General features: G+C 35.4%; 3 protein-coding genes and 1 long non-coding RNA gene across 7 annotated transcripts; 1 reads left to right on the plus strand and 3 right to left on the minus strand.

Moving 5' to 3' along the window:
• The first annotated feature begins 10,608 nt into the window (after positions 1-10,608).
• On the plus strand, positions 10,609-20,268 carry LOC122307663 (shaggy-related protein kinase iota). Of its 4 annotated transcripts, none has more exons than XM_043120691.1 (13): positions 10,609-10,780; positions 13,173-13,265; positions 13,573-13,632; positions 13,720-13,992; positions 14,115-14,189; positions 14,267-14,323; positions 16,341-16,481; positions 16,601-16,651; positions 16,732-16,827; positions 17,153-17,236; positions 17,519-17,620; positions 18,511-18,598; positions 20,150-20,268. In XM_043120691.1, the coding sequence occupies exons 1-13, from the start codon at positions 10,763-10,765 to the stop codon at positions 20,251-20,253; spliced, it is 1,242 nt and encodes a 413-aa protein (XP_042976625.1). In that variant the 5' UTR covers positions 10,609-10,762; the 3' UTR covers positions 20,254-20,268. The 4 variants fall into 4 exon arrangements, with proteins under 4 accessions (XP_042976625.1, XP_042976626.1, XP_042976627.1 ...); XM_043120692.1 differs by lacking the exon at positions 20,150-20,268 and adding an exon at positions 19,891-20,055; XM_043120693.1 differs by lacking the exon at positions 20,150-20,268 and adding an exon at positions 19,900-20,055.
• Positions 20,269-31,922: 11,654 nt separating this feature from the next.
• On the minus strand, positions 31,923-38,464 carry LOC122308160 (aspartate aminotransferase, mitochondrial-like). The gene is made up of 10 exons (XM_043121344.1): positions 38,205-38,464; positions 37,517-37,602; positions 36,368-36,574; positions 36,167-36,272; positions 35,097-35,201; positions 34,826-34,998; positions 33,199-33,358; positions 32,656-32,751; positions 32,445-32,539; positions 31,923-32,353 (listed from the first exon to the last, which is right to left on the minus strand). Exons 1-10 carry the CDS (start codon positions 38,376-38,378, stop codon positions 32,281-32,283), a joined length of 1,275 nt encoding a protein of 424 aa, XP_042977278.1. The 5' UTR covers positions 38,379-38,464; the 3' UTR covers positions 31,923-32,280.
• Positions 38,465-40,861: 2,397 nt separating this feature from the next.
• Positions 40,862-46,326, minus strand: LOC122308406. Its single transcript, XR_006242041.1, has 2 exons — positions 43,727-46,326; positions 40,862-43,642 (listed from the first exon to the last, which is right to left on the minus strand). It is a non-coding gene; the product is annotated as an uncharacterized LOC122308406 (long non-coding RNA).
• Positions 46,327-51,579: 5,253 nt separating this feature from the next.
• LOC122307955 (60S ribosomal protein L11-like) lies at positions 51,580-53,448 on the minus strand. The gene is made up of 3 exons (XM_043121089.1): positions 53,199-53,448; positions 53,010-53,052; positions 51,580-52,132 (listed from the first exon to the last, which is right to left on the minus strand). The coding sequence occupies exons 1-3, from the start codon at positions 53,277-53,279 to the stop codon at positions 51,933-51,935; spliced, it is 324 nt and encodes a 107-aa protein (XP_042977023.1). The 5' UTR covers positions 53,280-53,448; the 3' UTR covers positions 51,580-51,932.
• Between the last annotated feature and the right edge of the window lie 18,641 nt (positions 53,449-72,089).

Genomic DNA, 72,089 nt, shown 5'->3' on the forward strand with positions numbered 1-72,089 from the left:
ACCATGGAAGCTGTAAGCTCTGCGTCATATCTGCGGCGTCTTTTCAACCTCCTACAATCTACTAGTGTCTGCTCCCTGCTCTGATCCTGACACATCGCCTACCATTTGAGGGGAATGGTAGTTGAGACTACCATAATGAGATTTAATTACAAATTTCAGTAAGTTAGCAGGAAACTCCTACATATGTTAATGATGCATGCATGACAGTAAAATCATGAATGCATAATTAAAGTCGTAAGTAAGCATAATATAACTTGACATATAGCATGGCATAACTAACATAACCTAAACAGAAACATGAACCAAACTTGACTTGACATGACATGAATTTGAACTTAAAATATAACATGGACTAGCAACATAACAAGAATGTGAACTTGAAACATAGCAAGAACGTGAACATATATAACATAAACATGAACTTGAACTTAACATAAACTTGAGCATAACATGACATAAACTTGAATTTGAGATATAATGTGAACATGAACATAACATAACGTGAACATGAACTTCAAACATAACGTGAATATGAACATAACATAACATGAATGTGAGCTTGAACATAACATAACATGATATGAACATGAACTTAAAACTTAACGTGAACATTAATATAGCATAAATGTGAACATAATATGATATGAACATGAATTTGAAACTTAACTTGAACATAAACATAACATGAACGTGAGCTTGAACATAACATAAACGTGAACATAACATGATGTGAACATGAACTTGAAACTTAACCTAAACATGAACATAACATGTATGTGAACATAACATAACATAACAGTATATTATACTCCTTCACCGTAGTACTCGGCAGCGCATAACCTTGATCGCAGTACCAAGCAGCGCATATCATCCTTCTATAGTGCGGCAGATTATACTCCCTCACCATAATACTTGGCAGTGCATAGCCTTGACCATAGTACCAGGTAGCACGTATTATCCTTGACTGTAACATAACTTAACATAACGGTAGATTATACTCCTTCACCGTAATACTTGACAACACATAGCCTTGACCGTAGTACCAGGCAGTGCATATTATCCTTAACCATAACATAACTTAATTGATTTAACCATCTGTAGTATGGTAGATTATACTCCTTTACCTTAGTACTCGACAGCGCATAGCCTTGACTGCAATACCAGGTAGCATATATCATCCTTAACCGTAGTACAAATTAATTGATAACTGAAACTTAACTGTTTTTAAAATATATAACTGTATTTGAGATGAAACGTGACTGGAATATGAAACTACAAAAGTCCTAATGTCACATAACATGACTTGAATGTAACTTGAGAGACATGACTTAGTTAAGATAGAAATATTTTGTAGTATAACATAACATGTAACATATAACATTTCATAACATGACATAACATGTAACAGTGAATATTACGTAACATGGCATATATGTAATAGATGAAATAACATAATATGACATACTTGTAACATATGGCAATATGTGACAGAATAGATTGTATAACAAATAAGCATTTGTGACAGAATAAATTATGAGTAATAGATAAACATGTATTGACATGGAATGGTATGGCATATATGGTAACATATATACATCCTTACCCATTATACATACACAATAAACTGATAGTAAGTTTGAAACTAACTTACCTCGATCGTCGCGTTTTACGATAATATAGTGCGAAACACGAGGAACTGTAAGAGGATATTCTAAAAGTTAAAAATTTAATTACTAATATTTAGAAATATATAAAAGAGACAACTTAGACTAAAATTACTATTTTACACTCTACATATAGGAATGACCATTTTACCCTAACTTAAGAATTTCATATCCTAACTCTAAAAATTTCTAAAAATTACATTGCTCATGTAAATTTTGTCCTAAACTCAAATATCAATTTAGAAAAATTTAAAACAAATCACAACTGAGGAAAATACACTATGGCCGAAACATCCATTGGCCATTTTTCTTGATTTTTATTGCAATTCCTTCAAACTTCAAAACTCATACTTAAACCACAATTTTGCAACAAAGATCTTCCTATCTGAAGTTTAAAACTATATTTAAAACATCCATTTAGAAAAAGCTAATAATCAAGACCAAACTTTTTTGTAAAAAGATCCAAACACTTGAACCAAAAGTTTTGACCCTAACTCAAAACATCTCCAAGAATTTCAAAAAATCAAATCTTATTTCTACCATATTCATAACATCATTCTAAGATTAATGATGTTTTAAATCATCAAACTAAAGTCACAAAAATCACAAAATAACATTTGGAGTTTTTGGTTTTACACTTAGTCTAAAAACAGAAACTTTTTTTTTTCAACTAGTTTTGATAAATCTCTTGATCCATGGCTTCAAAAGATGAGATCTTCAAACTAAAACATCACATGGTTTAAAAATGTGTCCTAAAAAAGATCCAACCATCAAACTTAAAATCACTTTGCTGAAACTCAATAAAACATCGATCTAATTAGAAAACATCAAATTTTAGGCCTAACCGAAATCATTTTGCATAGAAAACTCATATCTTTAAAAATAATACTAAATATCTTCAAAATAACATCCTAACATAAAAATAAGATACTTAGAATCATCATATAAAAATATCAAAACTTTTAGAGTAAGATCAAACTACAAAATATTCAAATTTTCTCCAAACAAAAACTGTTTTTCCACTTCTATTTTTCAAGTTTCTAGATCTAAGAAAATCTATCATAAAAATTTTTATTCATGCAACAAAATCTCAATGGAAACTCATAAACATATGCTAACAACATTCCATTATATTTTCAGACCAAGATATGTCCATTAGCTTGGTAAAAAATTCCAAAACATAATATACTCTCTAGTTTCAAGCCTAGAATGACCTTTTCATAGTTAAAAATATTTTGGACCAATCAAATGATCATGGAATGATACAAATAATATATCTACAGAAATTATACGCAAAGAGAAACAACTTTTATGAAGGATTAATCATGTGAAAATACTTAAAAAGGCTCTCGAAAATCTCCACGATAAAAGAACTTGAAATTTGTCCGAGAGAACTCTTTTCGATTTCTCACTAAGAACGGGGTGAAGAAGTGATTAAAGGGGAAGAAGTGTGTCTTGCACAACTTTATACTTCTAGAGGGGGAAGATATGGGCTTGAATAACCCTTGATTGGAGGTAGCTATATGACATAAAGTGGAGAATAGTGAGGAGAAATGACTGCTTGCAGAAGCTGTGAGGTATAGAGGTTGATGAGGTGGGTTTCTCCATCACGTCAAGGCACTATTGGGTGCAACCAAGGGTAGCGGATGATCTGTCATGTGGGGAAGGAAACTTCTTCAAGAACCTTTGCCAAGGTGGCCAAATTCGTGGGCCTTGGTGGCTTCACTTTGGGATTTAAAGGGGGTTTGGTTAGAGTTTGGGATGCTATCAAGTTCAAATCTAATTTTTCTTAACCCAATCAAATTTCCAAGGTTTAAAAAGTTGAATAATGATGTCATAACAAGAATTTGAGAAATTAATAGCATGTGTAAGTAATTTAATCAAGTGATTAAACATAATGCTAGAAATTTGATCAAAAAAGGTTTGGGGAAACCGTTTAGGGTTTCGGTTTCAATCAAGCTTTGGGGGTTTCAATTGGATTCCAACTATTTAGGGTTTTACTAGGGTTGATCAACCCTAGTGAAACCCTAAATGATTGGAATCCCTCTTTGGCGTGAACCATAACTTATTCTGACACTTCTAATTACCTCAAACAATTAAAATCACATTTCTGGCACCATAGTGAGTGATAACACTGGCTATGTTGACAGACTAAAACATTTGTAATTAGTCGATTCGGAGTTTTCACGAGCTTCTTAAAGTCAATAGAAATTCTACCATTAAATTTCTAGCGGGTTATTACATCTCCAATTATGTGCCAATGACTTTGGTAGAAACAAGCCCCAAAACCATCTGGTTCAGGTGATTTCAATGGGGACCTTCAATTTATTACTTCTTCAACTTCAACCCTGGTTAAGGTCTTAGTTAGATTTTCATTTATCTCACTTGAAACACAAGGCTCCAAGTTCTTTAAACATTCATTAATGCCATCAATACTTGACTTCCTTTATCCTCTTGTAGATTTTTTAACACTTCTGTCTTTTCTCTTAGTACTTTCCCTTTATCAAAATCAACCTATTTGCTCCACCTAAATAAAGCACCCTTGTTGTCTTCCAGCTTATTCATCATCCTCTATGGTAATTCACCCGCTATCGATCCCTTCTACCATACACTTTTAATCCCTTCTTCACATTCTTCCTCTAGTGACCAGTTTGCTTCATATCTAAATAACCTCCTTGTCCTCCATTCTTTTTATGATCTCTAGTTCATACAAAGTAAAATGGGTATGTGATCTGAGCTTCTTGCAACCAGCACTTCCACCAAACCTTTAGTAAAAATTCTCTTCTATTTCAAGTTGGCCCCTACCCTATCTAGTCTTTCTTTAATAAATGACTCAGCCTCATGCTTGTTGCTCCAAGTGAACTTGTTACATCTCCATTTGAAATCAAGCAGTCCCCCCCCCCCCCCCCCAATCTCTAGCACTTCTTTGAAATGAGCAATCTGCCTTTCTTGTCTCTGCTTTCCACCCCTCTTTTCATCATATGTCAAGATCTTATTGAAATCACCTACCACACACCAACCATATTCTTCTTGGGGTTTTAATGAACTCAACAACTTCTATGTCTCTTCCCTTAGACTAGTATCAGGCTCCTCATAAAAGCCTGTCAATAGCCATTTTTCATTCCCCTCGTGATTTTTAATCCAAGCATTGATATTCCACTATGAGTAATTCAGCACCTCTACTTCCATCGACTGGTTCCACAGCAGCATTAAACCACCCCTCCTTCCCTTTAGTTCAACCATAAAACAACCTTCACAATTAAGCCTTCTTTTTAACCTTTCACATTTTTCACTTCTCATTTTAGTCTTTATAAAAAACACAACACTATGCCTCGTTTCCTTTACCAAATGGTAAAGATCTTGAACTGTCTGATGGTTACCAAACCCTTGGCAGTTCCAACTTAGTATTTTCATAATGGTTGGCGGGGCTGTCTGACAGCCTCCACCATTTCATTTGTTTTTTCCCCCACCACTTCATAGCAATTCCTTTTTATTTTTTTACTATCCTTTTTAGGGATGTAACCGGTCAGGTCCGGTTTATTTTTGGACAAAATGTAGGATCAATCTGATAGGCACTGGTTTTACATTTTTCAAAACTAATTACGCATCGGTTACTCTTCTAAACTAGTACTCCGGTTTTACCAGTTTCCAGTCTGGTTCGGTTCAGTTTTCCAGTTTTAATAAAATACAAATTTTTCATTAAAAATTTGTTTTAAAAAATAAAAATCTATTTTATTAGAGTACAAGGCCTTTTCTTTGGAGTCAATATATATATATATAGCAACCCTTGATGCAAGGTATTAGAATATTTCCAAAACTGATACCAAGATTATTAAGACAATTACCATGCGCCTAGAATCTAGCTAGAATAATAACCAAAACTAGCTTAACTCATAAAGGGACTACATTTTTATGGGCAGAACCATTCCCATGAGACTACATTCTTTTCTTGGCAACCAATCAACCAATGAGGAGTTCTTTTCTAGCTAGAGCAATAACCAAAACCAGCTAGAAAATGTTAAATAGTTCGTTTGTTTGGACTTTGGTTACCAAAACAGAATGGGAAAAGCGATAAAAACATCAAAAAGTTTTATAAATTCTTTTCTCTCCTGTTATTTTCTTGGCAACCAATCAACCAATGAGGAGTTCTTTATTAGAGTTCTTGCACCCTCAAAATGGCATGTCGTACATGAAAAATCAAACATATTTAGTCCAGACTCTCAATCTGACCGCTTTGCATTCATATGAATTTTTGTTATATGTGTATGGAATGCAAAGTTATAATAAAAGTGATACCCTTAATTAATATTAATTTTCAATCACGTCAGAAAAAAGAAAAAGGTCATCCAATTGATTTAAAGCAATCATGTGGTGTTTAAAACAATTTAAAGAGACCTAAGCATTCTAACCATATTTTGGGAAAAACTAACGTTGAAACAGTACCGTTTGGATCGAAATTGGACCCAAATGGCGTGTTTTTAACACACAATTTATTTTTTTAAAAACTGAGTTCCATGAAACGACCCCGTTTCATGTAGTGCTTCCCCCCCCCCCCCCCCAGTGGACTTAAATGGCGCCATTTAGGTTCAATTTTATAATAAACAGCGCCATTTATTGTTTGGCACATAAAATGTATTTTTAACTTGTGATTCTTTTATCTTTTTAGCACAGAAATTAATTATTTAAATTAGTAAAATTAAAATGAAGTAAACTATTTAATGTGGATTGTTTAATTAACTCATTAAAAAAATAATTAATTATAATTATAATATGATATTAATTGCTAATTTGTTACTAACTTAGAGTATGTCAATGTATTATGATAATTGACAATTGTCAGTAACTCAATATACTAAACTTTTGAATTTTTACATTTTGTATATGCTTAATAAATAATTGTATATATTATAATACTAAATAATTATAGACTATACCAATACTAATAGTAATAGTAATACTATATACTATACTAATAGTTATATTAATACTATATACAGTTATAGTGTTACTACTACATATAGTGTATATATATAATAATTTATAATGATATAGTGATACTAATACTAAAATTATATTAATTTATTGATTAACTTAATAAGATATATTAATATATAAAATTAGTATTTTTATTACTATATTATATAATAATATTATGATATTATTATAATATTAAATAATATAAAGTACAAAAGTATAAAAGTACTAATTATACTTTACTAATTAAAAGATATATTATATATTATACAATAATAAATTGATACTAAATTATTAGTAATACTATATAATAATATATGGTCATAGTGACATAGTCATAGTGATATAGTCATAGTGATATTAATACTATATATATGGTTATAATGATTTAGACTTTTAGTTATAGTGAATCAGTGATTAGTATAACTATATAATAGTATTAGACTATTAGTATTAGTATAATTATATATTAGTATTAGTTATAGTGATTTAGTATAATTATATTAATATTAGTATAAATATTAGTTAAAGTTGTAGTGATTATTGATTAGTATAACTACATATTAGTATTTGTTGTAGTGATTTTAATTTAGTATAAATATATAATATTATTAGTATTATTATATCACTCATTCACTATAGTATCCTATAGACTTATAATGATATAGTATTAGTATAACTACTAATACTATAATGATTTATATAGTTATTTATATATAGACTTAAAGTGAATTACTAATACTAATATACATTAGTATGTATTTATCAAATATTCAAAAGGAATATGTTGATAATTTTAATTTATTAGGCTATAAAATGTTATTAATATATATATTTTTTATATTTAAAGCATATGATCAATTAAATTTTCATGTTTAAGATTAAACTTTTGTTTTATAAATTATAATAAAATTATTTTATAAATAATTATAATATATATTATATTATATATAATATAAACATATTATATATAATATTTTTTAAAAAAATAAAATATATATTAAATACAACCAGTCCGGCTTGGGCCAAAAATGTCTGGAATCAAAATCGGACCGATTCTGACTAGTTTTTCAATTCTAGAAACTAGTTTCGGACTGGATCGGTCCAAAACTGGTCCATCAGGTCCAATTTGAGCCTGTCTGGACTGGTTTTCTAGGTTTTTTTTTTTACACCCATTCCCTTTCCTCCTCATTTCTATCAACAATAGATCTCAACACTCTTTTTAAAGAAGATAACACAATTTGTGAGTAAGCCTTCTTACCTTGCTCTCTAGCTCTTCTCTTTCATACTCATTTTATTTTTCTTTTGTTACTTGTATCATTCATACAGTCAATGTTTTGAATACCGTACCGAACGCTGTACTGGTCAAGGTACTGGAACCAAATATTTCGGTACCATTATTGTTTCGGGATAGTCGATATATGAATAAATTATATATATAAATATATATTAATTATATTCAAAAATAATAATCTATATATAAATAAATTATACATAAATACATATATATATATAAATTATAAATAGACTGGTCTAAATTGGGAGTCAAAAAATGAGCTTGTAGTTTGAAGAAAAAAAAAAAAAAAGTGAAGGCAGAAATACCGGCCAGTACGTAGGCCGATACAGGCCGAAATATCTGCCGGTACGGCTGGTATTTAGACCGATACGAAACATGTACAACTTCAATACTAAACCAGTGGCCGGTACGATACGAAATTAAAAACACTGCATACAGTTATTGTCACCCACTTCCTTCACCCTTTCCATAGAGTTCTTAGCCAATACCTCCCCTCTTTTTTATACTGTCTCATCTTCTTATTATCCTGCCCATCTTTTGCTGTTATACTCCTATCCTCCCGACTCTTTGACATTTCACTTCTTTCCCCTCTTACCACCCCCTACCTGACTCAGACTCCTAAAGAGGAGCGTTTCTTGCATCTTCTCTCCACCGCCCCTCCCTCACTTCCTCCATCATGTCATTAACTACTTTTTCTCATTCGTCTCTTCCCTTCACCTCTATATGTTTTTTAAAACCTCATTCTGAGTTCCTAAATACCTCTTTCTTTTTTACTCTTACCCTGCTCTCAATAGGCTCTAAATTGAGCCTCACCCTCCTCTTTCCCCTTACACCCTAAATCATTATGCACAATGCATCCACATCTAAAATAGAAGTGTGACAATTTCTCATACTTGATGGGAATCAAATGAGAATTTTCTTTGATTGTTATAGTCCTTTCTCTCGCCAGAGGTTTTAGTAAGTCTATTTCTGTTAGAATCCTTAAAAACAAACCCCATCCACTCCCATCAACCTCCTACACATCCACCTCCATTGCTTTGCCAATATTGCCTCTTAAAATCTGCCCCCGTTCCCTGTTCATACACGCTAGTAGTAAATCATGCATTTGAACCTAGAGTCTTTCACTTCTAAAGTTCATTTTATGTGGTGGTGTGAATCCATCAAACTGCAATGTCACTTGTCGAATATCCAAGGCCTTCCCTCCAGAATACATTGCTTACCATCTTGTTTGCAAACACCATGTCAAAAATATATGATCCCACCTCCTGGAACTGAGCTCTCTTACTTATCCTCCACACTTTAGCCATCGTGGATTCAATCACAACTTTACTTATATTCCTCTGCATCCATACCTTCCCAACCAAGCTTAAATCTCATTTGTAATTCAGGTCATCTAAAACATCATTTCCAAGCTCTATATTCAGAACTTCCTCTTCCGTTAGTTTCAATTGCTCCCATCTTTCTTCTATATCATTCATCCTTAGTTACCAAATTTTAGTCGCCACCACCAAATCCAATCACTTCTAGATGATGGGTGGAGCCGTTAAAGTTTGCCCCTCTACCCTTAACCACCTCCAATTCTATTGGAATATAAGTGGATCCCACTCTACCTCATCTTTCTTTTAGAGAGAAAAGAGAGAGAGAGAGAGAAGACTCCTAGATCTCCACCTTAAATTGGCTAAAGAACAAAAGGCTTCAATCTAATTTATTGGACATATTATTTGTTTATTTTATTTGTTGCTTTTTTTATGCATTATAGTTTCTGTAATGAATTTTTTGTTAGAGTCCGCCTCAACTTTTGTATTCTTGTATTTATTCTTAATTCAAGTTTGATTAAAAAAGTGGTCTGTTGTAAGAGTAAAGCTAGAGTGTCACTTGTAGCTTATCGTTTTTTTTAATTCCTTTTTTTTATCATTTTTAAATATTTTTAAAAATATTAAAAACACATCAATATATTAAAAATTATTTTCTTAATCATTAAATAAAAAAAATTTAATGAGTAGTCAAATAGAAGGTAAAGATTAGACGCATGGTAGCTTTTTTTTTTCTGTTTTAATGTGAAGTGGCTTGTTCATGGTCTTGTTAATGACCTTTAACCTAAATCGGATTCACTTGCCGAAAAAGGTGACCTAGTTGCGGGAACAATGAAAATGATTTTCATTCTACTTGTTTATTTCATTTGAGAAAGAAATAAATATATAGTGGATAGAGAATCCACACTACCCATAGAATTGCAACCTTGATCCGGTCCGCACATTGTACGGACTCATCGCTTTCCGTTGCAAAAGGAAAATATTCTTACAAACCTTTAAATTAAATTTAAAAGATCTCATATACACATTTTATATATTTTATTTTATTTTTATTTATTCTTATTAAATCAATTAAATTATTTTAATTAATATCTATATATTACATATTAATTAAAAAAATAAAAATAATATAAATGATAAGCAAAATTATTTAATTTAAAAATATATTATTTTAAATAAAAGGCTAGCTTTCCCACTTCATTATGTCGCCGTACCCGTCTGTTTTCAGACAGGGACAAGACAGCATTGCCAAACGGAGCAGTCTAATTGGAGCGTGCCTTAACTTGCCACTCAAGATCGCGTGGGTATTCTCTTCTGCCCGTTCTAAATTGAAAAACGCCTGGCCCCACTTCTTTGAGACAAACAGAGACGTCGACAGAGACAGAGAGGAGAAGAGGAATAAGGGAGAAGTTTTGAGTGTAGTTTGTACGAGTTTCGTTGCCATGGCCGCCAGTCCTAACAAGCATCAACCACCACAACTTCAAACACAGACAGAAGATTCTTGAGCTTCTGAAATGGACGCCTCCGATAAGGTTGGTTGCTCAAACTGAACTCTCCTCTCTTTGGCCCTCGCTCATTGTACCACACCCTATGACTCTTGTGTTTCTTCATTTATCTACTACGATCCAGCTCTGGGCCTTTGTTCTTCTTTGAATTCTGGCCGATCTGGGACTTTCTGTGCTTCCTTTCTCTTATATTTTTTTCCGAGGTTTCTGGGAGTTTTTACTGGCCGGATTTCCCCACGGTCTCTGATCGCAATGTTATTCATCTTTTTTTCTTTAACTCCTTACCTTTTTCTTATTTTGTGAGATTATGTGCCTTTTTTTGTTTTATTTTTTGATGGTCGAGATCTTGATCTTTGATCTTTCCTTTCTTGGGCCATGTTCTCTAGACTTCAGTTTCATTAAGCGATGAAATCTTTCTAAAATAATGAAAAGAAACGATAACTTAAGTACTGTTTAAATTGCTTATTTTTTATATCAGGCTTATCTGGGGTACGGGGATTTTTTTTTTCCCCTTTTCCGTGGACTTTTCCTCTTATCCTTAATTTTCTAAGTAACCAAACAGATCAATACTAGTTCCCTCCTTTTTTGTGGTCTGGCATTTTCGTTCTATTTGAACTTATGAACTCTTTCATGTAATTTCGTCACTCTATAGCTTGATTAAATGTTTGATTATCGATTCTTTCCCAGGAAATTTGATGTTGGTGCTAGCACTCCTGTTTTGGACGTTAAGTTTCATATTTTTTCCCTTAACCCTGCCATGACCATTGGGAACTTTTACTTTTATACTTGTTAGATTGCTCTCAAAAGGTACCAGTTTGCTTCATGAAGTGAAAGTCCTTTGATTCTCTCCTTGTTAATCTCTTTGATTGGGTTTCAAGCCACTTATAGCATGTGATGCTTTCTTGTGAGCTCGAGCCGCCTTAAAATTGCCTTTCCTATACACATATTCTTTTGAGCTCATTTCGCATTGACTTTCTTCAACGTCACGTTCTCACGGTGCCATCTCATTCCTAGTTTTTCATCTATATGCATTTGCTATTACTTTCGTTGGATCATAAATGCGTTTCAGTAGGGCTGAAAGTCGAACGGTCCGGACCGGAAAAACCGACTGGACCGGTCATTTTTGGACCGGACTGGACCGGACCGGACCGAATGAGTCCGGTCCGGTCCCGGTCCAATTTTTAAGGGACCGAAGGTATTCGGTCCGGGGGTTTTTCACCCCGGACCGGACCGAATAGATTAAAAAAAAAAATATTATTTATATAATAGTTGAATTACTAATAGTCTAATACTAATACAATTATATAGTTATACTAATTATAAATTCATAATAACTAAATCATTGTAAGTCTATAACTATATTATATATATATTTAGTATCAATGTATTACTATATTCTTTAATATATAACTATTAACTATAATATATAGTACTAGTATAACCGATCAAAAAAAAATATAGTACTAGTATATATATTAATGTATTAACATATTATAAAAGTTATAGTATAAATTATAATATATCATATATTTGTAAATTTATAATAGTATTAGTATAGTTAACTTAATATGTAATATGTTAGCATTAAATCACTATAACTACATAGAATATTAGTAATAAGAGTATTACTTTTATTTAATATAATATTACATATATTATCACTATCATTACATATATTTATTAGTTATAGTATTAGTACTAATAGACTAATAGTATTAGTTATTAATATTACATATAGTTACATATATTACTATTATTACTATTATTATTACATGATATAGTTACATATATAATTATCACTATTACTAATAGTAGTAGTGTATTACTAATATATATAATAGTATAGTATATGTATATATATTAAATATGTCACAATATAATTACATAAGTATTAAACAAAATGTCATTGAAAAAAAAAAAAAAAAAAACTCATAGGGTGGACCGAACGGACCGACCGGACCGGACCGGACCGAATTCACCCCTACGTTTCAGCTCTATGGTGACTTTGGTTCTGCTTAGAACACCTCGTTTTTTTTTTTTTTTTTTTTTTTTTTTTTGGCTTAACCAACGGCTGTCATAATCATGGGATCCTATACATGGCAATTCCACAAAATATCGTTGATAATAGGGCAACATTTGCATTTTTTATTTGCGACTCACTATAATGAACTTATGTGGAAAAAAGTACTTACGCAGATATGGACCTATTTGTGAAAAAATGTGTTAGAGTTTGCAAATTGATGCTGTTATCTATGTTAAGCTGACTCGTGCTGAAATTTATTGTTCCTGTGTTTTTATGCATGTTTTATAGTTCATTAAGACGGTTTTTTGTAAATGAGCCCAAATGCCATTGGTTACAGGTGGGCAAGGCTTGTGTATAATTTTTAGCTTTTTCATACTGTGTTGCTATGTATTGTAGGAAATGTCATCCTCTGTTGTCGAGGCGAATGATGCAGTCACTGGTCACATCATTTCCACCACCATTGGAGGCAAAAATGGTGAACCCAAACAGGTTAGGAACTGCGCTTTTTTAATGTTATTGTTATTGCTGCTGTTGTTGTAACATGTCTCAGCTCCTCTAAATTTTTTAGAAAAAATGCAGTACTCTTTATTGGTTAGAGATATATGATTATCAGAAATGACTAATGCTAACGCCTTGTGAAAATTGTGCTTGGATCCCTATTGGTGCTACTATCTAGCTCTAAGCAATTGATTAGTAATTCTGAATGTTGAATTGCTGATGATAACTAAGGAGCTTATATTTTTTATCCCTCTTATTATCTTGTATATTGGGATATTTGTTGTGATGCTGCTTACAGACTATCAGCTACATGGCAGAGCGTGTTGTAGGGAGTGGATCATTTGGAATTGTTTTTCAGGTATAGAACTCTATGTGTTTTTACGGTAACAACTGATTTTTAATGGTATCCTGTATTCATTGTAGCAATTGATATCACACTATTCAGGCAAAATGCTTAGAAACTGGGGAGACAGTGGCCATAAAGAAGGTCTTGCAGGACAAGCGGTACAAAAATCGTGAGCTGCAGTTAATGCGCATGATGGATCACCCAAATGTGGTTTCTCTGAAGCATTGTTTCTTCTCTACGACAAGTAAAGATGAACTTTTTCTGAATTTAGTTATGGAATACATTCCTGAGACTCTATACCGGGTTCTAAAGCATTACAGCAGCATGAACCAGAGGATGCCCCTCATCTATGTTAAACTTTATACATATCAAGTATGAGTTTATTTTTTCTCTTTCTTTTGCATTATCATATTTATTTGTTTAGATCACTTTTTTTCGTTGAATCTTCTTTTCGCTATTTAAAATTCTGGTAATAAATGCAAAATGCATCTCAGATCTTTAGGGGGCTGGCATATATCCATACTGTTCCTGGTGTTTGCCATAGGGATGTGAAGCCTCAGAATCTTTTGGTATGTTATCCAACATTTTTTTTTTCTTAAATAAGCAGGACTGTTTCACCCAAATGTATTTTATATATATTCTGCAGGTTGATCCTCTCACCCACCGGGTTAAGCTTTGCGATTTCGGAAGTGCTAAAGTTCTCGTATGTGTCTTCACATTTTTGTTTTTTTTAAATTTCACTCAGATACTTGTTACAACAATGTTAGCTGCTACAAAGTAATTTGTTATGTTTGAGTCAGTGCTATATATTCATGAAAACTTCTTAACTTTTTCTCCATGGCCAATTGCAACTCAAGTGTGCTCATAAAAAAAATTGCAATGCAAGTGGCACAAGATTTGATCCAAAAGCACTTGAAGCCAATGAACCCCAAAATAAGAATTTTTCATTGGCTTATGACTTTCATTTTTTCCCCTGACTACAGATATAAAGAAACATTTAATGGGCTTTTATTTCTTCACTAAATAGTTCTTTGATAATTAATAGAGAAGTTTTCTCAGCCAGCATTGTCATGTCCCTATGAATGCACTCTTCTTGTTCTTTTTTGTTTTCCTTCTTTTTTTTTCCTTTGGGGTAGGGTGGGTGTTATTCCTGTCATAAATATTTTTAGGGGTTTCTCGTATTCTTATTGTTAAGCAAAAGAAAGAAATAGTCTTGTGTGGCAACATGGGAACATAAAAAAGGAAAGAAAGGGATGGGGTTTCTCTCGCTTTGGCATAGCAGACCTTGGTGGGAGGACTGCACAACAGGCTATTAGATCAGTGGTAGAGCGTGCCCCTAATGATTGCGTCGTTGTGCCTGGGCTATGAGGGCTCTTAGGCCTCGTTTGTTTTCGTAAAACTTCCATCTCATCTTATCTTAATCATTACAACTTTTTCAAATTCCTATACAAAATAAAATAAACAATTCAACTTTTTTAAATCTCAATACAACTAGTTAAAATCTCAATACAAAAATAATATATTCTAATAATATTTTATTCAACTTATCTCATATCATATCTGAAAACAAATGAGGCCTTAGCTACACGGATAGTTCAATGGGCTCATCAGCCCCTGATCCTGAGATGTTGATCATCCAAGGCAAATTAGCATGACATACTTTTGTTCGAACCGGACTTTGAAACCAAACGTCTCCCGAGTAGATGGGCAATTCAAGTCAGATCCAATGTAGATTTGACTTTCTATTCACTTATGGGGATTTGGGTAGTTCGGGTGGACCACCATTGGTCCTCTCTTCTCAAGAATCCATAGATTCTTTATCAGTATATGGACAACTATCTCTTGAGCAGTGGTTGAGGTTTGACCTCAATGGGAAAATAAAACGGAGCACCTAACAACGGATCTTCACAGACCAAGAACTATGAGATTGCCCCTTAATAATGGGGTAGCGGAGGAGGGGTCGTACCATTCAAGCCTTTTTTTTATTTTTTATTTTTAATTTTTTTAATTTTATGTTTTTCCCGGAGTTCTGAGAAATATGCAATCAATAGAATTTTCTTAATCCTCCCTTTTTGAAAGGAAGAAGTTAAAATCATTTTTGCTTTCCGCAAGGACCAAGCGATTGGATCTAGCCATGAGAAGAATGCTTTGCTCATAAATAATTCACTTCTCGGGCTTCGATCCCCCCAAGTCACTACGATCGTCCTTGATCAGTGCAATGGGATGTGTTTATTTACTATCTCTTGAATTGAAATGAGAGCAGCTTTGATTTGAAAAAGGATCTTAACATGTCTAGGGTTGGGCCATGAGGGTCCTCTTAATACCTTCTGTTTTCTAGGGGGGAGTAGGTTGAGTGGTTGATAGCTCTGGTCTTGAAAGCCGGTATTGTTTAAAATGAAGGAAAAAAAGAAAAAGAAAAAAAGAACAAATCCGATAATAACTAATAAATACTAGAAATAGCCTTTCTACATATCATGGAATTCATACTGTGGCATGTGGCTATGTAGAAGGTGAGCTCATTTGGTCTTCTTGAGAGAATTTGATACTGATTCACATATGAATTGAGTCTTAAAATGCATGTTTGCAGTTGTTCATACATACTTCTATAGTAGCATGCTGCTTTATACAAGATACATCTTGTCTAACATGATGTCTAGGTTTCCAACAGATTATTTCCCACAAATGTTTTGGTCTTTCATGGTTTTCTATTGTTATCACAGGTCAAGGGTGAAGCAAATATATCGTACATATGCTCTCGTTATTATCGGGCTCCTGAACTGATATTTGGCGCAACAGAATATACAACATCAATAGATATTTGGTCAGCTGGTTGTGTCCTTGCTGAGCTTCTTGTTGGTCAGGTTAGTCATTTCCGTTGAAAATTATGTGGTGAAGTGAAAAACTTTTTTCTCAAACTTCTAGCTGTATTTAATCTTCTGCTATATATGATTGTTTCTCATAATTTCAAATGTTATGTTAGCCTTTGTTTCCTGGAGAAAATGCAGTCGACCAACTTGTTGAAATTATCAAGGTGAAGCCTTGCTGTCTATCAATGTTACTATGGGATATTCAACTCTGGTAATTTTGTGATGATACATTAAGTGCTTGCAGGTTCTTGGTACTCCAACTCGAGAAGAAATTCGTTGCATGAATCCAGATTATTCAGATTTTAGGTTCCCTCAAATTAAAGCGCATCCTTGGCACAAGGTATACTTTTGTCCATCTTTAACTACATGACAATTTCTCAATCAATTGTTTACCAGATATGATTGGGTAAGCAAATAAGTGGTGTTCCCCAAATCTTGAGACTTGATTACATTCTAGATGCACCAGCAGACAATCATCATATTTTAGGGAAGGCGCATGAGCTCTATAAACTCCTGACTTTATTTTCTTAAAACATCTTGTTTCTAATGGACCAATCAGAGGTTCTGTTCACATTCTTGCAAATTCATCAATTGCTGTTGAATATGGGGTTTACTATACTTGGATTTGATCCATTTATGTAATGCTGACTTTGGGGTCTGTTCAGGTTTTCCACAAACGAATGCCTCCTGAAGCAATTGACCTTGCTTCACGGCTTCTTCAATATTCACCAAGCCTTCGGTGCACCGCGGTGAGTTAGACATCCTTCAATGAAAATTAATTTTAGTATCGAGATAAAGCCCAATGACATAGGAACTAATCTAATTTCATTTGCTTTTGGAAAAACAATTTTAATTAAGCCACGTTGGTTTGTTGTCTTCTGTTGTGTGAGCTGCAACTTCTACAGCTTGCCAATACAATTCAGAGTTCCATTCTGTCCATTCCTTACAAAATTCTTTGGTAATATAACTTATAGTCATCCTATGTGTATCTGACCTATCATTTTCCCTCTTGTTGGTTTTTGATATTGCAGTTAGAAGCATGTGCGCACCCTTTCTTTGATGAGCTGCGTGAGCCCAATGCCCGTCTTCCAAATGGCCGCCCATTTCCCCCTCTTTTCAACTTTAAGCAGGAAGTATGTAGCCTCTTCCATTTGAAGAAAAACAATCTTGAATTACTCTAGCTTCATATGCGTGTCATGTCCCTTGTTTATTGTGCATTTTGGTGACTGTGGCTCATAAGTTGAGGGGTACACCATCAGGGTTCGTATGCTTAGATTCTTAGCAGTTAACCTATCCTTAGGATAGAATCAAAAGTTATCTATGCATGAATCAGCAATCAGGATTCTTGTCTTTTTGATGCATCAGTATCAGATACTAATGCAGTCACTGCTGGCAGCTTGGCAGTCATATGCTGCTTGGATTTTGGTTTGTTCCTGTTATTGTACTCTTGGAGATTCTGTCTTCTCCTTCCTACTATATAATCCTAAATTATTTTCTTGGTTTATTGTTACATATTTGGTATTCTAGATTAACAGAATATCAGGAATAATTTTCATATTTCGCATTAGCACTGGCAGACATTGTCGTTTGTTCAGTATTGTCATTCCTAGTTGCGGAACAGCTCTATTCTTCTGAGGCTGTAGGTCTGTTACTCCTGCTGTGGGAATAAGCTTTAATGTACCTAACAAAGTACCTATATTTCACAAACTCATTGATGGATCCCATGCCATTAATGTAGCCTGTCTCAGAGTTTGAAGATCTTGATGGTAGAGGCAACTAATTACTTCAATTTTCTAAATTCTCATAGTTAGTTAGAGGCAGTTGATTTCTTTGAGTAGCTATGGCAAGTGCAACGGTCCTATGTCAGACTGTTGGAGGCATAAAAATCACATTTCACACATCCTCACTGATGCTTTCCTATCGCCCTTATGTATTCTAGTTTTGTTTATTTATTTATTGTGATTTCAGTATTTGATGCTTGCCACAGATCAATTAACTCAAGGTAATTCCAATTTGTCTACAGCTACGAGGAGCGTCACCGGAGCTGATCAATAGGCTCATCCCAGAGCATGTGCGGCGGCAGACTGATCTCGGCTTCCCACATCCAGCCGGTATGTAAATTTAAAGACGTGATGCATTGAGGAATCAACTGTGTAGTAGGTTGGTAGCAAAGATGGCGAACCGGGGAGGGCCTTTGTTGTGGTTTATGTATACTATGTCATTTTAGGGAAAGAAAAGAAAGTATTTTCATGCTTATATATATGTACATTGTTTTGATCCCAAAGATTTCAAAATTAGGAGAATAAAAAGTGATGGCATTCATGTCTAGCCAGGTACGGGCTGCATATGCCGAGCAGAAGCTTAAGAGGCTCATTATCAATCTGGCTTGCTTATTCTTTTTTTTTTTTTTTTTTAAATTAATCATGTTTTTCCTATTGACACTTGTGGCAGTAGGTGGCCAACTGAATTTCTTAATCAAATGTTACCGTTTATTAGTCTTCCCATTTTTCTTACATTTTTCTTTTGAAAATGGAAACAAATAATGGGAAACTACAGCCTCCAGAATTGCAATAGAGAAAGAAAAAGGGAGGTTTGCGATGATTTTTCAATTTGGTATCCTTATGCAAGAAGATAATCAGTTTCGTCGTAGAGGTCGAACTCTAGTATGGGTTTCCGACCACATTTCCTATGGGGCCATCTTTATTTCTTCCTTCTCCAAGCTTGGATTACATCTGGCATTCCTATTGGAAAAATGGAGTCATTGCAGTTGGCAGGACTTGGCTATAAAATTTCAAAATTTTTGGATTGTTAAAAGAATTTCGATGAGATGATACTTATCAAAAAAAGAATTTAGATGAGATGTGGTATTTATTGGGCCTTACAGAAAATCTTGAATAATTTTTTTTTCAAAGAGTTTCATATTGAGATTCATAGAAAGGGAATAGGTAGAGTTTTATATTTTCCCAGAGGCTTTATTTTCCCGGAGTGTAACCATATTTTAATTAAATTATTATTTTTACTCTATTTTTAATAGTCATTCAACGGTAATATCTAAAATTCTATATAAATGTCTTAACTTACTAGTTGAATATCTATATTTTCTATCAAACTATCTTATTTTGCTAACCTTTATATCTAATAATATCTACAATTTTTAAGCCAACAACCTTCTTTTGCCAACATTTCTTCTACCAACTTTATATTGCAGCTAATAGTCTCATTGAAATTTTGTAAGTAGATCAATCTCTTACTACTTCCTACTCATGAAACTTCTTGAGATTTCTAATATTTCTTCTTGCAATTCTTGAAATTACACCGTTCTAAGTTCTCTATTGATCAATATTGGAATATTGATCATATGTATATGACAATTATTTTGATAATAAATTTGATATGATTGTAGCAATTACAGTTGAACAAGAACGAAGGACTATCGAGAAAGCATCTAGTTCACATCGTCTTCTTCCACAACGTCGTACATTCATTTGACGTGATCTATTAGAAGACCATCAACGCCTTTAGAATTATTACTTTGCTCAGTTGTCAATATATTGCCTAATGTAATTTTTAAGAGGATGTTCTGAATGAGTCTTACTATATTTTTATGCATCTATTCTGATTCTGTAATAAAAGTTTATGATGATTATTTTCTCCAAAAATAGATACGAGTGGAAGGTTCGGACTGTCTTCCTTTCAAAAGATGACTACACCAATTAATATGCTTGCATATGGAGTTATGCAACAAATCTTATGGGCGAATATTTGAGGATCGAACAAAGCACTGCATGGTTGAGTATGAAATTTTTTTTTTAAGGCGATTGTGACAATTTTTTTTTTTTAATGAGTACTTGAGGTCTCCAAACAGTAGCAGATTACGAGATGCTGGACAACGACATGGGTTTTCAGAATTGGTCATGAATATACAATGTGATATTATCTTGTTGATGGTATACATTCTTCTTGGACAAAATTAGTGAAATAATTTTGCTCCACAAGGAAAAAAAAGAGAACATTTTGCTGCCACCGATGAGTTAGCAAAAAAAGATGTTGAGCTTGCATTTAGAGTATTTCAAGGTAGATTGACAATTGTGCGTGGACCTCCACTAGGTGAAAGAGCTTTGTTGAGATTTCTTAGTGGGTGACATTTTTTCATCTTCAAGTTGTGATGCTTAGAGCATAACATTATCATGTATGCTAACTATTGGAGTGCTAGTAATACTTTATCCACCACTTTGTAAGAGAGTGGTGAATAAGAGATTTTCATCAAGTCGTGTGTTCATCCTTAAAAAGATTATAATTTTAAGACATCAAACAACTTAAATACCAGGTTAACAAATTAGACAAAACTTCCATACAACTTGACAAACAACTTAAATGTACAAACAACCAATTAAATGTACAAGTAGCCATAACCGCAAAGCATTCATATACATATGTTAAAACTTCAATTAGTTGCCTAGCCGCAATCTATAAAGCTTCAAAGCTTCAAGAGGGGTTTTATCATTTTAGTTTTGTTTTGCATTATTGGTGGGTCATCTAGATGACAAACTTCAGCACCTAAGGGTATGCTTCAGTATTGAGATTGTCTCCCCTTGCTTTTGTACCTTAAATGACCATTGTGTGGAAAATATGCAGATATACAAAAAATGTATGAATAAGACTTTTCTGTGTCGAAAAAATTGGATTGACCCAAATGTAATTCAATTATCATAAAAGAAGGATACATAAATTGATCATAAAAGAACAATTTACCAAACGGGCTGGGACCCATTTTCAAATAAAAATCATTGGAAAAAAAAAAAAACCCAATGAGTTGACATTGCGTTGAAAGAATTCTAGCGTAGTTTGCCTTAAACTAAAAACACTGATATATTTGTAAGATGGAGGGGTGTCCACATGGGCAAACCCCTCCCATGTCATAATGGGCCACAACATATGCTTCTGAATACAAGTGGCAATGACCTCTTTATTGCAGTGAATAAAGGCTAGCCTCCATATGAGATGCAAAGGGAGGGCTATAGTAACCCGCCCCCCCCCCCCCCCCCCCTCTTTCCCTCCCTCTCTCAAATAGTTCTCTGGTAATTCTAAAAAGTATAGAATCTCTATTTTATTTGTTCTTTCTTAAAAAAGTATTTATGCTGTGGATTTTTTTGAGTGTTACGTTAGTTTTTTCAACGTAGTATACTTTACCATCGAGAAGAGACGTTTGAGGCTTGCTGGATTATTTGTTCAAGCTTAATAGACTTCTGGAGCAACTCAACAAACTATACTTGAGGTATTCCGCAGTGTTTTCTAGTAGTATTAGAATTGGAAATCGGGCTCCATTTAAAGAGAGCAGGAGGAATATAAAAAAGACAAAAGAATTTGTTCCACATCACATGAAAAACATACCAAGAGAATCCATATAAAATGTAATTTCAGGATTCTATGTAATCTCACATAATATGCAATCTGATAGTACACTAACCAAGCTAAAGATATAGCAGCTGGATTTATGTAAAAAATTATAAAGATTGCTCCTAAAAAATGAAATGTGATTGTGTTGATACATAATCAGTACAGTTCCTCAAGGGCTAAAGTAACAAATGTTGACATGAATGTGAGACATCTACTCTAGGTCCCTAAACAAAAAATTGGTCTTAAACAAGTAAGAAGCAGTGTGTCAAAAGCGAGAATGTGAGGCATCTATCTTGAAGTAAGAAGCATCAAAAGTGAGAATACGAGACATCTACGTTGAAGTAAGAAGCAATGTGTCAAATGTTGATATAAATGTAAGGTGTGAGCGGGTAAAATAATGAGACCTAAGACTAGGCCTAGCCCACTAGGCTACCACTAGAGGACAAAAGGGAGAGGAGGGAGTCAGGAGGTAAGGGGGTAGGGGGTCAGAAGGTAGGTAAAGTGGGTCTGAAGGTAAGGTAAGAGGGATTAGAAGGTAAGGAGGTGTGTCAGGAGGTAGGGGATGTCAGGTTAAAGTAGGGAAAGTGAGAGACGGTCAGACACACAAAACAAGCTCTGCCTTGCCAATGTAGGGGGCACGCGGGAAAAGGGATTAGATAAAAAGGGGACGTCCAGACTACTGCCAAGGATCTTCTTCTACTTCTTCGACTTCTCCTTCAACCTTTGGAAAGGGAGTTCTAGCGAAGGTGTTTTTCTCCAGCAAATACATCCAAGATCACCATTGTACAATGAGAAATGAGAGGCTATGTGAGACTGTAAATAAGAATATTATAGTGGATTTCTCATCTTTAAACGCCTTGGATGTAGCATTATGTCGAACCACATAAATTTGTGTATTTATCTCTTTTTAATATCTCTGCATTTATTTTTCTTTCACTGCCATGGATGTACATACCAACATCGTACAACCGCTCTGGATGATTGCTAGGGGCACTAGACCATACTGATTAAGGCTCGAAAAGTTATAGCGGACTGGGAATGACTCACTTTTGCACATCAACAGTGGCGCTGTCTGTAGGATTTGATTCACTTTCTAAGTCAGAGGTGGGAGAAGGACAATTTTTCCAGTGCGTTGAATAAATCTCCGAATGAACGAATGAAGCCTTCTTCAGATAAGTACTCCCAACATTGCAGCTCTTATTTTTATTAATGACACCATAGGAAAGATCAGGTGAGCAAACTCTACAACACCCATGTAGTTGATAACTAGGGGCGTAAATTTTAACCACAAAATTGGACCATACCGAATTGAACCTGTGGGATTGGTTCGATTCGAAACCAGTTTCTAAAATGCCAAAACCGGCCGGAACAGGTCTGGTTCTGGTTCCATGATTTTTAGGATTGGACCGGTACGTTATAATATTTGACACCGAACACTTAGGTGCCTGGACATGACACTTGTAGCTCAAGTGATCGGGCCACTTACTTTTATGACTCAGGGGTATATTTTGTGCATGAGACACATGCACTAGAGGGCAAATACAGCACCCTTAAGTGCGCAGTGCCATGCACATACAAGTCATGCTTGGCATGCATAGTGCCATGCATGGCAACGTGACGGGTGCATGAAACATGCACTCGTGATCCCTTTGGGCCCACGCCATGGGCCCGCCAGAGGGAATCCTCGACCACCATGAAGGCCATTGATGTTCTCTGCTATGGCCATGGTGGTCGCTAGGGATAGTGGTGGCTCGAGAGGCTCATGGCGGCCAGCCATGGGCCCATCTGACCCTCCGCACTTGGGCTGCCAGAGGTTTATGTTCCCAACCAGGCAACCCCAGTTAATAAGGAGCGTGTCGGGCTCACCGTGGCTAGAAAGGTAGGCGCACAACCCCTAAATCCTAAGCTCTTTGCTGTTGTTGGTGGTCATTGCATGGCCCCCCGATAGTTTCTGTCCCAGTACACACATTCCCCATTGACGGGTACGTGAACATCGTGCGCTGCAGGTGGCAACAAGTGCACAATGCCGTGCAGTTGGGGCCACCCCCTTCCCACGACACCCATGTGTTGGCGAGATCACCACCAGGCACCGACCGACCTGTCAGCGGTTTCTTTTACTGATGATATGATCCACGGACCAAGCACCTTGGCCACTACGTGGTGGGCAACCACCTTTTGGCTCAAGGTCCTCCTTGATCACCCACCAAGTGGCAGACTCACCTCCTCTGCTCGGCTCCCCATTTTCCTGGAACCTCATCTGCTTGGACACACCTCCTCTACTCGGGAGTCATATGCTTGGGAGCCACCTGCTCAGGAGTTACCAGCTCGAGAGTTACGTGCTCGAGACAGACCCTCACAAGAACCAATACTTGGGAAAGGCCAACTGCTCAGGAAACTCTACTCAGGAAAGGCCTACAACTCGGGATGCCCAGGACTTACTCAGCTCGAAAAGTATGGCTCGGGAAGTCTAAGTCAGAGGTTAGAGCTTTAGTCAGAGTTGGGCTTCCTTAGAGTGGTTGACTTGCAGCGATGTGCATTGGAAGAGATGAATTGTTATGATGATGGCATCTTGTAGGCTAGAGGAGATAAACACACACAGAGAGATAGAGAGAGAATATTAGGAGATAGAGAGCGAAAGCAAAGAGCTGAGAAAAGTGATGAAGATTGAAAGATAAAAGCAAAGAGGCCAGGCTGGTGGAGGGAAAAGACTAAGATGTGTACAGACTTTTTATTAGGGTGGGCAAACGTTTTGATGGTACAACAGCAACAGGCTTATAAAATAAAACAACAGGCCTATGAAAATCAGAAATCATAGGAGAGAGAGAGAGAGAGAGAGAGAGAGAGAGAGAGAGAGAGAGAGAGAGAGAGAGAGAGAGAGAGGGAGGGAGGGAGAGAGGGAGAGAGAGAGAGAGTTAAAGCAACTAGCCTATAAGAAAAATTAAAGCACCAAGAGGTTTGTGCATCGCAGGAGTTTAGACTTCAGAATGTGAAAAGACAACACAGGTTGTCTAACATGGCATAAAGTAGCAACAACATAGTTCAAGAGTTTTGAATGCAAGAAGAAAAAATTGTTGGAGTCAGATTTGGAAGTCAGAGCAGATATCGGCTCCAACTCTGGCTCCGAAAATTTTTTTCAGAGAAACTCCAACTCCAATTTCTGAATTTTTTGACTTTGCTAGAAGTTTTGCCCACCCCTATTTAGTTCCCTTGCCCTCTTTTTGTTTGAGTGGCATTTCATGGCCGAATTGGACTGTCTAGCTTTTATAGTAGCAATTAAAGCCAAAACCTGATCTTCAAAACCAATACATGGGAGTCCTACACACATTTGAATCTCCTTGAGTTTAAGTAGAACTCAATTTGACGCTAAAGTCTGGTCTCTTAGTGGGATGGTTGACTTCAAAGGGGTAGGCTCATCCCTATCCTTGAATTCAATATTCATACCATCTGTTACTGCCACCTCCTTGTTATTGTGTTCATAGACTTGAGGCGTGAATATTACCAAAGTGCCAGCATAGGTTTGGGTATCTTGAATTCCCAATGTCTCATTATTGTCCTTCATCTACATCTCATTAACCTTTTGAGGTTCCCATGCAAACAGAGTAGCAGTAGGACTTCCCCTTGTGACAAAGAAGGTCGCCATTGAAGAAATATATCATCCATAATTTATTCTCCTTGATTTACTACCATCAATACCTTCTCCTTCATTGTTGCATTCCACGGTCTTAGTTTTCTATAAATAGCATAGTCGTTACTCATAGCTATATATTTCCTTTTTCTGCAAATAGCATAGTTGTTAGTCACAGTTGTATATTTCCTTTTTTTTTTTGCTCTTGTACATCTAGTTGATATGCTTCTCTGTAAACAATATTTAATGGATATACCATCCTTGCATGATGTAGGCTATTCTCCTTACATAATATCATTTCTAATAAGAGGTTTTCCAAATGGCTTCATCATCAGCAACCTCCTTGATCCCACTTGTGGATGAATCACTTCATTCAGTTTCCTCCAAAGCCAACCTTCTAGAAATCTTCATCAAACTAACCTCTTCAAATTACATGTTTTGGAAAGCACAAGTTGTCCCTATTTTGCATGGTCATGGACTTCTTGGCTACGTCAACAATGAAATCCTGTGTCCCTTATTTCACTGCTGAAAATGGGATGATTGTTAATCCCACTGCAACCAAATGGGTTCATATCGACCAGTTGATTCTTGGTTAGATCAACAATTGCCTCTCGGATGCACCTCTTTCATAGGTGATCAACAACGAAACTTTCCATGAAGTTTGGGAAGTTCTTGAAACGTTGTATGGTTGATATACGCATGACTGCATTCAGCAAATGAAGTCTAAATTTTAATCTCTTAACAAAGGCTATTCCTCGATGGAGGAATATCTTCACTGAGCCATGTCCTTGGCTCTTGCACTACGTGGTGCCCGAAAACCTATGGATGATGATTTCATTTTCTATATTCTCAAAGGATTGGGCTATAAGTTTGATCCCATTGTTGCTGCTCTCAATGCCTGCCACAACTTCCCTTCACTGGAAGCTGTGATTGGAAAACTACGTGACTTTGAGCTTCGGTTGTCTGCAGCTCATGAAATTAGTTATGCTAGTACCTTATATACAAACCATGTTGCATCCACTAAGAATAATAATCATGGCAATCATTCTTCACGTTCTCAAAAAAAATATAAAGACATCATGGGGGTGGTGATTATGCCCAAAAAATAATGTGGTAGTTATAGCACAAATTTAGGATGTCGATTCCATAGGGAGACAAATTAAAAGGATAGTAGGAGGAACAAAGAAACTAAAGAAAAATATTAAATGATTAATAAAGAACAAAAATTAATTTTAAATGCAAATTAAAGTAAAGCAAAGTTACTAATGGAAGAAGAAGTACTCAAATTTGATGAACAGTAGAACGTTGAGAATCCCTTGCACAAGTTTGATATTTTAATTATTATTAATTCATTGAATAACTCAATTGGGAACTCAAATCCAGAAATTTTCAATCGGAAGATGTAAATTTATAAACCAAACTTAAACCAAATGTAACCCTTTGAAAAATCATTCACCACTTTTAAAATACGTAAATTATTATCCCTATTGAGAAAATCCAACAACGACAATATACTTAGGGAGCAATATTGCAGCAAAGAACTAAATCAATACACATAAATAATTGATCTAAACATAATCAAAGAACCAATCTATTCAATAGAAAAAGCATGACTGAATCCATAAACAGAATAAATTCTATGATTATTCGAAAAAGAAAACATCAACAATAAATTGAGAATGATAAAACAAAAGAGTTTTGGTTACTCATCCCTAACCCTACTTAAGAATTTAGTTACTCATAAATATAATGAACAACAAAAATCTCTAGAGAAAAATAAAGCGAACGGCGACCATGGAAGTAATTTTCTTATCTCTTTAAATCTGGCTCTTGTGCCTCTCATTCTCTCGTATTTCGTGCTAATGATCTGCTTATATAGGGTAGAAAAAAAATCTTAATGTCTTCATAATTCCCATATAAAAAAATTGCCTAAATTTTAGGACTAATATTGGTAGCCATGTATGCGCTTCAAGAGTTTGAATTTGTAAATCCTTATTAGAGAAAAATTTATAGCCCTTTAAGATAGCTTTTTAACATATCAAGAATTGAATCAATCCAATATGTGAGTAAAATGTTATAGTCAAAATATTAAAATATGTCCAGGCTGTCTCCTAACAAATTTCGGACTTGGACTTCTTGTAGTTTCTTTTTGTGATTTTTTCTTTTCTTGATCCAAATTTCTCTCAAACCCCATGAAAGTCCTCATTTGAATTTGACTGGACTTTGACTTGCTCTTTTATAAATTCTAAAATTAAATATAAAAAACTACTTAGGAGTATCCCAACATAAATAGAAACTCAATTCAAGAATACACATTAATCCCTATGATTTATATTCACATTTTAGCATTTTAATCCAATGATAAGGTATTTAGAGTGCACTTTCACGCACTCATCGGGTGGCCAATCTCAACCTTGCAATCCCTCCTTCACGCTCCAAATCAAATATTTCTCGTAGCGGTGATCGAACCTTTGGACGTGGTGGATGAATTACTTGCTTTCGTTGTGGTGGTCCTAATCATAAGGCAGATACTTGCTGTGCCACTGATGAAGATGCCAAAAATTACAAACCTTTTCTCTCTATCCAAGCTGGTGACACCATGGAAGAACCATGGTTTCCAGATATTGGTGCGATTTAAAATATGGCTCCTACTATCAATGAGGCTCAAGGTATACAACATTATAAGGGCATCGACACTATGATGGTCGGTAATGGCACTGGTCTTCCAATCTCTGCAATAGGTCATTTTTCTATTTCAAACACCTCACTTTCCATAAACAATGCTCTTATTGTTCCTGAAATTAAAAAGAAACTCATTTCAGTTTCTCAATTCACTACTAATAATCGATGTTGTTTTTTCTTATATCCATGAGACTTCTTGATCAAGGACCTGGCAATGAATCGGGTGACGTTTAAAGGCTTGGTTGAAAATGGCTTATATACATTGTGTGTCAAATCTCCGTGTTCTTCCCCTGTTGTATTTCACACTACAAAAGTGTCGGGTACAATGTGGCATGCACGTTTGAGTCATCCTTATTCAAGAACTCTACATCCTTTGTTTTAATCCTTACATGTTTAAAATAAAAACATTAGTTTTTGTGAAAGTTGCTTACTTGAAAAATCAACAAAATTGCCTTTTTCTTCTCACAGTGTGTATGCTCCAACATTTCTTCACACTTTTGATATGGATGTATGGGGACCAAGTCCAATCACTTCTTTTGATGGGTTTCGATTTTATTTGGTTATTATTGACAATTTTTCTCATTACATTCGGATTTTTCCTATGACAAATAAATCAAATGTCACTTAACTCCTCCCTCAGTTTTTTAAAATGTTGGAAACACAATTTCACACCTATGTCAAAAAATAATCAAGGTGATGTTGGTGGTGAGTTTGTAAACTAGTCTTTAAAAGACTACTTTGATACTAAAGGTCTTATTCATCAACTTTTGTCCCAAAACTCCTGAACAAAATGGCTTGGCCAAATGTCGTCATTGTCATATTGTTGAAACCGCTCTTACTCTCATGGCCCATTCCTCTTTAACACCAGAATTTTGGACTGTCGCTTTCACCACCTCAGTTTATCTCATTTATTGATTACCTACACTTGTTCTTAGTGGCAACTCTCCATATGAAATTGTTTTTCACTCACCACCCTCCTACAATCACCTACAAGCATTTGGTTGTGCTTGTTATCCATACCTCACTCTCTTTGGTTGCTCCAAACTTGAATTTAAATCTACACATTGTGTGTTCCTTTGATACTAACCCAATCACAAGGGTTACTGTTGCTTGAACGTTACTGTTGCTTGAACCCTCTCTCAGGTCGCATTTACATCTCTTGACATGTTATTTTTTATGAAAACAATTATTCGTTTTTTCTAAAAAATCTATGACTCAACCTTCCTTGCAACTCTTCTGAGTTCAGCCCCTACACATGGGTCTTCACAACTCTGCTATTCAGCAAGTTGTTTCTATTCCATCTGGGCCCCCGCCATCCTCTTCGGTCCCTTTAGCTCTGCCCAACATAAACCGTCCCACTCAACCTCCTACAACATCACCTAAATGTCTACCCCCTTTTGGATCAGTTCGGTCCTCTAGTGGCCTAGGCCCCACTCGGACTCACCGAATGGTTACAAGAAATTAAGATGGCACAAGAAGGCCCAAGTACTCTTCTCTACTCGCCATCCTTTACCCAATTGTTTTGTGGCTGATTTAGCAGCCCAGATCCTATAAACAAGCTCTCAAGGATCCAACGTGGAAACAAGCAATGCCATTGAAAATAAATGCTCTCATGCCAACAATACATAGACCTTGGTTCCGAAAATAGAGGATATGCACTTAGTGAGTAGTAAGTGGATTTTCAAAATTAAAACTCAGGTCAATGGATCCATTGAACATTATAAGGCCTACCTTGTTGCTAGAGGCTTTACACAAATGCATGGCTTGACTATGATGAAACTTTTAATCCAATTGTTAAGCCTAATACAATTTGTCTCATTTTTACATTGGCTCTTTCTAATAATTGGTCACTGAAATAGTTGGACGTGAGTAACACATTTTTACATGGTGAAACTACAAGAGAAAGTTTTTCTAACTCAACCAACAGGTTTTGAGGATCCCAATCATCCAGATCATGTTTGTTGTCGACACAAAGCTCTCTATGGTCTAAAACAAGCTCTCTGGGCTTGGTACATGAAGTTAAGTTCTTGCATTCAAAAAATGGGGTTTCAAAGATGTCCCTATGATATATCATTGTTTTTCGGTCGTCAAGGCATTGATATTATTTTTCTCTTGATTTATGATGATGATATTATCATCACCAGATCTTCTGCCACTTCAATTGATAATTTTTTGTCTCATATGTCCATTGTGTTTCATATGAAGGATCCAAGTGCCTTGCATTATTTTCTTGGTCTACAGATTACTTGAGACAACAATTCTCTCAGACTTTGACAGACATGTTACTTGCTTTCCTTACTGCAGCAATTTGGCCTTGAAGTTAGCAAGCCTGTTTCCACTCCTATCACCTTTGGTCTTCAATCTTCTGCATCTAATGGAGCCCCTCTCATAGATGCTACTTTATATTGCCAAATGGTTGGCTCATTTCAATACCTCACACTCAAAAGATCGGATATCCAATATGCAGTGCACTATGTTTGTCAATACATGCAAGCACCATGTACCTCTCATCTTGTGGCAGTGAAACAAATTTTCAGATATTTAAAAGGCACCGTCAATCTTGAACTACATTTTTTCAATAGTCCACTCACATCCCTTACTAGCTAGTGTGATGTCGATTGGGTAAGGTAAGGGAAGACCATCACTCCACCTTTGGTTTCGCCATTTTCATGGGTCCAAATCTTTTGTCATGGGGAGCAAAGAAAAAAGCTACGATATCATGCTCCACAACCGAAGCCGAGTATTGATCATTAGCCTCCACTACCGTTGAACTCATGTGGTACATTCACTTACTTAAGGATCCCGATTACTAGTTGTCATCTCCTACCCTCCACGCTGACAATAAAAGTGCACTGAATATTGCTAAGAGTCTATTTTTCCATTATCGAACAAAGGATATTGAAATTGATTCACTTTGCTCGTGAACAAGTTGCCCGTGGTGATATATCGCTCGCTCATGTCGCCAAAGAAGATTGAGTTGCCAATATTTTCACCAAGCCTTTGTGTGGTTCGAAATTCACACCTAATCAGGGAAAACTCATAGTTGGACCAATCGCACCTTGAGTTTGAGGGGGAATAAAGAAATATATCATCCATAATTTGTTTTCTGTGATTGTAGCATTCCACGGTCTTAGTTTTCTATAAATAGCATAGCCGTTACTCATTGCTGTATATTTCCTATTTCTATAAATAGCATAGCCATTAGTCACAACTATATATTCCCTTTTTCTATTCTTGTATAGCTACTCGATATGCTCCTCTGTAAACAATATTTAACGGATATACCAACCCTGCATGATGTAGGCTATTCTCCTTAGAGCCATATCATTCCTCCTCTCTTCCTCTGCGCGAGAGCCACTCCCACATTGGAAATGAGCTTTCTCGGCTTCTAACACCATCGATGACATCAACTCTAGCAAGTTGCCGTCTAGTGACCCACCCATTATATCACCTGCTCCTGATGATGGGTTTTGTGTGAGCATCGACTCCTTCTGGCTCTCTTCCACTTCTGGTATCCATTCTCAGCTTCTAACTCCATCGGCAGCTTCAATGCTGGCAGCCCATTGTCAAGGGTTCCTCACACCATATCGCCTGCTTCCAGCAATGAGTTCTATGCAGTTGCCAACCTGTGATTGGAAGTTGTAGGTGTGTCTTTGCCGATAATGGAAATGAGGGATACATGGAACATTAGATTCAGATTCTCCTCAATTTTCTGATCGAATTAACCAGCATTGAGAGGTATTACATGGGCTATGTCTGTCTTTATTTATAAAATATCATAAAGCAAAGTACCGGCCCCAGTACATTTTAGCTGGAACTGATGTGCTTCCACAAGATATATGATTAAAATAGATGCGACTCTTTTCAATGGTTCATGTTTTACAAGATGGATTCTCTCCAAAATTGGAGCTCCCGTAACCATAACATGAAAGAGGAAATTATTTGGAAGAGAACGCAATAATGCCTCTTTTATTTCGTCCTTTCCTACTTCATAAAGAGATGGGAAAGGAGGTTGCACAAAACACAATGGTGTGTTTTGCCTCGGTACATCAAACGTACCCTAAAGAATTCCACTCCTGCAACAAGTGACTAAGCAGATTTGGTGATCTCGTGGATGGCATTAGCCAAATATCCAACATTTCCGGTAGTAACACCAGCCATACTGCGAATAAAAGTGTATGTATTGTTCACATGTTAGCAAGTCCCATTTTTGAGCTATTATGTACAAGAAAGTTGATTGTAGGACGCATTACCTGATACGACCATTTCGAGTCATGTAGATATGAAACTCTTTTGTCAAACTATCAACTTGTTCTGGTGTCATTCCACTATAACAGAACATACCAATCTGTTTACATGGACTTGAATTATTAGATATAACAACTTCAGCAAATGGGTCAAACTGGAGAGGAAAAAATGGACAGGCAACATAGATTGATTTCAAATCTGACAAATTTCAAGTACCTGATTAGTGATGTGCTCCCAAGATAAAGGTGACCCCAACTTCTCAAGATTTTCTCGTAGAGCTGTTCGCATTCCAATGATGCGATCTGCCATAACCTGGAAAAGATGAGGAAAAAATGAGAATGATAACCAAATACATATAAGAAATAATCCTGGTGGTTTAATCTACATAATCTGGAGAAAAATGTCCATGATGGAATTTTTTTCAAATATGATCAAACAAGATTGTCTTGTGGTAAATAGTTCATATTATTTTGTTAGAGTTTCTTTTTTTTCTTTTCTTTTTTTTTTTTTAAAAAAAAAAGAAAAAATAAATAAATAAAAGAAATCAGAAGCCAACATCCACAGATTGTTATTAAATTATAAAGGAATTTTGGTAGACCAAGAAGCCCTAAATTTCAGTAATGACATCTCTATTTATTGTACATAAGCGGTTTTATGTACAACCTTGAAAACAACAGTGCACTATTATTCTATGAGATATAAAATGAAGAAACTAAATAAACCAATAGAAAGGCAAAGAATTGTACTGCAGTAATTTACCTTAACTTCTTTGAGCCATAACTTCTTCAACTCTGGATCACTAAGAATAATTGAAACTATTAGCGCACCGTGAAGAGGAGGATTACTATACATGGGTCTGGCCAGTAGCTGCAACTGACTTTTCACAGCCACAGCTTGCTTTTCATCTTCACAAAGCACACTGCAAAGCATAGTAAAGTATGAGAGATTTCTTCCTTTCTGAATTCACTTGAAAAACAACCAAGAAATCTGTGGATATGTTGCATAAATTACCTAGTGAACAACAGGAAGTAATGTCCAATATGCTAATTCGAAAACAATGGACATGGCAGAATAAATGAAATAAAAAACTCTTATCTCTCATATTTTTTTTATTGGCACCAGGTGTTCAAGAACAAAATCTCGACTAATCCCGGAGGTGCACATGCCCTTGGCAAGGACCAAAATTCCCTTATATAAGTATTTTCTTATTTCCTTACATTTTCATTTTTATTTTTTATTTGTAGGTTTAAAAGCTTGCTGAAGCAAGATCCATTATCACAATATTACACGTTTCATAAATATTAAACCCAACATCTCCTACCTCTGCATACTTCTTAAAAAAAAAAGCATCTCCTACCTCGGTAAACCTTTTTTCTCACAAGCAGATGATAGGGAACCAAACTAGTATCTAGTGCCCAAGTGCCAGAAAAGAAAGTCTCCAATCTATATATTCATGTGACTATTGATACAGATATGAAGCCTAGGGGGGTCTAGCACTGCTGCTTGGGCCAGATGCATGACCAATGAAATTACAAACTATTAAGTTCATTTATCAAAAGGTTCAAAATACTGAGCGCTCACTAAAACAAGTTACATTAGTTTTTTATGCCGTTTATATCATTGAAATACAGGCCAGGTGAGACGAAAAGTAAAATCCAACATTAGTGCATATGAAGAGAAAAAAGATTCAACCAGCATTTCCATATCATTTAATATTCTCTGCCTAGTTCTACCACCTTTGTTATGCAATTCTGTTATTTTAGATGAGATTTTTTATGACTTTGCATTTTAATAGTCAGAATGGTAGTTTTTCACCATCAAACATCAAGAATTTGAAGTTCTCTATACCCTTATCATCGGAGCATCTTGTGGATTGTGGAAAACACAAGACCCCACATTTCCCTTTAATGGTGACCAAATTAGAGCTCCAGGTTTTCTGCCAGTAAATGACAATAGAGCATATAATTTCTTGCAATTCCAGTAAAAGAGGTAATACCAGATGTCCAATAAACTTTCCAAACTTAATTCAAAGTGATAATTGAGATTAAGTCATCCAGTTTGCCTATAATTCTAAACGAAGCAATTAAGCTGACTTTTGAGGGGAAGGCTCAACTTCTAAAACAATTGGATCCGTGCACAAATATGGAAGACATAAAATTCTAATTTTACCGTCCATTTTGGCCCCAAAATTCATGCTTAACACCGATTATCAAATTTATGCATATGATGAAAAAATTTAATTAGTTTAAACATCAATAACTAACCTGCAGGTCATCAAACTATAGTAATATGGGTGAATAATGTCCATGCTCTATGTTAAACCAGGCAAATTGTTAAAAGTAGGAGCAATAAATAAACCTGCATTCAGAAGATAAATGATGATTACCTCAGGCATCCTACTCGCTGGCCATAGAGTCCCATATTTTTTGCATAGGATTGAGCAATTCCAATTAGATGTCTATCCTCAAGAAAAATCCTGATGGACTTTGCATCTCTCTCTGGATCACCACTAGCAAAACCTTGGTAAGCCATGTCAAAGAAGGGAAAATGACCCTTTGCCTGAAAATGATCGTAATGCTCAGTAAGCAATGAAGGAATACTGAAAATTTAGGAATCTGAGGGACACCTTATTACTAATATGACAATGAAATGCTTACCTTGAACTGGTATGAGATCTCTCTCCATTGATCCTCTGAAGGATCCACTCCAGTAGGATTATGAGCACAAGCATGAAGTAGGAAGAATGAGCCATTTGGTGCATTCTAAATCCATTTTTAAAGGACAATGAATAAGGCTGTTTGTCAGCAATCAAGGTATGAAAACAATGGCCAGGGAAATAAAAACATGGAATGGCAATGGGGTAAAAATTACTTGGTGCAATTTTGGGTACAAAGAAATGTTCAAAACTCTTCAAGATATTTCAAAAAACAAAATTCAACTTCTTTTTCTAAAATAGAAAAATCAATGGAAAACCTGTTTGAAATATTTTGAAAATTCTTGAACATGTCTTTGTACCCCAAAATGTTTTTAACTTCAATCCAAACATCTTTAAATCTCAGAAAAAAAAACTCTATCCCTCCAATCACTTTTGGTCCATTCATTTGCCAAAGTTTCTGAACAAAGTAAAAAACAAAAACAACATTCCTTAGAAAATAACCTTAAAAAACTATATTCAAATAACATTTTAAATCTACCTATTCACTTTCACAAACCACAACACAAAACATATTTCAAAAATCTTTTATCCAAAATTTCCCATCTACATTCACAGAACCAATAAGGTGGAGTTTGCAGATGATCGCGATAAGCAACGTGTTCTTCGGGAGGGACCATGGTCGTTTGATCGAAATTTGGTTCTCATGAAATGCTTGGAGGGGGATCGACAGGTGACGAAAATAAGGCTGTTTGAAGCATCGTTTTTGGATCAGAATGTATGAGATGCCGTTAAATGCCATGGATAAGTTTACATCATTTTTCCATAGTAATGTCAAGCCACCACTTCTCCCTTCACTAGGTACTGTAAAACAGCAGCCAAAACCCATACTAACACGAATTCTTTCCATTTTCCAACTGCTCATTTTTGTTTCCATTAAGAAAAGAACTTCAGGATCTTCCCTTCTGACCAATCATCTCAAAACTTTTTTTTTCAAAAAATATCAAACATTCTCAAAATTTTACTTATCCAAACAAGCATAAGGTGGTTGTGAAATAGATTTTTCATGATTACCTTTATATCATCCATCAATGCTGCAAAATCTAACCCTCGTGACTCCGGGTGATAGTAATGGAAGGTCCTCTGAGGTACCTGAGCATCTCTCCAAATGTTATGGTGGCTGTGAAAAATCTCTCATTAGAGCACATAGAACACAACTAATAAAAATAGAAAGGGACAGGAAATAAGCTTCAATATATGACCCATGACACTCACTTGGCCCAGGTAGGGACTGGTATGTAAATTTGTGAGTCAGGACGAAAACGCTTTTGAAAGTCTGCAAAAAGTCGGCATGCACCAGTGCCAGAGAGAGATTGTACTGCTGCTATCCTTTTATCTTTGATAAACTCAGAATCCTCCCCATAGGCCAGTTTCAATGTTTCTTCGACCATCTTCACGCTCCCTCCCATTGGAAGATACTCCCTAGTTGAAAGAAAGTTGAGATTGAGCATGAAGCAGTGCAACTATTTGATGATTTTCAAGTGGACCCAGGAAAAGAAAAACTAGCTGTGGCTGACAATGTAAGAACATTTTGAGGTAAAGTTTAGGTTTAGGGAAATAAACTGTAGATGATGAAATTCCTATACCTGACAAAATCCAGTAGAGTAAAAGAAAACATTTATAAGGATCTTGCCATCTTGGGCACTATCAAAAGGATCTTGGGCACTATAATAAATTTTGTTTGGTGGTGCATGGTTGAATAGTATTTTAGATCCCATGATATAGAAATTTCTAAACCAAATCCAGCAACAGGAAAGTCAGTACATATTGATGCTATCTGGCAGCAAATAAAGATCTATCATCATGGCCAGGCTCAGTAGAATCTGCTTTCAAATCTGAACAGCGCAGTATCATCTACCATTGCTGCCCATTGTTAACACCTACTAAATTCACCAGATTAATTACCAAAAAAGTGTTATGTATAACTGCTAGTTTTACCAGTTCCATACAATAGTAAATTTCATGGGTGCTAGATCGAATATAATCATGACCACTAAAAAAAATATAAGAAAGAAAGAAAGAAAGAAAAAGAAGATAAAACAAAAAATAAATGAAGAAGAAGAATCTATAGCCACTAGCAAAAACTGAAAAAAGAAAAAGAAAAGAATCAAATTGGTTAGTGGAGGATAAAAAGGTAAAGCTCACGGACCACCATAAAAGTTGCAAGTTGTAGGAAACATAGATCTCACAATTCCCTCACATAGATCAACACATGAAAATACTAATCATACAACTACCGTACCACATTAACAGGGAATGGCATTGCGGATTATGAAGTACAGAGTGTAAATTTATAAAACATAATAATTGACAGGAAATGCAAGCGTAACAAATTGCGTCGGTTGATAAGAAAATAACACTCACATATTTAAGTTTCCAGCGATCCTTCGCTCTGCTTCTCTAACGCATTCAAGAACAACTGGCTTTCCGTTGTCGTCTCGGTAAGCACCCTTTTAGTTTATACATAATACGGACAACAAAAGTAGAGAATTAGAAGGTGAATCCACTAAATAGTAAATAACACAACTTGATCAAAGTCATTGATGCTCTATTCCGTTACAGATAAATTGAGAGAATGAAATTTTATCTCCGGGGACCGAGGAAGCTGTGATCTTCACAAAACAGACGAAAACCATAAATTTAAATTTATTTCATATCTTTGGAAATAACATAAAACAAGCAAAAGAAAAAGAACGAGCAAGCGGAAATAACAAAAACAAGCGAAAAACAAAGAAAAAAACTGGCAAACTAAAACCAAAAATGTGTCCTTAATTTTCCATATTTTATACAGAGTTCTCTAAATAACCGAAAACGGAGAGACTAGAAAAATTAACCACCGCAAGTGAATTTCAATCAGTTGATCTCTTTGTAAGAAAAGAAATTGAAACCGAAGAAACACAAGAAATAGAGCATTCTTTTCGTTAAGATCTCAGTTTTACATGAAGACGGCCACGAAGCACTTGAACCTGCGATTTCAGTCTAAAATCTTCGGATATCGAGACGAATAAAACAGTTTCGCTATTATTGTCCAAACAAACAGAAAGGAACTTACAACTCCGACATTGACTTTGTTCGGGCTGGGATCGGCCAGGAAAGCCTCCGTAACGCCGAGTATCGGATCCTTGGGTGCCGGCTCCACGCTCTGCCACCATGTAGACATCCACCTCGCTCCCAAATCAGAGCTCAACCTCCTGGCACGACCGGACATCACAGCCCGAAACGTCATCGTTTCTCTATTTGCGTGATTGTGTAGGGAGAGAGCTGAAAATTTTGAAAAGCAGTGCCGAGCTAACGAGACGAACACAAAAAAATGAGAAATTTTGCATCAACGGTATTCAGCTGCGTCACGACGCTGTGTTGGCTGTATGAAATTACCATGTTACCCTCAACGTGTTCTTTTTTGATTTGGCGACGTCCTCGAACCTTTGACGTGCGTAAAGCTTATTCATGCAGTAGCAGTATTGTAGCTGACAAATTAAATATTCTCGCTTTTGTCAAAAAATAAAAATGATTCTCTAAACTAACAAATTCACTGTTTTTTCCTCTCACGATGTCTTGTCTTCGGGAAAGTCTTTTCACCGCGGAGTATGAGAGTAATTTCTTCTGTAAGTTTAGTTTATTCGATCTAATTTTCTAGGAATATTTTAATAGATGATGATGATGATGATCTATTAAATAAAGAATAATTTTATTTGTTATTTTTACATGTCATATATTATATTTATTTTAATTTTTTTTATAAATTATATAAAATATATGAATGATAAATAGAATAATTCAATTAATTTAATAAAAATAAAATAAAATATTAAAATATATAATATGAATAATGGGCAGCAATTCTTTTAAATAAATAACAAAAATTGTCCATCATTAAGCACTAGTACTAGTAATGGTATAGGCAAACACCATTACAAAATAATATTTAACTTACAATCATATTAAATCTGCTGCATTTAAATAGTTAAATATAAATTTTTTACTTACAAGCTACATGTTTCTACATATTTGAATAGGTACTGCTCACCCTTTATTAATTATTTTATCATTTATTTTTCTCTCCTCCCACTTTCTCTCTCCCTTTTTAAAGGCAAAACAATAATCTAGTTTAATATTAAATTATTAATTAACAATATAATCGGTATAGTTGTAAAATATAAAAAAAATAGATGAAAATTATTATTATTAAATAATAATATTTTATTATTATTTTGACTAATAAATAGATAATCTAATATGAGAATCTCTTTTAAATGTAAAGGCCAAAGATAAAATATTTTAGTTAAATCTTACCTTTACTTTCTTTCCTTACACCATTGCTAATGCTTTTTTTTTTTTAATTGATTAATTAATTTATTTCTTTTCGGGATAACCTACACCATTGCTAATGCTTGAAGTGGAACGGGATAAGGTATTCAAGTAGATAAGGAATCAAAACTCCAAATAAATGTAGCTAGCTAGCCTCTTTTTGGATTCGCTTATATATGTGATCTCGTTCTTGGTGTTATGCATGCAAAAGTTCAAAAAAATTGGTGGAAACTATGGAAGGCATGGATATGGAGGAAGATAACTCTGGTTGGGGGGAATTTTCAAGAATCCATGTACATGAGCTAGATGTAATGAAACATCTTCCGATGGGTACGTAAGAAGAACTTAACAGAAAGAGACTCAGGGAGTCTGGGTCGAGTATGATCAACGACTTTTTAACTTCTGTTACTGTTATGGGTGCGTTGGACATGTTGATTGTGACTGTATTTTATGGAAAGTAATCGGAAAGTTTATTTGAAAGAATGGTTCTCTTACGGCTCATGGATGAGGGCTGAACAATTACATTTCCCTGCAGAGGGGGAGGGATATTCCAGGCAGAAATCAGGAGAACTCTTGAAAAAATTCTTCATGAAGTTAAAGATATAGGAACCTAGGAGGAGATAACAGTACTTGTAGTTCATGTGAAAAAAATAGGCAGTTATTTATGAAGAAGACAATAACCAACGCCAGTTAGTTTTCAAACGAGGCTAAACTATGCGAGATGAATAGTGCCGTTTTGGAAAGGTACACTCTTGGTCTTAGAGAGTGATTTTTTGGTCAGTTTTTTCCGACGTTATGGACACACATACACATTAAAGATTATTTGACTTTTATTAAATATGTAGATGTCTGTATTGAATTGATATTGTTAAATGCATATACATATTGATTAGAATGTTGTCCCAAGACTTGATGCTTATTAATTGAGAATATGGGTCCTCTATTCATTGCACCATCATGTTTGAATTCATGTGGTTTTTTTTTTTTTTTAATTAAAAATGATAGAGATTACATTGATAATTTGTTGTGTTCATGTGTAATATATATTTATTTTTATGTGGATGGGTAAAGTGTAGTTTATAAATATATCAGTAACGTGACATCCATATTTATTTATTTTTCTAAATTATTGTTAGTAGGATTTTCTTTAGAAACATAATATTGAAAATGTAATTTTATTATTGAGGCCATATAAAGAGATGTGTTTCATATCTATTAATATACTTTAAGGTCACCTTAACTTGTTATACCAAATTACCAATGAGACTTATGGTAAAGCCTATTTGTAATGTGTTTAACACAACAATGATAGATTCTTCATACATGATGAATGAATTATTTGTGCATGAGTTATGGGTTTTTAAGACTCATATATAAATTTTATTCTAAATTAATTAGATATGATATTTTAACTTTTTTATTTTTTTATTTTGAGAATAAAACTTGGACATTCATGCATAGAAATAGTAGTCAAATACATAATTCATCATCATGGTGACAATTACATGCAACTAATAAGCAACAACTCGCAATGAACACCCGCTACATCCACTTCAAGTCTATTGCGGAGAAAGTCTGAAGGATCATTCCACCACTGCAAAGTATCATCCACAAATTGAGCTTGACAAGCTAGAGTGTGTGCAACCTCATTTCCATGTCTTCCAACATGCAAAACCTCAAAAGAAGGGAAATTAGATAGCATATTCTTCACCTCATGGATTAAAATACTACACCGATTCAGATCCTCCCCCCTTGAGCATATTGCCTCGATCACAACAAGTGAGTTCCCTTCTAAAATCAAGTAAGATATACCCAAGTGAGAAATTAATTGCAAGCCCCGTAGAGCAGCAAGTGCTTATATACCTTCCACCCCATAAATACCCAACTCCCTCCTCGACAATGCCATAACCATACAACCCTTGTCATCCCGCAGTACAGTACCCACCCCACTAATATTTAAAGAATTAAAAATAGCTTCGTCTACATTTAGCTTAAAAGACCCACATGGTGGAGGAAGCCAACACAATGTGGAAAGCTTGTTATGACCATTGACATGCTTTCGAATTAACTAGTAGTTCTCAACATAATTAAAACAATTTCCAACCACAACACACACTCAAGGTTTGTCTATCGAAATAACTTCAGATTTTGAAATTTCCACACACCTCAAGCAGTTAACAAGAAGCGGATCAAAATAAGATGATCATTAAGCCTCATAATTGCTTTGACAAAATTATCAAACCTAGAATATCCATGTATCAATCTCAAATCTCTTCCAAAAGACATTTCCCACACTCTAAGAAAGTAAGGACACTTACATAAAATGTTGAAAACATCTTCACAATCACCATGACAAAATTCACATTTGGAAGAAACCAGAATATCCCGTTGGAATAAAAGCTTCTTTGTAGGCAAACTACCCTTACAAGCCCTCCAAATAATTTTTTTTTATCTTAGGTAGAAGCTGTAAATTCCACAAAACCTTCCAAAAAGAAGAGAAAGACAAATCTTGATTACTAGAACCACTCTCCAAAGCAATTTTCAAGTTAAGAGCAAGATAGTATGCTGAATTTGTAGTGAAAATGCCAATTTCAGTGCCACTCCACACTAATTTATCATCACCCCAATGTACTAATAAAAGAGTTTTGAGAATAGTATTAGCCTCAAAAGGAAGGAATACCTATTTTACCAAGCCAATATTCCACCCACTAGGAGAAGAAGCATCCAATAAATCAGCTACACAAGCATCCTCAACAAGGGTATTACAACAAGTAATAACCTTCCTTGAATTTGAATCAGCAAGCTAATTATCTGTCCAAATCTTGATTTTATCACCCCTACCAATACGCCATAAACTTCCAGCTTTGATCATAGACTTTGCTTCATATATGCTACGCCATACATAAGATGGCTTGAAGCCAAGCATCGAAGATAAAAAAATCAGAGTTGGGAAAATATTTTGCTTTAAACACTAATGCAAAAAGAGACCCTTGAGATTGAAGTAAGCGCCACCCTTGCTTAGCCAATAATGCTACATTAAACGTTTCCAAATCCTGAGAACCCAAACCACCATTGAATTTGGACTGACACATGTTACTCCATTTCAACCAATGAATCCTTCTTTCTTGACCCCTTTGCCCCCACCAAAACCGTGCAAACATCCCCTCGAGATCCTTACAAAAACCCTTTGGAAGTTTGAAACAACTCATTGTATAAGTGGGTATTGTCTGGACTATAGCTTTAATCAACACCTCTCGACCATCTTGTGACAATAACTTTTCTTTCCACCCTTGCAACTTTGCCCAAAATTTGTTTTTTAATTTTTTAAAGGTCTGGAAACATGATTTTCCAACCAAAGAAGGCAAACCAAGATGTTTAGCATGGTGCTGAATATCCTGAACACCCCACACACCTTGAATAGCAGTTTGAATGGTTGGCTCTGTGTTACAACTAAAAAGAAGTTATGTTTTCCCCATATTTAGCTGTTGTCTTGATGCCACACCATAACTACATACCAAATTTTTTATATACTAATTTTCTGAAATAGAAGCTTGGCAGAAAATAATACTATCGTCTGCAAAGAATAGGTGACTAACCCGGGAAGCATTATGACACACACTAATACCCCTCAAGTGGTGTTGCTCTTCAGCTTGCTTCAGTAACAAAGATAGAGCCTCAGCACATAAAAAATAGGGAGAGAGAGGGCACCCTTGACGTAACCCAGTTGGGCTTAATAGGCTGAGTGGTGAATCCATTCACAAGTACTTTGTATGAAATTGGAGCAATACACATCATTATTAAGTGAATGAATTGAGAATGAAACCCCATACACAACATTATTTTTTCCAGAAAAAACTCATTCAACCCGATCATAAGCTTTACTCATGTCCAATTTAATAGACCTACAACCCTTCTTCCCACATTTCCTCCTTCTAATAGCATCCACAGTTTCAAAATCCATAATAACATTATCAGTAATCAGCCTTCCATGGAAAAAAGTTGATTGGTTTTTAGAAATAACACCTGGTAGAACTAATTTCAGCCTATTAGATAATACATTTGCAATAACTTTATAGACCACATTACATAAGCTAATGGGTCGATAGTCCTTTAGATACTCAGGCTATTTGGTCTTCGTAATCAACACAATATGTGTAAGATTTCAATCAAGAAGCATTACACCTGAAACCAACACTTGTAAAATAGAGTTAATAAGAGTATCCCCCACCAAATGCCAATACTTTTGAAAAAATAAAAGAGGCATACCATATGGGCCTGGAGCTTTCAATGGTTCCATCTGAAACAAAGCTGCCTTTATCTCAACTGCTGTGAACACACGCATCAGATCACCATTCATAGACTCAGAAATGCACGGTTAGACAAGCTGAAAAACTGCATCAAAATTAGAAGGACTAGTTGTACAAAACAAAGTTGAAAAATAGTCATGTAACAGTGGAAGCATTTTAGATCCTTCATGCATAACACCCTTTTCATTCCTTAGCCTGGAAATAAAATTGCGTCTCTGTCTTTGAGAAGCCTTAAAATAGAAGAACTTAGTATTTTGATCCCTATCAGCCAACCATTGCACATGGGACCTTTGCTTCCACATTAATTCTTCCTTCTCCAAAAGATAATTAATATCATGTTTAGCACAACTTATTTCATGCAATGGGTAAGAGGGATAAGATACATCCTATAACTATTCCAATTCCTTTCTTTTTATAGCCAGTTTATGTCTAACATTGCCAAAAAATTGCTTACTCCATATTGTCAAATTACTATGGCACTACTTTATTTTATCAATAAATGAGGCATTAAAGTTTAAAGACCAAGCACTTGCAATAGATTCCTCACAACTCCTTTCTCCCATCCACATGGATTCAAACTTAAACAAGCAAGATTTCTTGGAGACAGTTTGCACTAAAGCATCCGTGCTCAAAATCAAGCAATTATGATGTGAAACTGGGGTAATAAGATTGGAAACTCTACAATAGGGGTATAATTCAAGCCAATCCACATTACTACCAAATCTATATAACCTTTCATGAACAAGAGTAGACCCCTCCTTCAAATTACTCCATATAAACAAAGGCCTTACAGCAGGTAGACTACGTAATTGACAGTAATCCAAAGCATCCCGAAAACCCCTCATCTGACTAGCAAGCCTCTCTTGACCACCCAATTTCTCAGAAATTCCCAAAATCTCATTAAAATCCCCACAACATAACCATGACCCATTAAATTGATCTTTCAATAAACGTAACAAGGCCTAAGTATTCCTTCTAAGATTCATCTCCGGATGCCCATTAATTGCAGACAAATGCCAAGAAACTCCAGCGATTGGGTCCGAAACAAACACATCAAAATGAAATTGAGAATAAGAATGTAAAACAAGATTTACCTCCCAATGCCAAAAGAGGCATAGTCCACCACTCCGCCCAATGCTACCCACCGTTAAGAAACAAGAAAATCCCAATTGAAACTTTAGGACCTCTATACGAGAATAACCAGAACATGTCTCCATAACGAAGACAATATCAGGATCTTCTCTCTGAACTAGGTCTCGGAGGGTTTGAACTCCCTGAGAGTTCCCAAGCCCCTGGGAGTTCTAGTTCATGATTTTCATGGTTGTCGGCGGGCTGAATCTCAGCCTCCGTCATGTGATATGGACATCCACTAGAGAAACATCTCCAACAGATTTTTACTTCTTCAAGTGAAGCAATGTACCTGAATCTCCTAAGACCTTCGCATTCAACTGTCGCTTTGAAGGAGTTAGCAGAGGTCGAGACAGCCGTACACGACGGGAACGATCTGCCCTTGAGATGCTCTATTTTTCCTTATGAGAAGAAGAAGATGCTAGTTTTGAGTGGGTCTACGACATTGGCAATGAAATCTGTTGAGTTAAATTAGAATTGGGCTCGAAGCCCATGCTAGGCCCATCAGTTTTCCCAACAGTTAGATTATTAACCACCCCCTTAGCAGTTTTACACAAAAGATTATTGTTTACAACTGTCAACGGTTGTGATGGAGAAACAAGAACTACCATCAGATCTGTCGCTGGCAAAAAGATTTGATCAGCACCAACAGAAGAAGAATGTCTGAGGCCTCCTTCAGTAGACAAGTTCATATGATCATTTCATGCTCTCACAGAAGCACTCCCCCACCTGCAACCATGAGCCATAAGGAAACTTAGATTCTCCAGCATCACCTTTAGAATTGATCCATTGCAGGCAATCACGCTCGCCATGTCCCAGTAACCCACAATAATAGTAGAATTGTGGCAGCCATTCAAATTTAAGACGGACCCAAACATAATCTGAATCTCCCACCGGAACTAGTTTATCAAGCAGCAAAGGTTTACGGATATCCATAGATATGTGTACACGAACAAATTCCCCCAAGCTAGGCCTTGACTCAATGAGATCAACATCAAGAATATCACCTTAGTTTCTGAAATTTTCCGAACTGCCCGTGCATTCATCACATCCAATGGTAAATCATAAATGCGCATCCAGAAAGAAGCAAATAACATAGGTACTTTAGTTATCTGTAAATTCCCATCATAATCAGTGCATATGACCAGACTATTTCCAAAACTCCAGGGTTCGTTTGATAGTATCCGCTCTTTTTCACCTTGTGTAGAGCAAGCTACCAAAAATAAGTTTTCCCCCATGTCATAAATCGTAAAGGATGCCATAAATTCTTCATCATCCTTTTGAACGCCTCCTTATTATAAAACTTCACAGTCAAAAGCTTAAACATGAAGCATTTCGTAGTATCAAAAGCGAATAGGAGATTCCTCTGTTTCAGATAATCAAAGAGGTCGCCAATGCTCCGTAAGATCATCCATCATCACAGAATATCACAAGTTCACAAACAGAATACCAATAAGAATGAAAAAGAAAAAGAAAAAAAAAAAAAACCCACACCAAAAGGTAGAGAGTAAAAAGGCCTTGCACTTACGACAAGAGAGAGACTCTCATCATCACAAGAGATGATTACTAGCTTTTTATGAAATTTTCGATTTCACTGTGTAGGAAGGAATTCCATGGTCTAATTAGATTTTAGAATAAAATTAATTGTGTGCATCAACCTTGCATAATAAATGTAGTGATTATAACCACTGGGAACATAGTTGTTGATCCTACTAAAGGAGAGGAATTGGATTACTAGATGGAACCAACTATGACATGTGGCATAGGAAAATCTAATATCTATTTAATAAGCATGAGTTTAGAAAGGAAAATGCTAGTCCTCCTACTAGGACTTTTTTTTTTTAATTTTTTTAACTTAATGATTATGGAAGTATTTTTTAATGATGTTGTGATTTTTTTAAATATTTAAAAGTGTTAAAAATATGCATGATAAAAAATATATAGATGAAATATACTAGAGAGCCCCTCGCAGGAGCTTTCAGGGGTCGTTGTAGAGCCATTATTTTAGAAAATCTATCCCACCTTATGATACAACCTGAGGAAATGAATACTTTCTAACATCGTCGTGATATGGAAGTCTATTATGCTTGGACAAAGAAATATTTATGTGTGTGCTTTAACATTCTTATTTGGGAGTTTGAGAACTGCCCAACTATCGAAGATATGTGGAATTAGTTGAAAATTGCCTATGGGGGGACATCAACTACTAGGCTTCCTCTTACTTCAAGGTTTGAACAGTATGTTATGGATCCTAAACATACCATGATTGAGCATTTCAGGTTAATGCTTGCCTTGATTCATAATCTAAAGGATGATGGAAATAATCTCACTAATGAATAGCAAGTTGTCGTTGTGATACGATCTGTGTCTAAGTCAACACGAGAACAAATGAATCTCATTTTGATACAATGAGAATATTAAAACTTTTACTGATATATCTCACCACTTGAAGGTAGAAATGAAGCGCGTAAATGAGCACCGTAGTACTCTTCTTATTGCCCAAGCTAGGAAACGCAAGACATTTAAGCCTAAACACAAGCAACATGGAAAACCTACCAGAACAGCAAATAATCTTGGGCCAAGGGATGACAAGGTGGTAAAGTACCATAAAGGCAAGCCTATTGGCAAGGACAAATCCAAATGGAAGTGTTATAACTGTGGAAAATGGACACTTTGCTCTTGAGTGCACCAAGGCAAAAAATGTATCCACTAGACATGACTCTCTTATTAGTTATGTTTGTTCACTCAATCAAAGAATGGATTGTAGACACAAGAGCATCCAAATATGTAGCTTAAGATTGAATTAGATTCGTAGTTATAGAAGAATATCAGCTAGCAAAAAGTACATTATATTAGGTAACAAAATTCGGAAGGAAGTGCTTAGAGTTGACATCTACCAACTCAAACTACGTCTAGGGTACTTGATACTTCTTCATGATGTGTTTTATACATTTGGTATTCTATTTTCAGTTATTTCTATGTTGGAGCTTTGTTTTTACTTTTTACTTTGATGGTCGTTATTTGGACTTTTAGTTAGATAAGGCATTCTATGAAAATGGTTTTCTTATGAATGATTTCTTTATATTGGGTCTAGAATATTCCTCATTTTCTTTTATAATTTCAAATGATGATGATGATGTTTTTAATTCATTGAAATGAAAAGCTAGACAAGGCTACATAGGGAAAGATAAAATTGGCTAGACTAACTAGAGAACGTTGATTGGGTTTTCTTGCTAATGTAAGCCTACTTGTGTATAAGCATTGTTTAACTAGGAAAGTCTTTCATCTCTTACAAAATTAATACCTGAACTTCAAGAAACTTATAATATAGTACCTCACTAATTTTACCATATGAAAAATTAATAGCATAATTGACACGTATCTGTCTTTAATTGGCACATGGTATCTATACACCATGTGTCAATACCTAGTTGACAAGCGTGGATATCGATACCACGTATTAACCATTAAGGAATTAACACATGACTTGCTATTAATTTTCTAGTGGTAAAATTAACAGTATTGAGTTGTAAATTTCTTAAAACTAAAGTATTAACTTTGTAAAAATTAAAAATTGAAGCCAAAAATTACAAAAAGGTGAAAATCCAAGTATTACTTCTGTTATTTACCCTATTATTTTTTCCTTAGTGTGTGTGGTTTTAAAGTTGCATTGGACAAACCAATTTGCCCATTAGAGTAACTTGGGATAAGGAAGCATATTGATTTCAAACCACAATGTCAATCACTCATTTTATAGTACCACCTTAATCATCCCAAAGTATCACTCATTTGTAATTAGACCGAATTAGTAAGGTTCACTTAAATCCAAACTTGAAATATAATTTGAAAATACAAGAAGAGTTTTAGTTTTGCGCTATTAACTTAATCACTCTCCTCTTTGGGTTCTCTCGAGTAGAGGTCTCGTCCCTATAGGAAATTTATTTGCAGTTTATCTACAAAACTTGGTATTACAAAATGGAGGAGAATTTAGAAGAATTATATAAGTGATTATCCCTCATGAAACAAGAACAAGAGGAAAATGAAATGGAGTCCCATAAACTAGAAGATGCCATCATCCGTGGAGGCAAATGCTTGATTATACAATTGTTGACGACTCACCGTTATAATAGAGATGCTTTTAAATTGATGTTGAAGAAGATTTGGAGAGCTATCAAGAACGTCAGAATCAGAGATTTGAACTCTATGCTAACACTCATAGATATCGAAGAAATTAGAGACAGGAATCGAGTTATTCGCAAAGGACCATGGAATTTTGACAAACACTTCGTGTTGATTAAGGCGGTCAAAGGGAACCAACCTATTCATCTAATACGAATTACAGAGGCCCTGTTCTAGATACGTTTACATGATTTCCCACTCGCTGCAAGGAATGAATACATTGGAAACTTGATTGGGAGCAAAATCGGGAGGGTGGAAGAAGTAGATATTGAAAAAGGAGAAATGGCATAGGGGAAATTCATGAGAGTGCGGGTCAAGGTTGATATCACAAAACCCTTACTTACAGGGAAAAAGATAAACTTTGGTATAGAGGAACCCATTTGGGTTCGTTTATGTTATGAGCATCTTCCAAATTTCTATTATTGTTGTGGAAGATTAGCCCATGGTCATAGGGAGTGTAAGCTATGGACAGTGGATGAGAGCAGGTAGTCATGGAGGAAGAGGATGAGAATGACGGGATCAAAAACGTGAAACCGGAAATTCAACTCTGGTCGACGCTCTGGCGATTGGGACAAGGAAAGCAATAATCTCAGAGGAAGAAACAGAAAATCCCGTTAATCAATCCTAATCAACGGAAGATTTGGGTGCAATAGAAAAGAAAAACTCCAAAAATGACAGGATTTCCCCTAACAAGCAGGTAGAAACAACGGAAGCATAAATTCAGTTGAAAATAAAGGATCTTGAAGAATCGGGGGTGCCTAATTTCAAATCTCAAAATGGATGGAATCCTAAAATCATGTAGAAGATAGAGGAAGAAGAAGATATTCGTGAGATTATCGCGAAGAAGGAACAAAAGACAGGCTTGACTAGGGTTGGTTATCCAGGTTTCGGGCTGGATATCCAGATATATCTGGCACGGCACTCAGATTTTAAATTTGAGTCGAGTTTCGGTCTACGTATAGGCGAGTTATGACCCAATCTGAAATTCAGATGTATCTAAATTTTAAAAACCCGGAATCCGGGTTCCTCATTTTTTTTTCTTTTTTAACAAAGACTATTATTAAATCATTTTTAAGAAAAAATAATCTTGGGATTTTTTATTTTTTTTAAAACGAAGACTATTATTAAATTGTTTTTAAGAAAAAGATAATCCTGAAAAGCATAAATTTGGAAGCCTACATTCTATTACAAATTTTTCCTCAAAAAAGATTGAAAAATATATTTTTTATATATAAAACAACTAACCATTTTTTAAAATAAATGCATCTAAAAAATGATATTCAATATATATCATATAAAATTCATGCAACACATAATGCAACTCCCTAATACATATTACCTTATTTGATATTTTATACATTACATTACAAAACACAAAATGATTTTTGTAAACTCACTCATAAAACAATTACAGAAGTATCATCATTTTACAAAAATATCCTCATTTTTACAACATGAATTTGAAAAAGGTTATAATAAGGATTGTATGTTATTATTACTCAATATACATTGCAACATCAAATTGCCAAGGATTTTGGAATTTGCACCTCAAACTGCTTAAGTCTATTTCACCCCCAAACTACTAAAAATTGGCAATGAACAACTTCCGTTAAGATTTTTTTTTATTTTTTATTTATAAGCTTGCGTTAAGATTCAAACAGCAAGGTTGTGCCATGTCACCTATTTTTCATCAATCTTAAAGGTTAGATTGGATGATGGTGCTGCTCGTCAATCTTAAGCAATTGGATGCTGTTTTTTTTTTTTTTTGATAGTTTGGAGTTGTTACTTTGTGGGTGCAAGGCGTACTTCTCCAAAATAATGAAACAAGCAAGGCAATCGAAACGTATGACACCATATACAGCATAAACAACATACTTGCATACATGGATAAGCAATGTGATGATCCAAGGGAGTTTACAAGATCTTTTTATATTGATTTCGGTTTATTGATGGGTATCTTTTATGTACACATCTTGTATACTTGGATTTTTACCTCTGGCACTTTTTAATCAAATTGTTATTACTTATCATAAAGTTTAAAAAACACATAACAGATAAACTTCTGTGAAGGGAAAGAATAAACCATACGCTACATCAATATAGAACTGATTAGATATTTGACCATCCATCCCATACCAAATCCAACCCAAAACTAATTCATGTCCTATCTAATCCTGTTTGAAGCAATAATCATCCTGACAGTGTAAATCATGAGGTTGGATGCCATATTCTCTGCCATGTCATTTTGTTCTTGACAACACTTCACATACAACACCACCTTAAATGTCATAGGCAGTCACAAAGCAAGATAGGTGATAGGGCTAGAGATCCACTTAGGCACCATTAATTTAATTACATAAATTGTGGAGAACAATGATGCATTGAAAGAACTTTTTGGCAAGTATGATGCATCGAAAAAACCACAAGGAATTGCAAAATCTGTGCTTGAGCTTAATTGAAAATTATAGACTCCTCTAAGAGCAGAGACTCAAAAGGAAAATTGTCTGCAATATGATAAATAAATTTTCTGATATTGCTGTTCTTTAAGACCACAGACAACAATCAATGGACAAGCTTTTATTTTTTACTTGTCAAGCTTTCTCACTATGTACTTGGGCTTTGCCTATTTATGAATACAATTTCTTGATTACCGATATTTAAAAAAAAAAAAAAATTCTTTTCAAGCTTTTAATCAACAGCAAAATATTTAGAGAGGACCATTATGTAGTAACCAATCAAGTTAGTGTAAGCAATTTCCAAATCACAAAAGTTCACCCCAAGTTGATAACAAACTAATAAAGAGAAGCCCGGCCTATTAAAGAAAAAGGACATATCTCTAGTTTCAAGGGCATATTAGCTTACTTGATTCCCAGGTCAATGTGTTCCTGAATACCAAAGCCAAAACACCCAGTATCACTGAAGTTCCTCCTCAGCAACTCATATTCCTTCACCTTCAAACCGCTCTCCAAAAGCTGCATTGCCTTGTCACCCCTAACAGTGACATAGCATGCAATTTTTTCATTACGTCTGATACCAAAGGAACGCACAGTGTACCTTGCTGCCAATTGGTGTTTAGGAGGCAGCGAGAATAAATTTTCAGAACAGAATCAAGAAAAGATATCATAACCCACATAATTGGTTGCAGACTGCAGTAAAGTAGGAAAATGAAAAGTCATCACTTCTTAAGTGTTATTATACATAACATTTTGAAGTTCTCTTGAACAAAAATATATCAATTCTCAAGTCCCACTATGTAATATTTAGAAGAAGAAGAAGAGGTTCAATACTCAACATCTTTCTCGTTCAAACAAAAACTTTAATACTCAAAATCTAGAAACTGTTTTTGTTGCAAGAAAAGGGTGACAGAATGCGCTATTTTTCCAAGTCTTTAACATCAAATTTTTTTGGCAAGTTGTTTGGCATTGAAAAAGTTAAAGCAGTAGTTATTCTTTAGCAATATTTTCAACCAGAGTTTTATCTAGCTTAGGAAATATCAAATAGTAGTTATTCAAAAAACAACCATCACTACGATTCCAGATAAAATCAACAAAGAGAAAAAAAAAAATGATAAAATCAAAACTCAGAACTATATAATTTACCGTTTCGAGCTTCCAAAATTGGAAAGCCCAAATCGACTAAGACAAAGTTAGTCCCATTAAGCACCATTTACTTTATCCGTAATTTAACATTATTGGAACATAACTAAAACTCTAATCAAAACACTACAACAGATTTTTTCCCGTTTACAGCCCTTCATAAGAAACAAAAAAATACAACCACATTTGATTTTGGAGAGACCTGAAATAACAATAATACTAAAAATTTTCATCCAAATCAAAGTATACAAATTTGAACCGTCTATAAGATAATCATAAGAACGTAATTTTACACATACCAAACAACGACAAACCCATCCCCCACCAAAAAATAATTACCCTTGGAGAAAACTGGATTTTGGCCACTGAGCTGCTCCAACACCTACATATGAACCAAACATGAGATCCCAAACAAAATAAACTAAAATTTATATATACAAGAATAGTGGTGGGCAGCATGGGAATTACAAGGGACCGCGAACGAGGATACAGACGAAGATATGCAAAAATAAAAGACAAGAAAAATACCTTGGCGGCCCTGGTGAGACTGTCACCGCTCTCACCGATGGAGATGTTGAGAACAAGCTTCTGTACCTTGATTTCCCTCATTGGATTACTAAGTTTCTTCTCTGAAGCCTGCTTTCATTTTTCATTTTTCATAGGAAACAAAAACAAAAAACAGAGTTAGAAATCAGACAGAATATTGGAAACAGCTAGGTAGAGGGAGGGAGGAGACCATTTGAGTATGTCGGAGGTGTGTCGAGGATAGAGCGGGGAAGGTCTGTAATGAGCCCAAACACTGTAACAGACTGCTTCGAGAGAGTCACTCTCCAGAAATTAGGGTTAGAGGAAGAAGAAGAATAAGGGGGAAGGAGAAGGAAACTCAGAGTTGATCAAATTCTCGTTGAAGACCTTTCCCTCCAACTTCAACTGTATTTATAGTGAATGAAGACATACGAACGACGCAGAAACTAATTCAACACTTAAAAGAAGTAAACGATAGCGTTTGACTTAATGAAAATGAAAACATAAAAGGAAACATAAAATGACAATGTTCCACTAAAACACAACAACCACATGCACTAAAACGACTACTTATCAATCCTTTCCACTTATAGCCCAACGACCAACAGCTACCTCCCTTCCCACACGTATAGCTGCAACTCTACACCTTGCCCTTTCCAAGCTCCCACTCCAGCACCTTCCTAGCTCATAACACACCCTCCCCCTTTAAAGCACCTTGCCCACAAGGTGAGGGTATTGTTTCCTCAGCTGCCATAAGGCTCCCATGTAGAATCTTCCACTCCAGCACCTTCCCATTGAATTAATACTTCCACCAAGGCCCTGTTGTCTTTCTTAACACACCTGCGATCCAGCACCTACTCTGGTTGAGGCCTTAACTCTCCATAGTAGTCAACTGGAGGTAAGGTAGCAATAGGATTAACATGTTCCCCCAACTTCTTCTTTAAAGAAGAAACATGAAAAACCGGATGTAGAAGTGAATCTGAGGGAAGACACAATCTGTAAGCCACCTTGCCAATTCTGTGAGAGACCTGAAAAGGACCAAAATAACGAGGTGAAAGCTTCATATTCCTCCTTCCTGCCACTGATTGTTGCCTATAACGCTGGAGTCGAAGATAAACCCAATCCCCAACTGAAAATTGCCTATCAGTATAATGCTTAGCATAATAAAATTTCATCCTCTCTTGAGCCAAAGTGAGGTTAGACTTGAGTGTGATTAGAATCTGCTCACGAGACTGTAGCAAGTGGTCCACTGCCTGGTTAGAAGTAATGCCTGGAATATAAGCCTGAAGCTTAGTAGGAGGAACTCCATATACAGCCTCTAATGGGGTTAATTTGGTGGAAGTGTGAAAGGAAGAATTATACCACCACTCAGCCAATGAAAGCCAATCAGCCCACAACTTGGGCTTATCGCCAGAAAAAGATCTCAAAAAGTGTTCAAGGCACTTATTAACAGCCTCAGTTTGGCCATCACTTTGAGGGTGATAGGCTGAAGAGAAAGAAAGATTAACTCCTTGAAGCTTGAACAATTCCTTCCAAAAGGAACTAGTGAATGTGGAACCACGATCAGAAACAATTATTTTTGGTAAACCATGGAGCTTAAAAACATTATTTAAAAATAATGTGGCTACATGAGCAGCTGTGAATGGGTGTTTTAAAGGCATGAAGTGAGCATATTTAAATAATCTATCCACCACCACCATGATGACAGAATACCCTCTAGAAATAGGTAAACCTTCCACAAAATCCATGGAAAGGTCAGTCCAAATTTGATCAGGAATTGGTAAAGGCTGTAAAAAACCCGCTGGAAGCACATTCTGAATCTTATTGCTCTGACAGGTATCGCACTCCCTAATAAATTGCTTAACATCATTTTTAAGACCAGGCCAAAAAAAATCAGCTTGAGCTCTATGGAGACACTTGTGAAAGCTAGAATGTCCAGCAGTAGGACTAGCATGCAGATAGTTCAGAATTTGTTGCTTCAAAGAAAGAGAATCAGGGACAAAAATATGATCCTTCCTAAACAACAACCCATGCCTGAGTTTAAATGAAGGAACAGAAGAAGGATCATGTTGCAATGCAGCAAGTAGTTGCTGAACATTCTGATCTGCAGGATAAGCTAACTTCCAATCTGAAATCCAAGTGGGAGTAGGGAAAGAAAGGGCTACCAAGTCAGCAACCACATCAAGCTGGTCCCTTCTAGATAAGGCATATGCTACCCTATTTTCCACTCCTTGTTTATACTCAATGGTGAACTCATATCCAAGGAGCTTGGATAGCCATTTATGCTATGCCATAGTCCCAATTTTCTGCTCAAGCATATACTTAAGGCTGTGATGATCAGTTTGAATGACAAAAACAATACCCACAAGATAAGGCCTCCACTTCTTAACAGCTAACACTAAGGCTAGCAATTCTTTTTCAAAAGTAGAAAGTGTTAAGTTCTTGCCTTTCAAAGCTTGACTCAGAAAAGCTAAGGGCCTTTGATCTTGCATCAAAACTGCCCCTACTCCAGTGGCACAAGCATCACACTCGATAACAAAAGGCTTGGAAAAATCAGGAAGAACAAGAACTGGAGGACTTGTAACAGCAAGCTTCAGTTCATTAAAAGCTGTTGTAGTAGAATCTGACCATACAAAAGCATCTTTCTTCAACAAGGTAGTTAAAGGGGCAGCAATTAGACCATAACCCTTAATGAATTTCCTATAATAGCCTGTCAAACCTAAAAACCCTCTTAAGGACTTAAGAGTTTTAGGTATAGGCCAATTAAGCATGGAATCCAATTTCTTAGGATCTGTTCTTACTCCCTCCTTAGAAATTAAGTGTCCCAAGTATTCAATTTCCTGACATGCAAACTTACACTTGGACTCCTTGGCATAAAGCTGATGCAAGCACAATGTATCCAACACAATAGCTAGATGAAATAAATGAGAAGCCATATCTTTGCTGTAGACCAGAATGTCATCAAAGAAGACAATGACAAACTATCTAAGAAAAGGTCTGAAAACCTCATTCATGAGGCCTTGAAAAGTGGAGGGGGCATTAGTGAGACCAAAAGGCATGACAAGGAACTCATAGTGCCCTTCATGAGTCCTAAATGCAGTTTTTGGAATAGCCTTATCCCTCATGCATATCTGATGATACCCAGCTCTCAGATCTAACTTAGAAAAAAATGTAGAACCCGAAAGTTCATCTAAGAGCTCATCCACAACAGGTATAGGGTATTTGTCCTTAATAGTAGTTTCATTTAAAGCTCTATAATCAATGCACATGCGCCATGTGCCATCAGACTTTCTAACAAGTAATACAGGAGAAGAAAAAGGTGATTGACTAGGCCTCACAACACCAGAATGTAAAAGTTCCCTCACAATCTTTTTAATTTCAGCTTTTTGATAAAATGGATATCGATAGGGTCTAAACTGATAGGACCAGTGTTGTTTCAAATGAATCCTATGATCATGTGATCTATGGGGTGGCAACCCAGTAGTTTCTACAAACACATCCCTATAATTCTGTAGCAACTGATGTACTTGTTCATTATACTGAGGAGGAAGTTCAGTGATAGTACAATCAGATAACTGTAAAAAAATGCCCTTCTTGCCATAAGCAGCCTCTTTAAGGGACTCAATATCATCAATCAACTCAGAGTGAGAAGCTATCAAGCCCTGAAAACAGATGTCTTTCCCACCATAATGAAATTGCATTTGGAAAGCACCAAAGGCCCATAACACAGGCCCCAAATATGATAACCATTGGACACCCAACATGGCATCACAACCCCCTAGAGGTAAGGTGAAAAAATCCACCAAAAAAGGAACCCCTTGAATCTGCACAGCAATTGCAGGACAACTCCCATTACTTTCAATAATTTCACCATTAGCTACTTTGACTTGAAGAGGTTGTCTCCGATGCATCATCACCTTACATTTAATTACCACAGCAGCTTCCACAAAATTGTGAGTACTGCCAGTATCAATTAAGATCACCACTCTCTTCTTTCCAAATTGACCTTCCAACCTCATTGTTCTAGGACCTAAAGGCCCAACAATAGATTGTAATGAAATAGAAGCTATTTCAGCCTCCTTCTCAATCTCCATTGCTATAACATCAGCATTTAGGTCAATGCCCATCTCAATGGCCATATCAGGAACAAAGTTCATTCCTTCTAACAAGAATAGTTTTGGCTTAAGGCATCTATGGCCTTGGTGCCACTTCTCATCACAAAAGTAGCAAAGGCCTTTCTTGCGCCTATCTTGCATTTGTGCATCAGAGAGTTTTTGGAAGGGAATTCTAGCCAAGGGTTGTGTTTTTGGTGCTCCCTAAAGAGAAACAGGTTGTCTAGATTTCAACAAATTAGGCTCTGAACTGGATTTACCAAAATCAACAAAGGAACCCTTCCAAGACTTCTTAAGGCTAATTACATACTGTTCTTGTATCTTAGCCAAACCAAATGCATCATTTAGTGTCACAAGCCTCAACAGTTTCACAGGAAGTCTAATATCATCACGCAAACCACTTAAAAAACAACTCAATTTATTTTTCTTAGAGATTCCTCGAATTCTATTTGAAAGGATCTCAAAGTCTGTCTTATATTCAGGCACAGTACTAACCTGTTTCAGGCGAGTTAAATCCTCCATAGGATCCTCATAAGGTGAAGAGCCAAACCTAGTTTGGAGTGCCAAAACAAATTCCTCCTAGGAATGAAACGTCCGTGTTTCAGTAGCATCCTCAAACCATGTTAGGGCTATAGCATCCAAGTGAAATGAAGCCATGAAAATACGCTAGCCAGGAGGAATCTGATGATATAGAAAATAGTGATTCACACGTGAAATCCATGCAGAAGGATCACCTCCAGAAAAACGAGGAAACTCCAGCTTAATTCCTCTAATAAGGCCTCTGTCATAGTGCTCACGATGAGGATTCTCTCTCAAGCCTTCACGAAAGTCAAGATTTGCTTGCACAACTGGAGGTTCATTATGATCACCAGACACATTGCAAGAGATCTGTGAAATATGTTGTAATAAATCCTAAAACTTCTTGTCATGTGCTTCGCGTTCAACCTTCGCTGCTTCTTGTTGTTGCAACAACAGTCCAATTGCATCCTCAATCTGCTGCTGTTGCTGATCTTGTTGTTGCCTTAAGTGATTCACCGAGTCAACGATCTGTGCATACGAACGTGTGCCTTCTGCCATGATTGACTACTGATACCAACTGTAATGAGCCCAAACACTGTAACAGATTGCTTCGAGAGAGTCACTCTCCAGAAATTAGGGTTAGAGGAAGAAGAGGAATAAGGGGGAAGGAGAAGGAAACTCAAAGTTGATCAAATTCTCGTTGAAGACCTTTCCCTCCAACTTCAACTGTATTTATAGTGAATGAAGACATACGAACGACGCAGAAACTAATTCAACACTTAAAAGAAGTAAACGACAGCGTTTGACTTAATGAAAATGAAAACATAAAAGGAAACATAAAACGACAACGTTCCACTAAAACACAACCACATGCACTAAAATGACTACGTATCAATCCTTTCCACTTATAGCCCAACGACCAACAGCTACCTCCCTTCCCACACGTACAGCTGCAACTCTGCACCTTGCCCTTTCCAAGCTCCCACTCCAGCACCTTCCTAGCTCATAACAAGGTCTGTCATAGCCAAGAGGGTTTAGACTTTAGGGTGGGAAAGGAAGCCTAAAATGTATGCTAGGGTTCTTCGTGCGCCTGTTTCATTCGGGCCTGAAATAACCATTGTGGACAATATTAGGGGCAAAGTTTCAACCAGAAAACCGGCCTGGCCAAATCGGGTCAGTTGGTTCAATTTTGGATCGGTTTGATCTGGAACTAATTTTATGATTTTACAAATGGGATAGAATTAGTGCGATTCTAATTGTAAGATTTTCAATATCGGATCAAGCCGGTTCATTTATATATATATAATTAACTTTTAATATTATATAAAATATTATGTATAATTATATATATGAAATAAATTTATATTATAATTTATATCATAAAATTATAATTTTAAAAATGAAAATTTGTTTGATCACATGTTATTAATATGAAATATATATTAATATCATTTTTAGGACTAATAAATTCTCAATATATTCATTTGAATCATTTTGATAAATACATAATACATTAAATCACTATAACTTGTTAATACTAAATCACTTTTTGTAACACTCGTTCTTATAGTAGGTCCTTTTCATATTGATTTTGATAAAAATCGAAGGGAATTATGATTCATTTTCATTTTCTTTTCTATTCACGCTAGGATACAAAAGACTCCATGTCATAAATAAAATTCATTTTTTTAATTAAAGATTTCAGCAGAAAACATTACATTTCATAATTTAAGTTTCAAATATAAAACATCTTGCGCAGGCCTTCGTTTTCTTCCCCTTGGGAGTATTCTGCTTTCACACTTTCACCAAAATCGAAAACTATGTGGTTTGGTTTTGATCAAACCACTAGATTTGAAACGTTTCATGAAAAAAATCAGAAATTAACAAAATCATATGGCTAATAATTAAGTAGTAGAATTTGCATGGCAAAATTTATATGGAAAAATTTGCATCAAAACATAGATCTACTCGAAAACCTCAAATACAAGACCTATTCAAACCTTTCCATGCAAAAAAATTCGTATCATTAAAACCAGCACCATAAATCCTCAAAATAATATCTTAACATGTAAAGCAAAGTCCTAAGAATATCATATGTAAATATTAATGCCATTGGAGCATTCTTTCAAAACAAACGATTCAAGCTTAGTCAAAATAAACTCTGTTTTCAACCTCTATTTTTTTTTTCTTTTTCCAACCTCTCAGTTTTCAACTTTTTAGATCTTTTCAAAACTCTCATAAAAAATTTATAACATGCAAATATTCGTAAAACTTGTATATAAGAATTTTAACTATAATCCATAAAAACATTATACCAAGATATTACCAATAACTTGGTCAAAATCATCAAATTATCACACATTATCCAGACTATCTCTCAAAATGACCTCTTCATTCTTAAACCAACTTTTCACCAATAAAATGACCATGAAAATTAACAATAAACATACCAACAAAAACTAGACTCAAATGGAATAACTTATGTGAAGGGTACTTCATGAGAAAACACTTACAACAACTTCAAAAAAGTTGAGCAAGGAAAGACAGTAAAGCTATCTGAGAGCTTCTTTAATTTTTTGTCTAAGAAAATGCTTGAAAAGTGACAAAATGCAAGGGGAAGGGACAAGGAAGACACTTAAATATCTAGAGTAGTGATAGGAGGTGTGTGAAATACACTTTGAGGGATAGGGTGTCAAACAAAATTAGGTGGAAAACCAGGTGATGTTGCCCATGGTTTTCTGCCTTGCTGCTACTGAGTGAGAGGGAGGGGGTGCGGTGGCTCTTGGCCTTCTCATCAACCATTATTTAGGGTTGACATGGGAAGTGAAAGGATTTCCATGGCAGGGAAAACTTCCTCCACAAGCCTTACTTTGGTGGCTCAATTTTGTGGATCGTAATGAGCCTTAACCCAGTGGGCTTCCATTTAGGATTTTAATAGGGTTTGGGTTGCTATCAATGCAAAATCTAAATTTTCTTGACCAAATAGAATTACCAAGGTTTAAAAGAATATATAAGAATATAATAATATGAATTTGAGTAGTTAATAGTATGTAGAAGTGATTTAATCAAATGATGAAACCTTAAACTAAAACCGGGTTCAAGTAGGGTTTGGAGACAAACTTTTGGGGTTTGGAGAAACCATTTGGGGTTTTGGTTTTTTTCAAGATTTTGGGGTTTCAAATGGATTCCAGGTGTTTAGGATTTCACTTGGGTTAACCTTGTTTGGTTTGACACAAATTGGATGGTTGTATGGAATAGTGTTTGGCTTAGGTGGCATGATCACAAAGCATGATTTCCTTCACATTTCCATCTCACGGTTCTTCTTAGTTCCAACCATCCAGTACTATTCACCAAGTGGGATTAAGATCTTACCAAGTATCTAAATAAAACTTCTTGAACTAAATTTAGATATTTCACACTGTGATTTTAAAACACACTTATCTAGGCACTAACATCAAGGCTACCATTCACTTTGAAAAATGAAACGTCAACTCCTAAGTGCCTCGAACGATTCAAAACGTGTTTCCGAACAAGTGTTATTCTAGAAATCGGAATTATTTCATTGCACAAAAAAATTCTAAATATTCATCTAAAACTAATGGTATAAACCGTTTCTCATTTTCATACTTCTAAGTATCTTAAATAAATAAAATTGTGTTTTTGGCATGATAGTGAGTAGTAAAATTGACTGTGCCGACAAATTAAAATCTAAGTGGTTAATCGATTCGTGATCAAAAGTTTTTAGAATTTTTATGAGGTTACTAAAGTTTTAAAAAATTCATCCATTAACTTTCTGACATACTGTTACAAAGAGAATGACTAAGAAGATAATGACCCAGAACACCTATGCAATCTTTGAATATACTTCGATTGCCTTACAACGGTACTGAAGAAACTTATTACATGATCTCCTAGCTAATTGAAAAGATCTTTTAAGAAATTTACAGTTTTTAGACATTAATAGTTATAACTTATTGTTGCAAATATGGCCATGCATGTTTGAATTGCAGATTTCACCATAGGGAATTGGCCGGAAATGATCTTTAAGCTAGTTTATGAAATTACTTATTCAGCTACTTTATAAAATTATTTATAAAATAAATTAATTTCTGAAATGATAATGTAGTTTGGATTTTGAGCAGAGTAATTAATACTTTTTTTTTAATTATTTTTGGAACATGGATGCATATTTATAATTAAGAAAATGCTAGTATGACTTCTAAATATGTCAACTAAATGCATACACTCATATATTTTTATTTTTTTATTTTTTTAATGATTAAGAAAGTGACTATTAGTAAATTTATATTATTTATTTATTTATTCTTAAAAAAAATGTTTAAAAAAATACAGATATGGTGTAGCCCGTTTCTCATTTTCATACTTCTAAATCTTTCAAATAAATAAAATTACATTTCTAGTATTATAGTGAATAGTAAAATTGTCTATATTGACAAATTAAAACCTAAATGATTGATTGATTTTTGAAAAGTTTTCAAAATTTTTACGAGCTTTCTAAAGTTACGGTACTAAGAAACTTATTACACTATCTCCTACCTAATTGAAAAGATCTTTTAAGAAACTAATTCCTGTTTTTAGACATTAATGATTATAACTTATCGTTGCATATATGAATGTGATTTATTTCCTTTTTCGGCAAGTAATTATCTCCATATCTCATAGATATCGCTCATTAAATAATATAATAGTTATTGCAGATTATAAATAATGTCATTATTTTTGTATAAGGATATATATACCGTACCGTACCATATCGTACGGCCATGCATGCATGTTTCAATTGCGACTACAAGAAAAAGTGTCTTTCACAACGCTTTAAATAGTCGCAAAAAACCCCAAAAGTTGTTGGAAATAAATATTCTCAGCGACTTCTATTGCACCAAATGTTAGTCGCAGTTGTCTACTCACTTATAAATTAATTCAACGATATTGAAATTTCGCTATAAAAATTAGACTATTTGCAGTGATTTGGGCCGCTGAAAATATAAAAAAAATCACCATAATTATTCTTCCATCTTAGTTGTAAATTGCTGATTTAAAAAATTTGCAGTGGCATATAATTGTTGTAAATATCATAAAATTCACTGCAAATAAATATTCAGTAGTTTCAACGAATGTACATGACGTTGTGTATAGTTATAATTATTTGCAGTGTTTCATGTTACTTTGGAAATAAAATTATTCTTAGCGTGATACAGCATTGGAAATAACCGGGGCAACTATGCATGGTAAGCATTAGCAGCGGTGTATGTTGCGCTGGAAATAAATTTCCAGCTTTAGTCCCTTGCCAAACCAGCAGTGATACAACGCTGGAAATAATTCAAGCTACTATGCATGGATAGCATTAGCAGTGGTGTATGTTGTGCTAGAAATAAATTTCCAGCTTCAATCCATTTTTACTAGCGATTGGAGTGGCGCTGCAAATACTCAAACATTTCTCCTACACAGTACGTATATTTCAATCAAATTGATTGAAATTTTTGGGTACCTAATTGAGAGGCTGCTCCACTCACTCACAATTTTCTCAAATACTAAATTACAGCATATCTATCATAACCAAAAACATACATTCATCCAAATACTTGGCATTTAACAACCATACTAGTGCAGAATAATATAAATATAATCATCCAATACAACATTGCACTAATTCCTTTACCAAATAGATACATTGGTATGGTGCATTAATGGAAGGTAGTGAACTATAAATCGGAGCAACTAATATGATTTGTCAAGCATACATATGGATAGTATCTTTCTCACACTCTCAATAACACACAATTGTCAGCAGGTTCAAATGTTATGGAAGCTTATAGATCATTTTGGATGACATATTGGAGGCTGGAACATCCACAACTTCGCTGCACTGAAAACTATACGAACCATAGGTATACCCCTTCTACTCTTTTGCATTGTGCAAACAAAGATCCAGCTGTTTGGAATATAAAAAAGCCAGTTCAGTACATGAAATATTGTAATATAGAAAAAGCACATTATATACATATTATCATTTTGGTACACAACCTCTGCATATTATATATGTATTTGGAAATGTATGGACACATTATATATAGCATTACACCAAATATATTGTGGGGAGATCACTTTTGTCTACTTACCTGCCTATAAGATATATATATATATAAACATTACACCAAACTATTAAATGCTAGCATAAACAAGTGATCAACCTCATGTAACTGACAATAGTACTTATCTTAATATCCAATCATATTAGACATTAGAGAAATTGTATAAGCAAACAAATTGAAGATAAGAGCTTGTAGACATCTTTGGAGGTGCTTACTATGAAATGTATTTGTTTGTATAAACAAACAAATTGAAGATAAGGCCTTTACTACATGTCTGTTTTGGGCATGAATGGAATGTTCTAGGTGGGTAGTGCATATAAATTGGGGTTTTATATGGTTGTCCTGTCCTGTGTGCATGTTTTCAAATCTCAGACAAAACATTCATGTTACCTTTCTTGACATGTGATATTACTTGAAAATGTAAAAGTTCTTCAATCTTTGCCATGGAGAATTTTTTTACTTAATTCTAATTGTTCAAATTTAGAGTAACAGACATGCTGCAAACCTGGCTGTAATACATTTTCTTATGGGTTACCAAGGTAGATTTTAATTTTTCCCATTATTTGCTCAGCTTTGAATGGATAAAAAAGGTGATATTACTACTAATAAATAAAACTTAAAACGACCCCATCTGGGTGTCACACCAAAAGGTAAAAGATTGTTGTCTTATAAGGGTGTAGATGTATGTAATCCAATCTAAATTCCACCATTATATTCTATATAACTAGAATTCCTTTGATCAAACTGTATCATGTCTTCTTGACAAATAATAATCCTTTTACAGGGCACTCATATTCTTCAATCAGCATTGTTATTTTTTATCTTTTTCGATTTTGGGGAAGCATTGAAGTTGTTATAAATGAGATGGCAGTAGTATGGTGCACATTGTAGTTTTCATTTTGCTATTCAGCTTTTATGCAATTAGATGATGCAGGATAAATGGTTACTTAGAGTGATGCTAGCAGGAAAGTTTCTAGCCTAGTTATTGTACGTATGTTAGCACAACAAAGTTTACAAAGGCATGGTTTATTGTTAAAGTTCATGCCCAACAAACAGATAGTGAAACTATTTGTTATTTTTATTTACAACTTTTCTTGCACTCTTGATTTTTTTTCTATTATATTAGTATTAGTTAGCAGTCTTTGTGGACTTTTGAAGAAAAGGGTCAATAGGAAGAGGATTGTTACATAATTAAGGAGGTGAACATGTTTCATATCTACAACAATGGATTTCTGGCATGCCAATGCAATGGATAAGTAGTCATCGGTATTTGTAGCCAATCAAAACTATTAGAAATACTTTTGATTGGCTCAAAACATCTTTACATGCCCTTTTTAATGAAATATTGTCCTAGAAATCAGTTATGTAATCTACAATAACGCCATGCTCACTATATTAGCATTTATAGTCATATTCGATTTGTATATGGATTAAAGACAACACCAGAGTTTTACAGATTATTTATGTTCATCTTTTCCACTCTGGTTGTAAGTTATATATATAAAACCTAATGGGAAGCTCTTTGAGTTTGATACTTGTTGTAAGATATAATTAAAAACTTCAAACCAATCTCAATACTTTTAAGCAGTGCGTGGGTGTTTCCCTTGTGAATTTTACAGCTATGATCATTTGATAGCTTCAAGCACCTTGTTATACAAACTGATCTTAGGATTTATGCAACATAGTGATGAAAGAAAAAATACCACCTCTCCAATGGTGGGCAAAAAATGATAACTTGTATAGCTATCAAGCTCTAAAAGAAAACTGAAAGCAAGCAATGCTTTCATTTTTCTGTAGGTAACAGATATACTGGAATTTGTATATACATGTGCCATGACTTTTATTACATATACTGAAAGTCAACAACTAATTCCTGGGGTTATGAGAACAGCATCCCTTAACAACATCCCTCTTTTATCACACCTTCATGCTTCCATACACCTAAAAGCATCTCTCTCTCTCTCTCTCTCTCTCTCTCTCTCTCTTTTTAACATGCTTTGCCTAACTTAGACACCCAACTTGGATCAGTTTTAGAAAACATCAGCCCATTTTATGTGCCATATATGATAGACCAACAGAAGTATACACTATCTGCAATGTTTTTGAGTTCCCTTTCCTTTCCTTTCCATTACATGTAGCAACAAGTGTTTTAACATGATAACTCAAATGATGTGGCCTGAAACTTGTCATATCATGGTATTTATTTATTTATTCTTTAACGTAGGTATCTTCCATCCAACAGAAAAGGGGTCCAATATTCCCTTGGACTTTCCCAGGTAACTGGATTTACAATCTTCTTTTTACGTATAATTTCTGCCTCCACACAGTTCTCCGGCCTATTAGTTGTGTTATGATTGTAATTTTTCTTGAACAATAGCATGGGAGATTCATAGCTTAAGACAGACTAACATATTAAAAATAACAGGAGGTGGAATGGTATTTACCAGCGTAATCACTCGAGGTAATTGACAACAGCACCCCAAGCTCTCTATTATCCCGCTTCTTTAACATCTGAACCTTTGCTCCAATGTCCTATAAGCAAAAGTTAAAAAAACGTTACCTGAATTGAACCCAAAATCGTTCCCAAAAATCTGAAACTAAATTAAGTTCAACCACAAATTTTTTAAGTTTGCATACCTAAATATTGTGAGAAAGAGACACGGTCTAAGATGTACAGCTTCATATTAGTAAATTGTCAGTACTAACCCAGAATATACCTTTTTGGTGAAATAGGAGTTGTTTCATAAGTTGTATATCATGTTATAGAAAATAATCACCCATACCCTTTCCACACAATAATAATCACCCTAAATGCTAAGGTCTTCCTATTAAAATTAAATTTTCTCAAGTTCATGTCTTGGATGTAGAATCTTCGAAATCAAACTTAATACGGGGAATCAAGACATCACCTGTTCGTTTAGCCTCCTGTGAGTTTCTACATGATGACACATACACTAGTTTGTATGTCATCACACAGTCCCAACTCTCATTGAACGTATGAGCATGCCAAGGAAAGATGGAGTGCAGTTGCAAAAAGTGACGCATCCCATTCGTACCACGTACATACATAGTATTATTTATCTTGAACCAAATTGTCAAGTCCGTAAGCTTATCATTAGTTTTTAAGAATACAATAAGTAGTAAGGTCCGTAAGCATGCCACTACAATATGTTATAAGTATAAAGATGGTGGTCAATTAGATATTTACCTGTATGACATTACCACATAGCATAAACATCGTCTCATGTAGGTAGCCCGAACTATCATATATATTTAAGGATATATCACAGGGCCCAAAAAATAACTTTACCCAACCCAGTTTGCTCCCACAAAACATATACATATAGCCTTCCATTGGATATATATATATATATATATATTGTCAATCCACCATTGGAAGAACAAAAAAATGCATCCAAAATGTCACAAAAAACCTTCCCATTTTTTCTCACAATACCCCGTTCATTGAGTCTCTCGATGAGACTCACTGAGGGACCGGTTAGCAGCGAAAAAAGCCCTCAATAGGCAGTCGGTTTCCACTTGTCTCTCCAACAGGAGTTGCATGTTTGCCTTCATTGCCTCCATCTCACTCTTGGAAGATTCAGCCTCTTTCTTATGTTTCTCAATTAAAGCTAAGTACTCTTTTTCTCGTGCCAATGAACGTTGTCTCGTAGACTCTGGGATTACCATCTCTCCCAATCCTTTTGCATAACCTGGTTTATGATCAAGTACTTCTCTGAAGACACCTGCTGCCCTTTCGTCAGTTCGTTGCTCTGGTTCTAGATTATCTAGCTTTCCAACCATATCCTTTTGAAATACAACATTATAAATCGATTAACTATAGTGATGTGCTGAAGTTAGCATTTTATTTATTCAATTAAATAAATAGAACTAGCATTGCTGTTATCAAATTTTGGTTATCTAGGAATTTACTCACATATTTGTCGTCAGTGGCAGGTGATAAAAATTTTGAATTCTTCTTGGACTAGTGGGCTTCCTTGAAAAAGTCTACCAAATTCGCCAATTCAACCCTCTACATGAGTGTGGAATGTGTATATATAACAAATCTAGCACAATATATTTCCACATCGAGATTAGTAGCTTAATCCCGATATTTATTAGAATAACGAATAAATGCTATACAATATAGGGACAAAATGCTTTAACGCTATATAAAAAAGAAAGTGGGAAATTTGCTAATATCAAGTTAAATAGCCTAAATCTTATACCTTCTCTTCAAGAATCCACACAAAGGATTTGTGACTTTTTGTGTGGTTAATAACCAGCCTCTTCCTATTCTCCCAATTTTTAGTAGAAATATTCTGCATTGAAAAACCCATTAAATGTAAGCATTACAATATAAGTTAGAGTAACATCCAATCAGGCCGTGATACATTAACCAACTGAATTTTACTTTGTATTGACCACCCTTGACTCATACCTTGAAGGTCTCGCTACTCCATCTATCACATAGCTTAACCCAAACAAGGGGGCTGACCAGAACAGTGTCGTTTGCCAATGGTTTGTTGTGGCTGGCATATGATAAATATATCCTATGCAATTCATGGTGGAATGCATTAAAGCGCTTCCGAAGCTGTTTCGTTACTATCAATCGATGGTTCTCCAATTCCAAATCAAGTTCAAAATCACCCTACATATGTAATCAAATGTATATATGTAATCAATTAAACTACAACCACTTTCAACCTACCAACATGAAAGTGGAAATGTCTTACCCGAACACGATCGATTAACTCATCCTTATGTACTTGGGGTACATCACTCCATCTTAGATAACTCATGTCACAATTATGTTTGACTATCCATATTAATCGTGTTGTAAACATGTTGGCATTTGAATAGCAAGGTGTTGTTTCTCCATTATATATCTTCAACAACACCTTTCCATGTTTTCACAATTTTTCAAATTCAGTGCACTTGGCTGGCCCACGTCCACGTCTCCTCTATTCCTAGTTCACTACAGGCTCTGTGGGGATGTCCTCACCTGTCTAGATATAATAAAAAATAATAAATGGTTAGGAGGCTAATGTATTATTATTAACTTTATTGTAACACCATGTAATGTTTAATCATTTTATATTAAAAAACATGATGCATGAACCATACCGATTTGAACTCTAGCAGACTCTGCCTCTATATTGGGTGAGGTCATTAAGTTAGGCTCCATGGGGATGTCCACACCTACATGACATAATAACAATAATGTCTAGTCAATTATAATTTTTACACATTCCTATTGTAAGACCATGATATGTATATTTTGCAAATGAAAAAAGTCTCGCTTGAATGTGGACTGTACCGATTTGAACTCTAGTAGGCTCTGACTCTATATTGGGTAGGGTCACTCTGTTAGGCTCCATGGGGGCATCCACACCTGCATGACATAATAAAAATAATGTCTAGTGACGATTTGATGGAATTTACAAATATATTGCAACACCATAATATGTATATTTTGAATGGTAATAAAAAATCTTGAACATGTGAACTATACTGATTTGAACTCTATCAGGCTCCGGCCTTATACTGGGTGAGGTGATGCTGTTAGGCTTGGCCACCAGTGTTGTGGTCCCATACGGTGGCTCCCATGGATGGCTTGGGGGTTGGGTAGAGTCATCTGAGCTAGCCTCATCCATGTCTCCTGGACTATGGTATGAACTAATCCGAGCACCCCAAGGCTGGCGAGCTCGGCTTGAATAAGGCACCAATCTTCTACCACGGAATGCTTGGCCTCTAGGCCGACCTCAGTCACTAGCTCCCACTACTTCACCTGCATTTAATTAACATCTCATTTGTGTTAGGATCATATCTAGAGCAAATCGAAATTGCCTAAGCATGTTAGAATATGTGCTTGGGTCGTTCATGCTCCTCGTGAATGCCTAATGTTGAGATGGGATTGCGATGGGTTTTTTAAGAACACTATGCCCAGTTGTGAATCCTTCTTCGGCTGACCTAAGATGGAATAATAAAGTCTCTCATATCTAACCTCAAGTGTAGTTTACGAATATAATCTCACACTCCAATAAGATAATGCATTAAACTAATAACACTTATCGAGTATCGGAAATTCAGTACCCTAATATTAAATTTATTCTAGTTGGTTGGGTTTAAATAAATCAAGTCAAATGCAAGTTCATGCTTGTAACATATTGGCGGCAGATGGAACAACCCTAGGGTTCAAAATACGGATATTCATATGGTAAAACATTGAGAATTCACCTAATATCAATATGTTGGCAGTTGGTTATTCTGAGTCAGACTCTTCCTCGGTGGATGGGTCCTCATCATCTGAATATTTCCAATCACCATAAGCATCTCCATAACCAGATGGAGCCATGCCATCATCAATAAAATCTGGTGAATTTCTGCTTGGACCACCCGACTCCATGTGATCTCGTTCATCACTATGGGTAGGTTCTATATCAGTCCTACTAAGTGGAGTTGACACTGGACATGCATCACAATGAAAAAGTGGATAGTCATATGGGGACTCATTCTCTTGATAGGCATCATCGTCACTTGATTCGCCATCAATACTATCTAAAACCCTCTGCACTGGTGGAATATCATACACATTCCTATTATTGTACTTCTGCATAACATACTAGTTGCCTTTTGCCCTTATATCCCTAATGTAAAAACACTAAGAAGCCTGGCATGCCAACACATATGGTTCGTCCTTATACCACGTCCTATTCATATTGACACTAGTTAAATGATCATCTACTCATAACCCCCGTTTTTTATCACAACATCAAACCAATCACAACTGAACAAGTACACTCTTCAACCTCCCATGTAGTGTAACTTCACAACATCATTGATAATACCATAAAAGTCTACATTATTAGTATCTTGGTCACCAGTTACCAGCACCCCAAAATTTTGTGAATGCTGGCAAAGTTTAAGAGACTTCGTATGGAACCATTTACTATTTATAATGCAGGTAGTATATGATGCAACCCAATGGTCAAGACCACAAGCTAACACATACAAATTTGGGGACACGTCAAATGGATTGTTTTTACGCTGATCCAGAACCTACATGAATATCGGGAGAAATCATGAACTTATAGTGTCAATGGCATTGTCATCAGGGTCGGGTATAATTACACAAAGTAGATAACTAGCAAGCTAACTTACACGTTGCTTGAACCAAATTGGAAACTCAGTTTGGTGCATGCGATCTATAGAATTTGAGTTTGACACCTTGCATTTGTCATAGTGTTCCCTGCATTTGTTGAACACAATGGGGGAAATAGAAATTGTTAGTGACATAATTTAAATTAGATGGTAGTAGGTTGTTTTGAGAAAGCACAAAGAAAGTAATGATTGCTTACTCTAAATAGGGTCCAATCTCAATACAGTTGTTTAGCACGTACCAAATGGCTGCTGTATGGAGTGTAACTTCTAATTGCACATTATTAGCTATACCCAAGGGATGAAGTTTCTGGTTGAAAATTTTGAACCCATCTATAGTCTCCTCTTCTACACCATTAATGTTGTGACCTGCTCGATTAAACTTCATCTCAAAATCTTGGAGATACATGGAGCAAAATGTCAAATACTCGATGTGAACCCAGGCTTTTGCTATTGAATCTTCTGGACGTGCTTTATTCTTAACATACCGTTTTAATTTGCCGTGATACCTCTCAAATGGGTACATCCACCAATATTAAACTGGACCTCCGAGAATGGCCTCATAGGATAAGTGTATAGCTAGGTGGACCATAACATTGAAAAAAGATGGAGGGAATATCATCTCCAATTTGCATAGAATGGTGATGATATCAAGTTGAAGCTTTGATAGGCGATTCACATCTAGTGTTCAGGCGCACAACTCTTTGAAGAAACCACTAAGTTTAGTCAAAGCCAATGCAATATCCCTCCTTAAGAACCCCCCCACAACAATAGGAAGTAGTGTTTGCAAGAAAACATGATGGTCATGGCTTTTGAACCCAGAGATTTTGGAATCACGTATAGATACACAATATGTGATATTGGTAGCAAACCCATCTGGAAATTTAACCTCAGCAAGCCACTCATAGAATTTATTCCTTTCATCTCCATGTAATGTGTATAATGCATGTGGCATTGTAACATGTTCACCTTCACGTTTCAAATGTAAT

The sequence above is a fragment of the Carya illinoinensis genome, chromosome 4, assembly GCF_018687715.1.
Source record: "Carya illinoinensis cultivar Pawnee chromosome 4, C.illinoinensisPawnee_v1, whole genome shotgun sequence".
Classification (NCBI taxonomy): domain Eukaryota; kingdom Viridiplantae; phylum Streptophyta; class Magnoliopsida; order Fagales; family Juglandaceae; genus Carya; species Carya illinoinensis.

Excerpts from the sequence above, each read along its gene's own strand:
- LOC122307663 (XM_043120691.1), top strand. Across the intron at positions 13,633-13,719 it reads CATTTGGAATTGTTTTTCAG|GCAAAATGCTTAGAAACTGG; the intron begins GTATAGAACTCT and ends CACACTATTCAG. Across the intron at positions 13,993-14,114 it reads TTAAACTTTATACATATCAA|ATCTTTAGGGGGCTGGCATA; the intron begins GTATGAGTTTAT and ends AATGCATCTCAG.
- LOC122308160 (XM_043121344.1), bottom strand. The coding sequence starts at position 38,378 with ATGACGTTTCGGGCTGTGATGTCCGGTCGTGCCAGGAGGTTGAGCTCT. Across the intron at positions 37,603-38,204 it reads ACAAAGTCAATGTCGGAGTT|GGTGCTTACCGAGACGACAA; the intron begins GTAAGTTCCTTT and ends ATAAACTAAAAG. Across the intron at positions 34,999-35,096 it reads AGATCTCATACCAGTTCAAG|GCAAAGGGTCATTTTCCCTT; the intron begins GTAAGCATTTCA and ends GATCATTTTCAG.
- LOC122307955 (XM_043121089.1), bottom strand. The coding sequence starts at position 53,279 with ATGAGGGAAATCAAGGTACAGAAGCTTGTTCTCAACATCTCCATCGGT. Across the intron at positions 53,053-53,198 it reads GTCTCACCAGGGCCGCCAAG|GTGTTGGAGCAGCTCAGTGG; the intron begins GTATTTTTCTTG and ends GTTCATATGTAG. Across the intron at positions 52,133-53,009 it reads AAATCCAGTTTTCTCCAAGG|CAAGGTACACTGTGCGTTCC; the intron begins GTAATTATTTTT and ends ACCAATTGGCAG.